General features: G+C 41.9%; 1 protein-coding gene across 2 annotated transcripts; it reads right to left on the bottom strand.

Moving 5' to 3' along the window:
- Positions 1-26,325: 26,325 nt before the first annotated feature.
- LOC132888765 (chemokine XC receptor 1) lies at positions 26,326-53,086 on the bottom strand. 2 transcript variants are annotated; one of them, XR_009654965.1, is made up of 3 exons: positions 52,981-53,086; positions 38,208-38,326; positions 26,326-28,854 (listed from the first exon to the last, which is right to left on the bottom strand). XR_009654965.1 is itself a non-coding variant. In XM_060924861.1 (2 exons), exons 1-2 carry the CDS (start codon positions 53,039-53,041, stop codon positions 28,001-28,003), a joined length of 915 nt encoding a protein of 304 aa, XP_060780844.1. In that variant the 5' UTR covers positions 53,042-53,086; the 3' UTR covers positions 26,326-28,000. The 2 variants fall into 2 exon arrangements, 1 of the variants encoding a protein (XP_060780844.1); XM_060924861.1 differs by lacking the exon at positions 38,208-38,326.
- Positions 53,087-72,089: the final 19,003 nt, after the last annotated feature.

Below are 72,089 nucleotides of genomic sequence, written 5' to 3' on the forward strand. Positions count from 1 at the left end.
TCTCAAATAGTACAGTGTTTCATTTAATACTAGTGAAATGAAGTATTAAATGAATTTATATATATGAATTAATATTATATAATATTATATTTTATGAAATACAAAAGAAAAACAACAATCCATCTTTACTTTAAGACAAAGTGTCTTAAAGAAAAGCTGTTGAATTAGAAAGTCTGCCATTATGTATAAAGCATTATCAAATAACAATAGTAAATGAATACATACAGTGTGGGGACAGATGATGGTTTAACTCGATGTCATAATCAAGAAAAGCAAGATGTCTGGCTTATTTGCCTTCAAAACCCCCTTTATATATGCGTATGGTCATATTTACACATTCATTTTTAATGCAAATTTTTATACTCTGTTGTAGTTTATTGTGGTAGGATTATGTTTAGACATACAAAATGGCTCTTTATAAGGAGAGAAAAAAGGAAGTAGATTAGCATGCTTAGATTTCTGTCGAACCGAAGAGGTTCATGCCCACTGGAAAAAAGGCCATATTTTATATGACTATTACATCATTCTTTCTCCATATTAAATCAGTGCTATTCCATCCATATTATCCAAGTGTTTAAATAGCATGCTTTAGTTAATTTAATTATTCAATACTGCTAGTTTTATAATGTTAGGCCCAGTTTTACAATAATTTAACATAAATTAATTACTCATATCCTAGCATCATGAGGGGATTCAATTTTAAGCTCATTTGAAGCACTGCACACCTAAACACTGGTTTGCACATATCAGAATAGACCTGAGGTACATTCAGCATAACTGACAATTAGTCAGATATTATCTGTATTAACATTTCAACACAGTGTTATATATGGTGGCAGTTTATGAAAAATAGTATTCAATACATTGAGAGAAGGCCATCTTTCCTTTCTACCTATAACGCAATACTGAGTTGATAATTTATTGTTGGTTAGAAATTTGGGAGCTTAATGATGATCATCAGCTGGTGTTAGTACAGAGAAAGCAGAATTCCTTTTTTCGACAGAACATTGAAAATTAAAGCCTTGTTTCTGGACAAAACCAATTTCCTAAATAATAAAGGTAGTCATGTGAAGACAAAAAAAGTTAAAATATCTCAACAGCATATATTTGGTAAGTAACAACTTTAATATCTTTAAGTATTTCTTAAATTAAAGTAATATATCTTTAAGACTGAAGACTCACCTCTTCAGGCTGCACCTCTCCCCTGCTTCCCTGCCCACTGTGTAACTGTGGTTTGCTCGAGACCAACCCGAGCTGTGTACTGTCTAGCCTGGGGTTAGCTGTTTGAGTTCTCTATTTAGTTGTACTTTATATGGTTGGTTTGTTTCCTTGGCTGTTTGTTGAGAATTCATACTTCAACAGAATATTACACTAAGTATTGTTGTCACTTGTTCAGTTGGCACTAGAACTTTCTTGTCTAGAAGTTCAGCACTTCTTGTACCTGACTTCTGCACTTGTTGTGCGTCGCTCTGGATAAAAGCGTCTGCTAAGTGCCATGTCATGTAATGCACTGTTTATTATAAATAAATAAATAAATAAATAAATATTATTCAGAATGAGACAATAAGTGACATCATAATCTAGTACATGAAATGTATTCAGTACATTTTGCTAAAACAAACAAATAAAAAGAAGATACGGGATTTATAGTATGTATTACAGTAGTTGCATTCTTGTGACATGCTTTAATTAAATATACTGTATCTTTGTACTCTTTAGAAAATAGATGCAAAGAGGTATTAGTGTAGCACTGCTCTTTTAATTGCCTTACATTGTTTAAAATGTTGAAGATGATGCTTTTTTCACAGATGTGACATTATGTTCACTGAAGAGCAACAGAACTACCATTTTAAACAATGCAAACCCATCTTTAGTTGTATTTCTTTGACATTCACTGTGTCAGGAAAGCACACTTGGACAGATTGTAGATATCATTAAGGAGACAAATAACTTTACAAAAGATTTATTTATTTATTTATTTTACACCACAGCATTTGTTCATAAGGAACATAATGTTCAGATTAAAAAAAAAAAATCCACATCATTTTGGTGAAATGTATTTATGGTTTCTTAAAATACGTATGTAGAAGTATGTCAGAAAAAAACTCAATTTTGGCCAAAATCATTTTTTAGCTTTTTTTTTTTTTCAAGAATTGAGACAATTTGATTTTTTCTATATTACATAAAAAGTGTTTTCCATATTACATCAATTGATCGTAAACTATGAACCAATGTTTCTGTTAGTATTAGGAGTATTTAAATTTTAGGAGAAAAGAAGAAAAGACTCACATAAGCTAATATATCAGTAACAAACACCAAGGCACCAAGTTCCATAATATATGCCGCTTTTCCACTACAAACGCGGCTGAGTCGGGCTGAGCCGTGCCGTGCTGAGTCGAGCTGAGTGGGGCTGTTGGAGTTGCATTTCGACTACAACCGCGCTGAACCGTGCTGGCTGGAAGTGGGTGGACACATTGGGTGGAGTTAGCGAAAGTGGGTGGACGTCACGTGATGTCATTAAGCAGCGCAAACAGTGACATCAGTGAGCTTTTAAGCGGTAGTCTCACGACCCGAATAGTAAACAATAAACATGGAGGACATGGAGTCGTTAGTGTTGCTGGTCTTGGTTCTGTGGCTTGTTGTCACCGACAACGCCAACAGATACTGCCAAGAGCGCATAGATGAGGCGAGGCGCATAAGGCTTCAGAAATTCTCGTAATTCTTCTTCTTTCGGGTTTACGGTGTTTACAGATCCCAGCGTGCTCGCGGGGCGTGTGTGGGCATGTGAGGACACTCCTCCTCACCAATCAGTGCACAGGGGAGTGTCTGCTCACGCCCCCAGCCTCACTCGGCTCGGTTTGGCTCGCTTCAGCCCCACTCCAAAACCGTGCGAGTTTTAGGGGCTAAGCAGGGCTGAAGCGAGCTGAGTCGTGCTGTTCTTTGGTAGTCGAAACGCGAGCTGTGTCGGGCTGAAGTGAGCTGAAGCGAGCTGAAGTGAGCTGAAAAAGGGTAGTGGAAAAGGGCCAATACAGTGCCTTGAAAAAGTATTCATACCCCTTGAACTTTTTCACATTTTTCCACCTTACAACCACGAACTTAAAAGTTTTTTATTGAGATTTTATGTGATAGACCAACACAGAGTAGCACATAATTGTGAAGTGAAATGAAAATGATAAATGGTCTTCAAAATTTTAAACAAATAAAAATCTGAAAAATGTGGTGTGCATTAGTATTCAGCCCCCCTGCGTCAATACTTTGTAGAGCCACCTTTTGCTGCAATTACAGCTGCAAGTCTTTTGTGGTACAGTATGTCTCTACCAGCTTTGCACATCTAGACACTGAAATTTTTGCCCATTCTTCTTTGCAAAATAGCTCAAGCTCAGCAAGATTGGATGGAGAGCGTCTGTGAACAGCAATTTTCAAGTCTTGCCACAGATGCTCAATGGGATTTAGGTCTGGACTTTGACTGGGCCATTCTAACACATGAATATTCTTTGATCTAAACATTGTAGCTTTGGCTATATGTTTAGGGTCATTGTCTTGCTGGAAGGTGAATCTCCTTCCCAGTCTCAAGTCTTTTGCAGCCTCCAACAGGTTTTCTTCCAGGATTGCCCTGTATTTAGCTCCATCTATCTTCCCATCAACTCTGACCAGCTTCCCTGTCCCTGCTGAAGAAAAGCATCCCCATAGCATGATGCTGCCACCACCATGTTTCACAGTGGGGATGGTGTGTGCAGGGTGATGAGCAGTGTTAGTTTTCCGCCACACATAGCACTTTGCATTTAGGCCAAAAAGTTCAACTTTGGTCTCATCTGACCAAAGCACCTTCTTCCACATGTTTGCTGTGTCCCCTACATGGCTTCTGGCAAACTGCAAACAGGACTTCTTATGCCTATCTTTCAACAATGGCTTTCTTCTTGCCACTCTTCCAAAAAGGCCAGATTTGTGGAGTGTACGACTTATAGTTTTCCTGTGCACAGATTCTCCCACCTGAGCTGTGGATTTCTGCAGCTCCTACAGAGTGATCATGGGCCTCTTGGCTGCTTCTCTGACCAGTGCTCTCCTTGCTCGCTCTGTCAGTTTAGGTGGACGGCCATGTCTTGGTAGGTTTGCAGTTGTGCCATACTTTTTCCATTTTTGAATGATGGATTGAACAGTGCTTCTTGAGATGTTCAGAGCTTGGGATATTTTTTATAACCTAAGGCCACACCAATTCAATTAGTTGGTTCTCGGAATTGCCGCTTGAAGAAAATGCAAAATGAAAAAAAAATCAAAATCAAACTCCCGCCAACAGAAAAAGTCACGTGACGTGAGGTCACGTGACGTCGAAAACCAATCAAATCGCCCCTTTCACTTTCGATAAAGACTTGTGGAAGAAACATGCCTGTGGAGGGGAGTCCTGCAAAGCTTGTGTTTGTGATTGTTAGGATATTCAGCGAACAGAAGCGTAAAATCTTTGACAGGTGTGTTGAAATTCTGTTTACTGGTTTGCCTGTATTGTTTGGTCTATTTCCACCGCTAATTTTACCATCAGAGCATTTTTTTTTAATTTTATTTTTATTTCGCCCGCTCGCTTCATATTTTTCCTGAAAAAATCCGAGAACCAACTAATTAAATTGGTGTGGCCTAACCCTGCTTTAAACTTCTCCAGAACTTTATCCCTGACCTGTCTGGTGAGTTCTTTGGTCTTCATGATGCTGTTTGTTCTTCAGTGTTCTCTAACAAACCACTGAGGCCTTCACAGAACAAGTGTATTTATGCTGAGAGTAAATAACACACAGTAGGACTCTATTAACTAATTAGATGACTTCTGAAGGCAATTGATTGCACTGGATTGTATTTAGAGGTATCAGAGTACAGGGGGCTGAATACTAATGCACACCACATTTTTCAGATTTTTATTTGTTTAAAATTTTGAAGACCATTTATCATTTTCGTTTCACTTCACAATTATGTGCTACTCTGTGTTGGTCTATCACATAAAATCTCAATAAAAAACTTTTAAGTTCATGGTTGTAAGGTGGAAAAATGTGAAAAAGTTCAAGGGGTATGAATACTTTTTCAAGGCAGTGTATTCCTATTAAATATATAAGAGAATAGTGAACAAACATGGCTACTGCAACTATCAGGATAACTGTAATTGTTTTTCTGTTTGTTTGTTTTTCATAAGCATTTAATGTTATAAAATGAAAATAGTGCACATTGTTTGTTTGTTTGTTTCTTTGTTTGTTTGTATGTTTGGTACTTATGAAAATTGGAGATTTTCGCAAGTATGTTGATCTGTCCATTTGTCCGTTTGTTTGTTGGTGCTCGAGCAACGTCATTTCCTGACCAACCTCCACCAAAATGCACAGGACAACTCACTAGGGTCACACAAAGACATCATTAGTTTTTGGTGAGTCAAGGTCAAAGGACAAGGTCACCAAGGTCAAACCTTGTAAAAACACCTAATCGGGCATAACTTCCATTTCTTTGTGATTTTTGCAAGTATCGTGCTCTGCACGACTTTTCATTCATTTGTTTGTTTGTTTGTTTGAGGGACCCCAATGACTGGTTATTAGAGTCTGTGATAGTTCTTGAAATAGGGTTGCTTTATCATCATTAAAAAGTACAATTCTTATTTGGTAATTGCAATTTAAAAGGCTGCCAAAAATTCAGAAATTACTTCTGACCCTATTGATATAGAGAAATGGACTTGTATAAACCAACACCAAAAAGATGAGAACTCCAAGGAAGAAACAGGAGTAGATTCATTTGCTTAAATTTCTGTCTACCCAAACAAATTCATGCCCATGTATAAAAGGCCATATATATGGAATTATTACATTGGTAATTCTTTTGGACATATTCTACAAACAAACAAAAAACAAACAAACAAAACCCCAAGACCTGAGCACTTATGGGATTTAGGGCATACCAGAGCAAGAATATTCTCTTAAGTTCTTTAATTTGATATATGCTTTTACTCTGAGAAAATAAGTTTAAAAAGTATTAGCGTAGTATTGTTCATTGAATTGGTTGCTTTCTGAAAAGAAAAACCCACTACTCAAGCTGTTCCTTATCACATGAAAATTTAACTTAAATGTGTTCTTTAAAAATGATTAGAACTTGTTTTAAATGCTGAGTACATCACTTTTCTTGGGACATGGCATTATGTTCATAGAAGAGCAACAGCTTGAGCATTTTAAGTGACCCCCATGCTTTTGTATACACTCAACTTAAGCCTCACTCACAAACCGCCGGATGGGCTGCTACGAGCAGTCTACAGTCAAAAATTTGGCAAAACCGTGCTTGAGACTTGCATAACATTTGCGTGTGTTCAGCACCATAGAAGGTCGCAGACTGCCCGTGGAGACTTTTGGTCCTGCACATGCAAATTCTACGGGTCTTGCGACAAATTAAAAATGCATACACTATGTACAGGACCCGTACTCCTTTTGTACACCTGAACCAAGTCAGCAGCATGGCTAGTAGGGGCTTTTTGCGATGACAGTAAGACACATGAGTGACGCACAGTCATTGTATGAGTGACGTGCCTCAGAAGTACTATACAAGTACTCCACACTTCCTATTTGTGCAGCCCGCAAGACAGAAGTATATCTCACTTTCTACCCCTATGTGTGGTGTGCATACAGCGCATGCGGCCTGCACGCAGCGCACACAACCTGCATGCAGCGCATGCAACTTGAATGCGACACAAGGGGCAAGACTCTGGGTATATATATTGGGGAGGAACCAAGGAACCGATCATGTAGCATGTAGCATTGTAGAAAGGAAGAAGACCACCTCATTTGCTGTTTTTATAAAAGTATATGTTAAGCCTAACTCACAACCCACCGTACGTGCTGCTACGGGCGGTCTACAATAAAAAAATTTGGCAAAACCATGCTTGAGACAGCCCTGTGATGACCTGGCGACTTGTCCAGGGTGTACCCCACCTTTCGCCCATAGTCAGCTCAGCTGGGATAGGCTCCAGCTTGCCTGCGACCCTGTAGAACAGGATAAAGCGTCTAGAGATAATGAGATGAGATGAGATGAGATGAGATGAGATGAGATGAGATGAGATGAGATGAGATGAGTATAAGGGAATAACACATTTTATTACATTGTAAAAAATCCCAACTAAATAGCCCAACAGTTTGAGCACTGAAACACACTTTGACTCTGACTCCGAGCTACTGTCCTGCTCCTACTCCTGCTAAGTGGTGGGACGGGGTGTCAGGATGTCCTTGTCCTTATCACTGAGCATGGCACAATGGCCTGACAGCGATGGGCCATTGTCCTCACTTCTGGGAGTCGTTAGCTGAAACATACATGAAAATCAGCATATATAATATTAATTACATAAGCATATAGATACTGAAATGAATGTTTAAAGCATGTGTATTTACCTGTGAAAATACCTCTGGTGGGGTGCTATGCCTTCTGGAGGCTTGAAGGTATACTTCTCCCTGTCCATGCAGGGCTCGCTGGTGCTGCTACCATCATCATCAAATTCCTCATCCTCCCCCTTTGCTGTTTCAGGCTGGGTTACTTCATTTTTGCTGGCTTCTTCTTGGGTCCCATTTTCTAAACTTTAACCTGAAAATTTTTAAATTTTTCCCACAAAATATCCAATGTTATTCAGCTGAAAAACAGATGCAGAATGCTGCATCTCATGCATCATCACATGCAAGTTATGAGTGATTGTAACGTGTTAATCACATATGTCACACATGCTTCACAAGTGCGGCTCGAACTTGTAGCACAAGAAACTGGTAAAATGCAAGTCTCACACACTCCACACTCACTGAACACACACTGATCACGTGCATCAGACATACGCTTTCCATGGGCTAATGGCATAATTTTTCCTACGCCTTGAGGAAGTCAGGTGTGCAACCTGTACTTGACAAGTACTTTGCTCGTACTCCTCCCCCAAACTTTCCCCCGGGTTCACCGCGACCCTGCGGTATGGCTGCGAGCTACCAAACCGTGCAACCCATGCGTGTCCAAAACACTTATGGCGGGTTGTGAGTGAGGCTTTACTATAGGGTAGTTGTTAGTAATTTCTTTGATCTTGATCAAGTTGTTACTTTAATTTGTGTTAAGTGTGTAGTGCAGGAGCATTGTGGACATTTTGACAGACACTATCTGATCACAAACTAAATTATAGCATTACCAAAAATATATTATTGGAAAAAAGAACTAGCGGGTGGGGGTATGTGTGCTTTTGCTGTTTTCCAGAATTTAGCCAAATCCAATGGGTTTTCCTAGACCGCCATACATAAGTATTATCCATTAATCTCACTGGCAGAATGTGTAGAAGCATAAGAAGCCTTTATCTATCACATGCACCCTCAAGCAGAGTGAAATTCGTCCTCTGCATATAACCCATCTGAAGCAGTGAATGCATGCATCCACACACACATGCCCAGAGCAATGGGCAACTATGCTACAGCACCTGGGGAACAGATGGGGATTAGGTGCCTTGCTCAAGGGCACTTCAGCCCAAGGCCGCCCCATGTTTACCTAACAGGAGCACCCACAGCAAACTCATGCAGACATAGGGAGAACATGCAAACTCCACACAAAAAGGCCTCCATCAGCCACTGGGCTCGAACCCAGAACCTTCTTGCTGTGAGGTGACAGTCCTAACACTGTCACCTCTGTGCCACTCCATCCACCACTGTGCCACCCTATAGGAGAAAATAAAAATAGAAACTACAACACTATGCCACTCTATCCACAACTGTGCCACCCCATAGGAGAAAATAAAAAGCATTGCAGCACACTAATGTTTTGGTTAGAATTAGGAGTGTTACACTTAGGAACATTTGTGATTTAATAACTGTAATTAAGAAAAAACATGATCATAAATTCAAGAAATCAATCAAAATTTTCTAATTCTATGGATGTAAAGGGCTTACATCAGCCATCATTAACAAGATCACAACCCCAATGCACAAGTACAGGTCAAAGTGTGCTACTGTCAGAGTTCTATAGAAAATCCCTATTACAGTTTTTCTCAATTGCTAAAACACTAAACCCTATTGTCTGAACCAAATGCTCAGTTGCCTGGACCCACTGATTGATTCAATCACTCTTTTGGCAAAACCATAAGCACTTTTCACCTGTTTAGACACAACTTGCCAACACATTTTCATTGTGATGCACCCGTGCTGCATAATGGTGAGCACAGGTGACAAAAGTCAAACACAATAAAAGCACAGGTGTCACCACTTGAACACAACAACTCAAAATTGATCACACATTTGGCTAATGATGTGAGGGAACATATAAGCCAGTTCAGAGAGCACTGGTTTGTGAGGCCCTACAATGGATAGAAATCTGAGAGGAAGAGTTCGTGTGAGAGGAAGTCGAGGTGGTCAGTGAAGACAAAGAACAGTAATATCTGATGAAATCAGAGCTACTGTGATTGACCATGTTCTTGTTCATGGTATGAGGGAGACTAGAGAAAGGGTACAACCAAACATCAGTAGATTCACTGTGTCCACCATAATCCGAAGATTTAGAGAAGAGAACAGGTAATTACCTTTTTTGACATTATAGTACAGTATGTAAATGTTGACAGCAATTACTGTGACATACTATATACTGTACCACAGTATACTTTAAGTAAATATATGTTTCAGTACATCACTGTACCAAGGTACTGTAGTATTATAATGGAGGGTTGGTCTAACTGTTTGTAGGCCTAGTATTCCATGTATATTTTTTTGTAACTGCATGTTCTCTTTTTGTAGAATTGAAAGACTGCCACATGGAGGTGGGAGGACAGGTATGTTCTCCCCACACCAAGAGACTCTAATTGTTGATATGGTCCATAAGAACAACGCTGTTAAACTGAGTGAAATTGAGCAGAAGATCATTGAGGACCATGTAAATTTTGAGGGTATCAACAGTGTCAGCCTCTCTACTGTTGATCGTGTCCTCAAGCGCAACAGACTGCACATGAAACAGCTGTACAGAGTGCCCTTTGATCGCAACTCAGACACACAATTGGCAAAACCCCTCACTTATCCTGCAAAATGACACTTTTCACTCAAAATGATACACTTCCTTCTCAAAATGCTATTTTGTTATCAAATGACATACACAGACAGTCACATGAATAAACATTCATAACAACCAGTTGAACACATTGTGCATATGGTAAAACACATTTCTCCATTGATGAGAATGGCGTAGGCCTTCTTTTTCAGTGTGGCACATCAAATAGTACGTATGTACTCTAAGCTGTGTTGTACAATAATTATGTTTGCTTATTTTTTATTCACAGAATACACAAACACAGTCACAAGTACACTTTATATTTCCCACAAGAAATGTACATACTGTGCAACTGAAACAACACAAATCCTCATCAGAGCTGTATACAAAACAAAACACTGTAGTATGTTGATTCAACAACAACAACAAAAAAAACCAGAAGCTAGTCTACTTCGTCCTGTCGTCTATTATGATCTGGCCACAGGACCTCATCAACATCGCATGCAATATTTTCTCTGGCCAGGCAGCGTGGGAAATATCGCCTGGCATGGCGCATCCATGCCATTGATGCATACAATGGAATGTCCCCACATGCCTCCTCCATAGCTTGGAGGAGAGGAGCACGTGCCTGTGGATGGCGTTCATACACCTTCCACCTCCAAGAGGAGAAAAATTCCTCTATGGGATTGAGGAAGGGTGAATATGGAGGCAAGTAGACTACTAGAAAACGAGGGTGGTCAGTGAACCAATTATGGACCAGAGCAGCCCTGTGAAAACTTACATTGTCCCAAATGACTACATACCTGGGCTGCTCTGGTCCATCTACCTGATCAGGTGGAATTAGTCTGTTGTGCAAAGTGTCTAAAAATGTAATTAGATGTGCTGTATTGTAGGGCCCCAGGTTAGCATGGTGATGGATGATGCCATTGCTAGTGATGGCTGCACACATGGTTACGTTCCCACCACACTGCCCTGGGACGTCAAGAATGGCACGCTGGTCGATGATGTTTCTTCCTCTCCTGCGGTGTTTTGCAAGGTTGAAACCCGCCTCATCAATAAAAATGAAGCGGTGTTCCTGTGCAGCCACCTCTAGTTCAAGAAATCTCTGAAACATACATGACAATATACTGTAAGAAATGTGTTACATCATGAAACATGATCCTTATGATGGCAATACAATGCAGTAATGAAATACTGTAAAGTAAGCAGACCATATTTTGCATTATTGAGAGTACAGTATGCATAAATTGTGGAATTGTACATCACTTACTTGCACATAGTCATGTCTCAAGTCCTTAACTCTCTCTGTGTTGCGAGAGAATGGCACCTTATAGACCTGTTTCATTGTCATCAGGTTTTTGCGCAACACCCTGTCCACTGTTGATAGGCTCACTGTTTGAACATTGTGAAACACATCATTGTTGGCAATGATGTGCCTTTGTAACTGCTTTAGAGTTATGGCATTATTTTGTTGAACCATATTGATAATTTCTGTCTCCTGTTCAGGAGAAAGGAGACGCTCCCGACCACCTCTCACTGGTAGTCTTTCAGTTCTGCAATATAAATAGAAAAATAGTGTACACATTGTGTCTGGGAATACACTAGTAGATATGTTTACCAAATATTTCAAACATTGCTCTCAGAATTTTTACAGTCCTACATACAGTAACAGTCCATATGTAATGATGTACTGCAGTACTGACATTACTGGATCTGAGATTTCTTACCTATTGTAATTTCGAAACGTCCGAACAATGGCTGCAACAGTGAACCTACTCAAATTAGGTTGAACACGTAGCCCAGCCTCTCTCATTGTTAGGCCATGGTTGACTACGTGGTCAACCACAGTGGCTCTGATCTCATCAGAAATTACAGTCCTTTGTTGTCTTCGTCCTCTTCCATGTCCTCCTCGTCCTCCTCTCATTCTTACTCCTCTACCTCTGGCTCTAACTCCAATGTTTCCATCCATGTTCACAAAGCAGAAAAACTCACCTGTTGCCCTTTCTTATATAGTTCTGATTGCTAATTGTAAAGAGGCGTGAAAGGAGTTTTCCCAGGTGACGAGGAAGTGCACATCGTATGTCAGTTGAGGTTAGAATTTTGAATGACAGAGTGTTACATGTGAAAACAGTGGTTTTCCTTGATGAAAATTGTGCCAAATGCAGAGAATTGTGTGTAGAGTTTAGAAAAAGGTGTGTTTCAGAATTATAATTGGAGTGTAAAGCAAGAATTGTGCTTGTAGTTCAGCTGAATTGGTTCAGGGTATTGGTGCATGAGTGACATGTTGTCAAAATTTTGTCACAAGTACCAGAAATTGTGTGTTAACAATCGAGAAAAACTGTAAGATGACTATCATTGCTTTTTGCTTAATGTGACTGGCCTCCTCTCTCGCCTTCCCTTTCTCACCTGGTCCTGAGTCCTTCAAAGCTCATGACGAGGGAGCAGAATAATTTAATGAAGATAAGAACCGAATACAGTGGCAGATAAATGCAAAGGAATATGTACATATTGTTAGAAAGTAGAATTAACCTACAGAACATAGCAAAGCCAAGAACCATCACCCAAATTACACAATATAAGATATTTCTTGGCTGGCCCTGTTTCCATTTTCCATGTGGGTTCCAGGTGAACATTTGTCTTGCAATGCTCTGCATAGAACAAGACAATGGCAAGCATTGAAATAAATCTAATGGAAGTCTATATACTGATGAATGAATGGTCTGAATTGTAATCATGACATTAGTCACTGCAAATTTGCTTTAATTTAACAATATGGCTTCCACCCTCATTATTTGGTAGCTTATAAAATAGCACCTGACAAAGCACATTCTATTATTTTTCCATTTTACTCCATAAGCACAATTTAATGAAGCCATAAGATGGTAAATTATGGTCATGACATCATAATGGGTGCAAGATGTAGGCTATTGAGGTTTTTCACCCACGTGACCAAGTCATGTGAGGCTGCCATTTTGGACGTCACGGCTCGAATCAGTTTGAATGCGAGGAAGGCGACAAACGAAAAACATAAAAGAAAAAGGAGCGAGACGCAGAAAACACCTTCACTATCCAGTGACGTAGGGCATTTACAGGGCGAGCAGAGGGAGAGGTATTTGCAAAAATTGAGGTTAGCAGGCTTAGAGAACGACGTTTACCTGTTTCCACCAGGATTGTTCACTGACGTACGGAAGTACACGAAGCCCTCATCTTTACCTGACTTCGGCCCACATGATCTGTATACCTATGTCATTAAAAACCCATCACCATACACAGGTATTGATCTGAAAGCGTATAAGAGTTTGGATGCCTACAAATATTTTGTGTCAGGCTGGGTAACATGCCTACATCAGTGGGTCGTCCCTGGAGCCGGTGGTTGCCATCTTATTACAGCTAAGGTTTGTTCACATTTTCATTTACTTTCGGTCCTCAGGATAAACAAAATGTTATTAAATGTCACTGAAATAACTTCTTAGTCTGTTGAGACATGGCCCGTTATAAATTTGCTGTTACCAGGCAATGACCAAGAACTGTATTATTAGGGTCGGTGTCTGTGTTGTAGCAGTGTACTAGCAGCTAGCTGTTAGCACTAGCTAATGTCAACAACATAGCTAGTATGTTACTGTAGCAATGTTTACGTTCAGTCATTTGGATGACTGTTAAAACCTTTCAGTCTCGTTTTTCCTTTACTGTATTTACTAGTTTACTGTAATTATGATCCGGCAGCTATTTACACCGGATCCAGTGTAAATAGCTGCCGGAGCGCGCTCCGGCTTGCTCCCCATCAAATTAAGCAGCGCGCTCCGGCTTGCTCCTGGAGTGCGCGCTGCTTAATTTGAGGGGGAGCAAGCCGGAGCGCGCTGCTTAATTTGAGGGGGAGCAAGCCGGAGCGCGCTCCGGCAGCTATTTACACTGGATCCGGTGTCTGTAACACGTTTTTTTTTCAAGCTGGTTCTCCTTCTCTGTCTGCAGCGTTAGTATGTAGCTTGACTTTCAAAATGGCGGACACCGGGGCGTCACGTGACCCTGTGACGTCAGGTGAAAAACCTCAATATTATCACACATTTACTTCACTATCCTGATTTGTTGAAATTAATAAAATAATGCAGATGGTATAAAGGTTAAGCTGACTGAGCACACGCCTGCTATGCTTAAGGCTCATTGTAAGTGTTGTTCATAATTTTATCCATAAAAATATTGATAGGCTACATTTCCATAACCCTTCAAATGGTTAGGTATGAAATGTATGTGTTTCACATTAGATGCAAATGGAATTATATATTTCTAAAAATATTTATAGTCCAAAACGTAAATTTCAGAGTGACATGCTTTGTTGACATCAAACTGTCAGACAGTGGTGCTGGACATAATTCTGTTTCTTGTGTTATCCAATATTATGCAATAATAATTTGCTTAACTGGGCGGCACGGTGGTGTAGTGGTTAGCGCTATCGCCTCACAGCAAGAAGGTCCTGGGTTCGAGCCCCGGGGCCGGCGAGGGCCTTTCTGTGTGGAGTTTGCATGTTCTCCCCGTGTCCGCGTGGGTTTCCTCCGGGTGCTCCGGTTTCCCCCACAGTCCAAAGACATGCAGGTTAGGTTAACTGGTGACTCTAAATTGACCGTAGGTGTGAATGTGAGTGTGAATGGTTGTCTGTGTCTATGTGTCAGCCCTGTGATGACCTGGCGACTTGTCCAGGGTGTACCCCGCCTTTCGCCCGTAGTCAGCTGGGATAGGCTCCAGCTTGCCTGCGACCCTGTAGAAGGATAAAGCGGCTAGAGATAATGAGATGAGAGATGAGATGAATTTGCTTAACTTCAGAACTGCATGTAACTTACGCCTGCCTCTGTTTTACACAACTCTGACCTGTATGTGTAAAACTTGTATGTAACTCCTGCTTAATTCCACAGATAGATCTGAGGTCTGAATAAAATTATGAGCAATTTTGGGATTATATCCTGTGTACATATAATCTGCAGTGTACTAAAAAGTGGCTATATATGTGATGAGTCATGGAATCCATGGACACATGTCGGCCGAAGCGAATCCGAGAAAATCGCAAAAGAAGCATTAATTAATTAATTAATTAATGCTTCTTTTGCGATTTTCTCGGATTCGCTTCGGCCGACATGTGTCCGTGGATTCCATGACTCGGATTCCATGCTGATCTCCTGGGGTTTTCACACACAATTGTCTCTAGAGTTTACACAGAATCATGCGAAAACCAAAAAACATTGAGTGAGTGACAGTTCTGTGGGTGGAAACGTTTTGTTGATAAGAGAGTTCAGAGGAAAATGGCCAGATTGGTTTGGGTGACCAGGAAGGATATCGTCACTTAAATAATCACTCTTTCCAACCATAGTGGGCAGAAAAGCATCTTTTGCAACAGCAGAAGACCACATTCGGTTCCACTCCTGCCAGCCAAGAACAGGAATCTTAGAATCAAGAACAAGTTCTAATTAAAGTGGCCAGTGAGTGTGTGTATGTCGAGGGAGTGCTGTTATACTGAATATCAGCACAGCTGTGATTCAGTCATAGGTACAAGGCCATAGGTGGAGTGCTGTCGCTAATCTTTGCTGTACTGATATTCAGTATAACAGCACAACCTCAAGTGTGATATCACTTCTATACAACAGTACCAAGAAATTAATACTGAGTAAGTGACGTTTTGGACACAATATGGCCAAATGTTCTGTTTATTTTTGCCCCACTAGCAGAAGTCACACTGGCTACAGTGGTGCTTGAAAGTTTGTGAACCCTTTAGAATTTTCTATATTTCTGCATAAATATGAACTAAAACATCATCAGATTTTCACACAAGTCCTAAAAGTAGATAAAGAGAACCCAGTTAAACAAATGAGACAAAAATATTATACTTGGTCATTTATTTATTGAGGAAAATGATCCAATATTACATATCTGTGAGTGGCAAAAGTATGTGAACCTCGAGGATTAGCAGTAAATTTGAAGGTGAAATCAGAGTCGGCTGTTTTCAATCAATGGGATGACAATCAGGTATGAGTGGGCACCCTGTTTTATTTAAAGAACATGGATCTATCTAAGTCTGATCTTCACAACATATGTTTGTGGAAGTGTATCATGGCACGAACAAAGGAGATTTATGAGGACCTCAGAAAAAGCGTTGTTGATGCTCATCAGAAAAAGCGTTGTTGATGCTAGGTCACTAAACCATCTCTAAAGAGTTTGGACTCCACCAATCCACAGTCAGACAGATTGTGTACAAATGGAGGAAATTCATGACCATTGTTGCCCTCCCCAGGAGTGGTCGACCAACAAAGATCACTCCAAGAGCAAGGCTTGTAATAGTTGACGAGGTCACAAAGGACCCCAGGGTAACTTCTAAGCAACCGAAGGCCTCTCTCACATTTGCTAATGTTAATGTTCATGAGTCCACCATCAGGAGAACACTGAACAACAATGGTGTGCATGGCAGGGTTGCAAGGAGAAAGCCACTGCTCTCCAAAAAGAACATTGCTGCTTGTCTGCAGTTTGCTAAAGATCATGCGGACAAGCCAGAAGGCTATTGGCAAAATGTTTTGTGGATGGATGAGACCAAAATAGAAATTTTGGTTTCAATGAGAAGTGTTATGTTTGGAGAAAGGAAAATACTGCATTCCAGCATAAGAATCTTATCCCATCTGTGAAACATGGTGGTGGTAGTATTATGGTTTGAGTCTGTTTTGCTGCAGCTTGGCCAGGACAGCTTGGCATTATTGATGGAACAATGAATTCTGAATTATACCAGCGAATTCTAAAGGAAAATGTCAGGACATCTGTCCATGAATTGAATCTCAAGAGAAGGTGGGTCATACAGCAAGACAACAACCCTAAGCACACAAGTTGTTCTACCAAAGAATGGTTAAAGAAGAATAAAGTTAATGTTTTGGAATGGCCAAGTCAAAGTCCTGACTTTAATCCAATTGAAATGTTGTGGAAGGACCTGAAGCGAACAGTTCATGTGAGGAAACCCACCAACATCCCAGAGTTGAAGCTGTTCTGTACGGAGGAACGGGCTAAAATTCCTCCAAGCCAGCGTGCAGGACTGGTCAACAGTTACTGGAAATGTTTAATTCCAGTTATTGCTGCACAAGGGGGTCACACCAGATACTGAAAGCAAAGGTTCACATACTTTTGCCACTCACAGCACGGGCACAGATAGAGGGGGGGACTCGTCCCACCCAGATTTAAATTCACCTCGTTCGGTCCCCCCCACTTATAGGGAGGAAAAAACGTCTATGCTGTCTTTCTTTGCATAAGGCAAACCTCACGGAAAAATCAAAAGACTAATTACCATTCGGTTTATTGAGGTGCACAGCAGTATATACATAGTTGCAACTGCGCAGACTGCACAGGTTGCGAGCTCGAGCTTGGTTGCTATGATTACCCACAACAAGTTTGACAGGCATATCGGGGACAGCTCCTCCTAGTTCAGGACCCCAACATGGCATGATGAAGGGTGCCAAAAGGCAGAAAACGATTGCATCATTTTTAAAAAAAAAAAACAACAACTAAGTAAACTGTGCCTTACTTTATCATATCACCTTGCAATTTTTTGATAGTCTGTTCAAAGTAATGTCGTAGTGAAAGTAAAATCGTACGGAGTAGAGAAGCCTTTCTGGTAGCCTCCTTCTTTCGGTGGCAGCCTGTAGATACAGTGCTCAGAAGGCAGTTTTAATGTTTAATCTGGCGTTCCCTGCCATAATTTCAGCGAGCATATTGTTTCATAAGGAAACTTTGTGAAGAGTTGTTGACTGACTGCCGCTCACGCAACACACAGGCATAGTTAGAAAGTCAGGATGCACTGGTTTACACTTTACACACACACACGTAGCCCAGCCTCTCGCTATGTTTAAAGGGATAGTTCGGGATTTTTGACATGAATCTGTATGGCATCCCCATCAATAGTGTCGTGCAAACACACTGACTTACCCCTGACAGCATCCTGTGAGTCCAGTTCTTGTCCAGTTTTGGTCCAGACGAAAGTAGTCCGGCAAGTTTGTTGGGGTCACGAAAGTAAAACGTTTTTCATCTCAAAGCAGTATGTGTTCAAAAGAGTGATATATTTGCATCACAAAACCGTTGCCAAATAAAAAGTCAGACCTCGAAATCGCTTGGCACTATTTTCTCTCCCTCGGTATCACTGCGCGCTGTCATGTTGACATCTGCGCAGGAATCAACACCTTTCCCATTGTTTGGCAGTGATTAGGAGTTCAGATCAGCGGCGCTAACAAGCTAATTTGAGAGCAAGAACAGCGACAAATGTATCACCTTCTATAACCTATACAATAATATATTTGTGAAAATGGTGTGCACTTGCGACTATCCAGGCTGTAGCAACAAAGATGTGGCTGAATCTCCGCACACATTTCACTGTCGTAGTCAGACATGTTGTTGCTAACTTTGCTAGCAGTAAACAATGTAGTGATGTGTCAGTCGCGAACGATCCGGTTCAAAGAGCCGGCTCTTTGAAGTGAACGACGGGAGCTGGCTCTTCGGTGGGAGCCGAGTTGGGGAGCCGAATTAGTTTTTTGTCCTTAGGTGCCTCAGAGAGAGAGAGAGAGACAGAGTTCAGCTCAGCTGAAGGATGATTGTCTATTTGACAACCATGATCTTTGTTTTGTTGCCGTGAATTCCTAAAGCTCATGATATAAATTGTCGCTCATAAATTGACAGGTTCGGTCGGCAACCACCTTGGCATGGCCAGATTAATCTGCGGTATACAACGAGACAGCAGTCATTATAACAGGAGCATATTTGCTGTTCCAGCGGCTTCTCATTACTGGTGGAGCAGAGTGTGGCACTTTTTTCTCTTTTTACATGCGCTCAAGGTGCCACATATTTTGTTGCACATTGTTCTGTGTTTGTTAAAATAATTTCCAACTTTGCTTCATAGTTTCTTAGGCCTGATTTATACTTCATAATTTATTTTGTGGCATTTTGTTCAAGGTCGAGTGTGAAATAAAGCCATAAAGGATAAACAGTTGATGTCTTCTGTGTATTTTACATTGGTAATATAACACAGTTTTGCATTATGTTTGTGAGAAAATAATTTATTAATTGGTAAGTAAGTTTTATTTCTATAGCTAGAACATTGTTACACTGCTATACTTTACAAAGCTTTACAATGGCTACAAAAACTAAAAAATAAAATGGAAAACATCCTATTGATAAAATATAAATAATAATGTAATTAATTAACTAGTTAATTGCAACAATTAAATCAAAAATAAAATCTCAGGAGCCGTTTGGGAGCCGAAAGAGCCGGCTCCGTATAGTAAGAAGAGCCAAAAGAGCCAGCTCCCGAAAAAGAGCCGAAATTCCCATCACTAAAACAATGAATGAAACAGCCGTGGCTGTCACCTGGCGGCAGCGCGCAGTGATAAGAAGGGAGAGAAAATAGTGCCAAGCGATTTCGAGGTCTGACTTTTTATTTGGCAACGGTTTTGTGATGCAAATATATCACTCTTTTGAACACATACTGTTTTGAGACGAAAAACGTTTTACTTTCGTGACCCCAACAAACTTGCCGGACTACTTTCGTCTGGATCAAAACTGGACAAGAACTGGACTCACAGGATGCTGTCAGGGGTAAGTCAGTGTGTTTGCACGACACTATTGATGGGGATGCCATACAGATTCATGTCAAAAATCCCGAACTATCCTTTTAACAGTTGGAACTTAGCGGCTTTAAAACTAGTTTTGCAGTTTTGCAATTTCTGTGCGTGATGATAATGTGTAAACTTTGGATTTCCATAGGCTATGTTAAAATGTTATCATTGTCCTGGCCTGCAGGTAGTTCCTGGTGATGGCAGTGAGGGAGGTGAAATAACATGTATACACACTACCGTTCAAAAGTTTGGGGTCACCCAGACAATTTTGTGTTTTCCATGAAAAGTCACACTTTTATTTACCACCATAAGTTGTAAAATGAATAGAAAATATAGTCAAGACATTTTTCTGGCCATTTTGAGCATTTAATCGACCCCACAAATGTGATGCTCCAGAAACTCAATCTGCTCAAAGGAAGGTCAGTTTTATAGCTTCTCTAAAGAGCTAAACTGTTTTCAGCTGTGCTAACATGATTGTACAAGGGTGTGGCAGTTCGTGTAAATGGGTGGAGCACAGAAGGACGGCAGGACAGAACTGAGTTCACAAAAACTCTCTTTATTCAGCTTTTCAGCTGCAAACACACACACTCAGACACACGCACACACATCAGCTGTCTGGTTGTGGAGAGAGTCCCTCTGCTCTCACTCTCTCTCCTTAAGAAGGGCGCGGTCACTGGGAAGACACAAACACATCAATTAACAACAGGTGTAGTGACTCTGCCACTTAACTTCCCCGACTCCGCCCTCCTGTCACAGACCGATGCTAGACCACGCCCCCGCTGCCACATACCCCCACCGCCCGACTCAGGCCGGGCAGCCGTCCGGCCCGCAGCCGACTCCCCCCCCCCCCTTGACGGGAGAGGAAGTCTGCCACGACCATCTGCGTGCCCGGCCTGTGGATCACCTTGAAGTTAAAGGGTTGGAGTGCCAGATACCAACGGGTGATCCGCGCATTGGCATCCTTCATGCGGTGGAGCCACTGGAGGGGCGCATGGTCTGAACAGAGGGTGAAAGGGCGTCCCAGCAGGTAGTACCAGAGGGCGAGGACCGCCCACTTGATCGCCAGGCACTCCTTCTCGATGGTACTGTAGCGCCCCTCATGCACCGACAGCTTGCGGCTGATGTACAAGACAGGGCGATCCTCCCCCTCCACCTGCTGGGACAAAACGGCCCCCAGCCCTATGTCCGACGCATCCGTCTGCAACATAAAGGGGAGAGAAAAGTCAGGGGAGTGTAAAAGTGGCCCCCCACACAGTGCAGCCTTAACCTTAGAAAAAGCCCGCTGGCATTGCTCCGTCCACTGGACCGGATCTGGTGCCCCCTTTTTAGTCAGATCAGTCAGCAGGCTGGTGACGTCCGAATAATTAGGTATAAACCTACGATAATAGCCAGCCAGCCCCAGGAACTGTCTCACCCCCTTTTTGGTCTTGGGCCTCGGGCAGGCCGCAATCGCTGCAGGCTTGTTAATTTGGGGATGCACCTGCCTGTTGCCCAAGTGGAAGCCCAGATACCGTACTTCCACCCGCCCAATCGCACACTTCTTCGGGTTGGCCGTGAGACCCGCCCGCCTCAGCGACCTAAGGACGGCCCTCAGGTGTTGTAGGTGCCGCAGCCAGTCATTACTATAAATAATGATATCATCTAAGTACGCGGCTGCATAGGTGGCGTGGGGGCGGAGGACCCTGTCCATCAGCTGCTGAAACGTAGCAGGCGCCCCAAACAGCCCAAAAGGAAGTGTGACGAATTGGTGTAAGCCGAACGGTGTGGAAAAGGCCGTTTTTTCATGGGATAATGGAGTCAAGGGGATCTGCCAATAACCCTTTGTTAAATCCAGTGTTGAGTAAAAACGAGCCGTGCCTAGCCGATCGAGCAACTCATCAATACGAGGCATTGGGTACGCATCGAATTTAGACACCGCGTTTACTTTTCTATAGTCCACACAGAAACGGACCGACCCGTCGGCCTTGGGTACCAAGACCACCGGGCTGCTCCAGTCACTGTGGGAGTCCTCGACGATGCCCATTTCGAGCATGGCCTCGAGTTCTTCCCGAACCACCTTTTTCTTGTGTTCGGGTAATCTGTAAGGGCGGCTACGCACTACCACCCCCGGGGGCGTCTCAATGTGGTGCTCTATGAGGTTAGTGCGGCTGGGCAGGGGTGAGAACACGTCCGAAAACTCGGTCTGCAACTGGGCAACCTCCGCGAGTTGGGTCGGGGAGAGGTGGTCTCCACAGGGGACCGGAGAGGGACGTGATGCTAATGTTCCTTTTTGAACCTCTGGCCCCAGCTCCGCCTTCTCCGGAACCACCGACACCAACGCCACGGGGACCTTCTCGTTCCAGAGTTTGAGTAGGTTGAGGTGGTAAATCTGTAGCGCCCCACCCCTGTCCGTTCGCTTCATCTCATAGTCGACGTCCCCGACTCGCCGTGTGACCTCAAAGGGCCCTTGCCACTTGGCGACTAATTTAGAGCTCGATGTGGGCAACAGTATGAGTACTTTCTCTCCCGGTGCAAACTCTCTAAGGTGCGTACCCTTGTCGTACAGGCGGGTTTGCCGTTCTTGGGCCTGCCGCAAATTCTCCTGGGTTAGTTGTGTGAGTGTGTGGAGTTTTGCACGCAGGTCAATAACGTATTGAATTTCATTTTTGCTTGGTGAAGGTCCCTCCTCCCAATTTTCTCGCAGCACGTCTAAAATGCCATGTGGCTTACGCCCATATAATAATTCAAACGGAGAGAACCCCGTGGAGGCTTGGGGGACCTCTCGCACTGCAAAGAGCAATGGTTCGAGCCATTTATCCCAGTTACGCGCGTCCTCACTTACAAATTTCTTAATTATGTTTTTAAGGGTGCGATTAAACCATTCCACTAAGCCGTCCGTTTGTGGGTGATAAACGCTGGTGCAGATCGGCTTAATACCTAATAACCCATACAGTTCATTCAGTGTTCGTGACATAAACGAGGTGCCTTGATCAGTCAGAACCTCTTTCGGGATTCCAACTCGGGAGATGACGCGGAAGAACGCCTCCGCAATACTGCGTGCTGAGATATTGCGAAGAGGCACTGCTTCCGGGTATCGCGTTGCATAGTCCACCAGAACTAATATAAAGCGGTACCCTTGTGTTGACCGATCTAATGGCCCGACGAGATCCATCCCAATTCTTTCGAACGGGGTCTCGATTAACAGTAGATGGTGCAAAGGCGCTTTTGGAATGGCCGCTGGATTTACTAACTGGCATTTGCGGCATGCCGTACACCACCTACGGACATCGCCGTGAATCCCCGGCCAGTAGAATCGGGCCATTATTCGGGCTAGTGTTTTATCCTGCCCTAAGTGTCCAGCCATGGGATTAAAGTGAGCCGCCTGGAATACCAATTCCCGGCGGCTCTTCAGAATTAAAAGCTGCGTGACTCGCTCTTTAGTTTGAGTGTCCTGCGTCACTCGGTATAATCTATCCTTCATAATCGCGAAGTAGGGGAAGGACGGGGTGGCGTTTGGCTGGAGCGTTTGACCATCGATTACTCTCACTTGGTCAAAAGCATGCCGCAGAGTCTCGTCTCGCGATTGCTCTAACGGGAAATCCGCGAGGGATTCCCCAATAGAGAGAGGAGGAGCCGGCGGCTCCTCACTCTGGCGCGGAGATGACGTAGACAGCTCTGTGACAGCTGCTCCTGCCAAAGCGACACCGGGACCTCCCCCTGTCAAATGGCAGGACCCACTCTTGACTAAGTGTGTCATTAAACCCCAAAATCCCGGCCAATCAGTCCCCAAAATTAAAGAGTGGGTAAGGCGAGGATTAACCGCCGCCTTCACAATAAATTTTTCCCCTCTGAAAATAATGTGGACCGACACTAAAGGGTAGTTGTGAACATCCCCGTGCACACACAACACCTTCACCAATTGTGCTCCCCCCAATGCCTCGTCTTGCACCAGGTTTTGATGGATTGAGGTCTGATTACAGCCCGAATCCACCAGCGCCTGATATGTATCCCCTTGGATACTCACCGGTATGCGATACGCTCCGGCCCAATCGAGGGCAGCTCCTGGCGCGTTGGGGATCCGAACCACCGCGCCCACCTCCATTATCGAGCACTGCTGTTGGAGGTGGCCCGGTTCCCCGCAGTGCCAGCAAACCGGCCCGGGCTTCCTCTCTGCACTAGTGCTCTGGGGCTCACTCACCTGAGGGGGGGGAGAGACAGACACAGAAGGGAGACACGGAAGGGCACTGCGGGTGCGGCGGGCTGGCTGAGGTGGCGCCGGCCCCCGTCTCCGCGGTGGGGGAATGGGGCGAGGAGAAGACACAGGAGGAAGAGAGAGAGAGAGGAGAGAAGAGAAGAGGTCGTCTGCTGTCCTGCCGTCGGGACAGCCGCCAGATGATCCTCCGCCAGCTCGATTGCCTGATCCAGCGACGCCGGGCAGTGGCACTGGACCCACTCTGTGGTTCCTGCTGGTAGACGCGCGACGAACTGTTCCAGTACCACCTGGTCGATGAGTCCCTCGGCGTCGCAGCTGTCGGCCCTCAACCACTGCCAGCAGGCGTCCCGGAGTTGCTGGCCAAACGCGAACGGCCGGCCGACTTCCTCCAAGCGCAGAGCGCGGAAACGCTGATGATCTTGCTCCGGGGTGCGTCCCACCCGCTGGAGGACAGCCCGGCGAAGGTCCGCGTAGGCCAGCCGGCGGTCGGCGGGGAGCTGTAGCGCGGCCAGCTGTGCCTCTCCTGTTAGCAGGGGGAGGAGGCGCGCCGCGCGCTGTTCCACCGGCCACCCCGAGGTCTCTGCTACCTGCTCAAAGAGCGTGAAGAATGCCTCGGGGTCGTCCTGTGGGCCCATCTTCGTGAGGGTGAGGGGGGAAGGGCCCGCGGCGGTGGAGTTGGTGGACCCCGCCAACGCGAGGAGGTGCCGGAACGCCCGACGATCTTCCTGTTGCGCCAGCACCAGGGCCTCGAACCGTTGTTCTTGCTCCTTTCGGAGGGCGAGCAGCACCTGGTGCTGGCTCTGTTGGGCCGTGGCGAGGGCGTGGATCAGGTCAGCGAAGGTGGAGGACTCCATGGGGCTGTTGTCTTCTGTGCTCATTCCCGGGTTTCGGCACCACTGTGGCAGTTCGTGTAAATGGGTGGAGCACAGAAGGACGGCAGGACAGAACTGAGTTCACAAAAACTCTCTTTATTCAGCTTTTCAGCTGCAAACACACACACTCAGACACACGCACACACATCAGCTGTCTGGTTGTGGAGAGAGTCCCTCTGCTCTCACTCTCTCTCCTTAAGAAGGGTGCGGTCACTGGGAAGACACAAACACATCAATTAACAACAGGTGTAGTGATTCTGCCACTTAACTTCCCCGACTCCGCCCTCCTGTCACAGACCGATGCTAGACCACGCCCCCGCTGCCACAAAGGGTTTTCTAATCATCCATTAGCCTTCTGAGGCAATGAGCAAACACAATGTACCATTAGAACACTGGAGTGTTAGTTGCTGGAAATGGGCCTCTATACACCTATGTAGATATTGCACCAAAAACCAGACATTTGCAGCTAGAATAGTCATTTACCACATTAGCAATGTATAGAGTGAATTTCTGATTAGTTTAAAGTGATCTTCATTGAAAAGAACAGTGCTTTTCTTTCAAAAATAAGGACATTTCAAAGTGACCCCAAACTTTTGAACAGTAGTGTGTGTGTGTATATATATATATATATATATATATATATATATATATATATATATATATATATATATACACACACACACACACACAAAATGGAATCATTTGCTGACAGCTCAGTCCCCCCCAGTTCAAAAATCCTATCTGCGCCCCTGAGTCACAGATATGTAATATTGGATCATTTTCCTCAATAAATAAATGACCAAGTATAATATTTTTGTCTCATTTGTTTAACTAGGTTCTCTTTATCTACTTTTGGGACTTATGTGAAAATCTGATGTTGTTTTAGGTCATATAGAAAATTCTAAAGGGTTCACAAACTTTCAAGCACCACTGTAGCTCACATTGATTTGTACATTCCCGTTAAAGTTGTCTCCGGTAAAATTTCTTCATTTTCTTCTTCATCTGATGAGCTTTCATATTTTAAGTTGAAAGTTATATTCTAGAAAATTAGAATTTGCCATGTCTGCTGATGATGTCACGAACACTAGTAACCGAAGTGGAATTTTACATGCAGGACACAGACAATTGGAGCAATACACACCATGAAACATCCTAATGCCGCTCTGTGAGATATCAGCACTCTTGGAATGCCACTCAACCAATCAAATTAATGATCCAGAACTAACTGTAATGTTGATTAAAAACCTGAGAACTTAATCACAGTCAACAACAGGATTACATATAGAGAAGGAAGAATGTTTTTTCTACCAAGCACTGAAAAATATTGTCTCTTTATAGAACCAATTTTCTTATTAAGGTAGTAATATGAAGACAAAAAGCGTTTAAGTATTTCAATAGTATTTATTTGTGAACAGTCAACTTATAGCATTTCTTATTCAAAACGAGACAATAAATGGTAAATTAAACAACTGCACAGAAATGCATTAAACAAATAGATTTAAAACATATAAATCATGATATTAGCACTTAGAGGAAAAATGATTTGTTATAGAGAACTTAACCAACCTTTTTATTAACTAATTGTGAACTAACAACTTTTAATATCTTACAGCATTTATTATGCAAAATAAAACAGTTAGTGACATGGAGAACAGTACGTGAAAATGCATTTGAAATTTTTGAATGATCAACTGAAAGATTTAGCTGAAACACAAAATATTAGGGATTTATTGAGCACTTACATTCTCTCTACATTATTAAATTTGATTTCTGTGCTTTGAGAAAATAAATAATAAGTAATTTGAGTGTAACATTATACTTAATATAGAGTATAACTCCGCCACTCCCCTCATAGAACTGCCACCTTATTGTGGTGGAGGGGTTTGTGTGCTTGAATGATCCTAGGAGCTATGTTGTCGGGGGCATTATGCCCCTGTTAGGGTTTCCCAAGGCAGACAGGTCCTAGGTGACAGGCCAGACCAAGAGCAGTTCACCAAAAAACCCCTATGGAGAAAAAATCCAGGACCGTGACGTCGCCCGGTAGGACGCAGCCGGGGCCCCACCCTGGAGCCAGGCCCGGGGTTGGGGCTCGTATGCGAGCGCTTGGTGGCCGGGCCTTTGCCCATGGGGCCCGGCCGGGCTCAGCCCGAAGAGGTGACGTGGGCCCGACCTCCTGTGGGTTCACCACCCACAGAGGTAGCAGTAGGGGTTTGGTGCAGTGTGGATTGGGTTAATAGTTTTATTTTTAATACTAAAAACATCACTGTTGAAGCTGTTCCTTAACAGATGAAGTCAGTTGTGCTGTTTAAAAAGAAACTACAACTTATATCATTTCAAATGTTACTTATACTCTTTGAAGTGGATATGACATATTCATTAAAAAACGACATACTGAACATTCTCAGCAATTAAGTTTCTTTAGTAGAAGGGTAAAACCCTCCCAATGTGATAGAGGGCCATTTTCTACACTGTCTATAATTCTGAAAACTATAGGTCTTCCTGACCGCGAGTTGGCCTAGTCGTTAGCATGTCTGCCTTTCCATCTGGAGATCGTGAGTTCGACTTGTGGTCAGGTCATACCAAAGACAATCATAAAAATGGTGCCTACTGCTGTCTGGCAAGGCATGCTACAATACAGATGTGAGTGGGGAGTCAAACTCTCACAGTTACTAGAGGACTAGACTCCACTGTAACCCTAGCTGTATAATAGGCGAGAGGCCAAGGGCTATAGAAGATTGGCGCTGCCCAATGCACCTTAAGGGCCTGGTTAGTACTGGGACGGGAGACTGCCTGAGAAGACCAGGTCCTGGCATGGGAGGGACTTTGACTTTGGTACGTCTTCCTGAAGAAAAATATCTTTCCCTTTCGTATATACTGTATCTCCACCATCTCATACCAGTTTAATGTTTGGCTACCTCAAAAAGGAAAAATTGAAATGTTAATCTTTCCATTCCAAAAGAAAGACAGCACATTTACCTCTACTTTTATAACCTAATTATAGATACATCAAAGTATATTATTCACAAAATAAAAAGTAAAAAATAAAAAATTCAGCCACAGGAATATCCGATTTTTCCCAGACTGCCATACAAATGCATTATCCATTAATCTCACAATAATCTCACAAAGTTTTCATATTACAATATTGTGAAATTACAGTTGTATAATAAAGTTTTGATTAAAGCAACACCATACAGATTTGGTCATACACATTGCACCAATGTTTTTGTTTGCAATATTCCACTTTCAAGACAGATTCAAAATTTGTAATGTGTCTTTGTGATTTGATAACTGCAATGAAAAAATAAGACTAGCACAAATTAAAATTTTTTTTTCACTCTGTAGATATATAGCAAAGGGCTTACATGACTGGCCGACATAGCAACGATAGTAACAACACACCACAATAGGCCAAAGTCTGCAGCTGACAGAGTTCTACACAGAAACCCTGCGAAAGATCCAGGGGCATATTGAAAAAATGTCATCACTGTGATTACCAGGATGAATCTAATTGCTTTTTTCTTCATATGATTGGACTCCTCTCTCTCCTTCCCTTTCTCACCTGGCCTTGGGGACTTCAAAGCTCTAAATATAGCTAAGGAGCAAATCGATGTAACAAAGAAAATGAGCACATAAAGTGGAGTATAAAAATAAAGAAACACAAATATGTTATTATTTGCGTGAAAAGCAAATATGCAGAACAAACTCATGACAAGAACCATCACCCAAATTGCAGCTGAACACACCAGTCTGTATCTAAGTGGTTTGTATCTCAGGAAGGAAACAGGATGGAGAACTGCCAGGTAGCGCTCAATGCAGATCGCACAGTTAATCAGAGCTCGGCCAGAGATGGCTAGTGCTAATATAAAAAGTGTTCCAGATAAAAGAGTTGGAAATCGTATAACAGCAATGAAGAGCAGACATCCCAGGCAGAAAAGAATCTCACAAACAGCGAGATTGAGGCTGAAGAACTCCACCACTATTCCACTTCCTTTTCCCGTGCAAATAAACCACAAAACGTAGAAATTGATTGGAAGGCTCAAGATGACTTCGATGCAAAAAAATGAAAGGTAGATGTACATTAATGCACCATTGTCGAGTGTAACATTTCTGATCAGGATCGGTGAGGTGGAAAATTCATGAGTGAGATTCATCTCCAGAGTGTATAATTCTCCTGAAGAATAAAAATGAAAAGGAATGTAAGATAACTACATTACTATATTATGATACAACAATAACAACAAACATTCACAACCTGACACTGTGTATGTTGCTCCTTCTTATAACTGAACACCTTTGTATAAATATAAAAACGAAGGATCTGAGACTTGATATGGCTGCAAAATAAACTCTCACTGAAACTGCTATTAATGGCCAGGATGGCATACTCAGAGTTTAAGTGTAGCTTGTCATTTGAAATAATGAAAAAGGTCAACATACATCCACAGAATTATCCTACTATAAAGAAAAAGAAAGTAAATATCTTGAATGTTTTCATAAATATAATTTATATTACAGTTTTTCTCAAATGCTAAAACACAAAAGCCAATCCTCTAAATCAAATGACCAGTTGTCTAAACACATTTACTAAATCTAGCCATCATTTGCCAATATCATAAACACATTTCACATGAAGACACAATTCACAAAACACAATCCTCCGTTCTCATAAATCTAAACACATTTTTCCTTGCTAAAACACAAGTTGCAAAAGAACTCTGCTCATATTCTCAAATGAAAGCTCGTGATGCAAAATGCTTGCCACAGTCAGCAATATTTGAACACAATGAACACACGTGGCGTCATTAATTACACACAACGACTCAAAATTGAAGACACTTGTTGCTAATGCTGTGACCACATGTATAAAAGCAAGTTCACAGTGCACAGTTTGCTGAAAATTCCAAACAAACGCAATGGATGAAGGCAGAGTCAGGGGAAGAGGAATTCAAGTCAGAGGAGGGAGAGGAGCTGACCATGGAGGGAGAAGAGCTGGCCATGGAAGAAGAGGAGCAGGCCAACGAGGAAGTGGAGTTCAAATCAGAGGAGGAAGAGGTGCAGGCCAACAAGGAAGAGGAGGAGGCCAACAAGGGAGAGGAGAAGGTCCAGGAGGGAGAGGAGAAGGTCCAGGAGGGAGAGGACAAGGTCCAGGAGGGAGAGGACAAGGTCCAGGAGGGAGAGCACAAGGTCCAGGAGGAAGAGCAAGACAACCTCGCACCATCATTACGGACGAGATGCGAGCAACAGTCATTGACCATGTCATTGTCCATGGTATGACAATGGCTGAAGCAGGACTAAGAGTCCATCCAAACCTGAGTAGGTTCACCGTGGCCACCATTATCAGGGCATTCAGACAACACAACGGGTATTGTACTCTATTGCTTTCTTTGTCACAATACAGTTTTACAAGCCTGTGAAAGTAGTCTATTGGTTTCAAATCAATTGTTATTGTAAAACATGTCAATTGACAACACATGTTTCTTTCTTTAGAGTTGAAAGAATGCCACATAGAGGTGGGAGGGTTGCCATATTTACAGCGGCACAAGAAACCCTCATTGTGGATATGGTTTGTGAGAGCAACCTCATCAGACTCCGGGAGATCAGAGACAAAGTCATTGCCAATAATGTCAACTTTGAGAGCATTGATGATGTCAGCTTGGCCACAATAGACCGAGTTCTCCGGCGCCAAAAGATGCGGATGAAACAGGTCTGTAGGGTTCCCTTTGAGCACAACTCTGCGCGACACAAAGACCTACGTTACGAGTATGTGCAAGTAAGTATACATCCATCTTCACAGTACAGTTAGTGGACATACTGTGTTCCTCAGTGGCCTACATTACTTCTGGACAATACTGTGCTACCTGATTGACTGTTGTTCTGAACACCTGTGCACTTTCACATTTTCACAGAGGATATTACAGTTGGACGCGATGGCCAGACCTCATGAGTACCTCTTCCTGGATGAGGCTGGCTTCAACCTGCAGAAACGAAGGCAAAGAGGCCGTAACGTCATTGGCCAAAGAGCCATCACTGAGGTTCCTGGCCAACGGGGGGGTAATACTACTCTTTGTGCGGCCATGGGTTCGGAGGGGCTTGTCCACCGGCATGCTGTCCTTGGGTCTTACAACACCCAACGTCTCCTCACCTTCCTAGAGGAGCTAAGAGACATCCTCCTGGACCGCCAACAACACCATCCTGGGCCCGCACATCCCATTTATGTGATCATTTGGGACAATGTCCGCTTCCACAGAACAAACCAAATCAGAGAGTGGTTCACCACCAACAGTAACCAGTTTTTAAACGTCTGTCTGCCACCCTACTCCCCTTTCCTGAACCCTGTAGAGGAGTTCTTCTCATCGTGGAGATGGAAGGTTTATGACAGACAATCATACACTAGAGAGAACCTCCTAAGGGCAATGGAGCTGGCCTGTGGTGACATCCCAGTGGAGGCCTTCCAAGGATGGATGCGCCATTCCAGGGTGTTTTTCCCGCGGTGCCTGGCAAGAGAGAATATAGCCTGCGATGTGGATGAGGTGATGTGGCCTGATGCAGCTCAGCGACATGATGCCGCACAGTGATTGTGGTGTGTGTGTGGTGTGAATAAAGTAAATAAAAAAACTTCACACCCTGAACATGTTTTCAAGAGTACTGTTGTGTGCAATAGATTCTGTTTTTGCATTGAGTTGTGTTACAGTAGTGTACATGCAGTATTTTCTATAGATTTATACTCTTCATATGAAACTCACAAATCTAAATGCCTAATCCTCTACAGAGATCTAAGATCCGTTACTGTAAAGTTTCAAAAAATATGCATTGGCAGTTATGAAACAAAGAACCTTCTCACAAATTGAGCATTGTGTTTTCAATTGTTTTGATGTAGTGTGTAATGATGTGTATAGTGTTTACATTTTTGAAAGCTTCGAGCTGCTCTTTTGGTGTGAAAGTTTTAGTTTTGAAGTGAGAAGGTGTGGTTGTGTTTATGTAGCTTTAGAAAAGTTTGTTGTGTTTAGACATTGGGGAACATAGAGGAAACGTTTGTGAAATGTGTTTTAGCATTTGAGAAAAACTGTAAGAAAAACCCATGGAAGAAGAACAAGAGGTACAACAACAACAACAATCAAGTACATTAATAAAGCTGATTCTAATTTTTAGATTCCTCCTTTTCTTGTGTTTGTGGCCAATGTCAGTGGGCAAGCAATCTTAAAACATGTAATTTGCCTAAATAGTTCATCTTCAAAATCATACATTTGTTGCATTATGACACATTTTGTCATAAGTATAAAGGTATCTGCAATAATGTATTAAAAACATGTCGGAGAGAATGAAAAGTTCAAAAAGTAGCTTGTATGGCACTAATTTACAGTGGTGCTTGAAAGTTTGTGAACCCTTAAGAATTTTCTATATTTCTGCATAAATATGACCTAAAACATCATCAGATTTTCACACAAATCCTAAAAGTAGATAAAGAGAACCCAGTTAAACAAATGAGAAAAAAATATTATACTTGGTCATTTATTTATTGAGGAAAATGATCCAATATTACATATCTGTGAGTGGCAAAAGTATGTGAACCTCTAGGATTAGCAGTTAATTTGAAGGTGAAATTAGAGTCAGGTGTTTTCAATCAATGGGATGACAATCAGGTGTGAGTGGGCACCCTGTTTTATTTCAAGAACAGGGATCTATCAAAGTCTGATCTTCACAACACATGTTTGTGGAAGTGTATCATAGCACGAACAAAGGAGATTTCTGAGGACCTCAGAAAAAGTGTTGTTGATGCTCATCAGGCTGGAAAAGGTTACAAAACCATCTCTAAAGAGTTTGGACTCCACCAATCCACAGTCAGACAGATTGTGTACAAATGGAGGAAATTCAAGACCATTGTTACCCTCCCCAGGAGTGGTCGACCAAGAAGGATCACTCCAAGAGCAAGGCGTATAATAGTCGGCAAGGTCACGAAAGACCCCAGGGTAACTTCTAAGCAACTGAAGGCCTCTCTCACATTGGCTAATGTTACAGTTTTTCTCAAATGCTAAAACACATTTCACAAACGTTTCCTCTATGTTCCCCAATGTCTAAACACAACAACCTTTTCTAAAGCTACGTAAACACAACCACACCTTCTCACTTCAAAACTAAAACTTTCACACCAAAAGAGCAGCTCGAAGCTTTCAAAAATGTAAACACTATACACATCATTACACACTACAGCAAAACAATTGAAAACACAATGCTCAATTTGTGAGAAGGTTCTTTGTTTCATAACTGCCAATGCATATTTTTTGAAACTTTACAGTAACGGATCTTAGATCTCTGTAGAGGATTAGGCATTTAGATTTGTGAGTTTCATATGAAGAGTATAAATCTATAGAAAATACTGCATGTACACTACTGTAACACAACTCAATGCAAAAACAGAATCTATTGCACACAACAGTACTCTTGAAAACATGTTCAGGGTGTGAAGTTTTTTTATTTACTTTATTCACACCACACACACACACCACAATCACTGTGCGGCATCATGTCGCTGAGCTGCATCGGGCCACATCACCTCATCCACATCGCAGGCTATATTCTCTCTTGCCAGGCACCGCGGGAAAAACGCCCTGGAATGGCGCATCCATCCTTGGAAGGCCTCCACTGGGATGTCACCACAGGCCAGCTCCATTGCCTTTAGGAGGTTCTCTCTAGCTAGTGTATGGTTGTCTGTCATAAACCTTCCATCTCCACGATGAGAAGATCTCCTCTATAGGGTTCAGGAAAGGGGAGTAGGGTGGCTGGCAGACAGACGTTTAAAAACTGGTTACTGTTGGTGGTGAACCACTCTCTGATTTGGTTTGTTCTGTGGAAGCGGACATTGTCCTAAATGATCACATAAATGGGATGTGCGGGCCCAGGATGGTGTTGTTGGCGGTCCAGGAGGATGTCTCTTAGCTCCTCTAGGAAGGTGAGGAGACGTTGGGTGTTGTAAGACCCAAGGACAGCATGCCGGTGGACAAGCCCCTCCGAACCCATGGCCGCACAAAGAGTAGTATTACCCCCCCATTGGCCAGGAACCTCAGTGATGGCTCTTTGGCCAATGACGTTACGGCCTCTTTGCCTTCGTTTCTGCAGGTTGAAGCCAGCCTCATCCAGGAAGAGGTACTCATGAGGTCTGGCCATCGCGTCCAACTGTAATATCCTCTGTGAAAATGTGAAAGTGCACAGGTGTTCAGAACAACAGTCAATCAGGTAGCACAGTATTGTCCAGAAGTAATGTAGGCCACTGAGCAACACAGTATGTCCACTAACTGTACTGTGAAGATGGATGTATACTTACTTGCACATACTCGTAACGTAGGTCTTTGTGTCGCACAGAGTTGCACTCAAAGGGAACCCTACAGACCTGTTTCATCCACATCTTTTGGCGCCGGAGAACTCGGTCTATTGTGGCCAAGCTGACATCATCAATGCTCTCAAAGTTGACATTATCGGCAATGACTTTGTCTCTGATCTCCCGGAGTCTGATGAGGTTGCTCTCACGAACCATATCCACAATGAGGGTTTCTTGTGCCGCTGTAAATATGGCAACCCTCCCACCTCTATGTGGCATTCTTTCAACTCTAAAGAAAGAAACGTGTTGTCAATTGACATGTTTTACAATAACAATTGATTTGAAACCAATAGACTACTTTCACAGGCTTGTAAAACTGTATTGTGACAAAGAAAGCAATAGAGTACAATACCTGTTGTGTTGTCTGAATGCCCTGATAATGGTGGCCACGGTGAACCTACTCAGGTTTGGATGGACTCTTAGTCCTGCTTCAGCCATTGTCATGCCATGGACAACGACATGGTCAATGACTGTTGCTCGCATCTCGTCTGTAATGATGGGGCGAGGTTGTCTTGCTCTTCCTCCTGGACCTTGTCCTCTCCCTCCTGGACCTTGTCCTCTTCCTCCTGGACCTTGTCCTCTCCCTCCTGGACTTTGTCCTCTCCCTCCTGGACCTTCTCCTCTCCCTTGTTGGCCTCCTCCTCTTCCTCGTTGGCCTGCACCTCTTCCTCCTCTGATTTGAACTCCACTTCCTCGTTGGCCTGCTCCTCTTCTTCCATGGCCAGCTCTTCTCCCTCCATGGTCAGCTCCTCTCCCTCCTCTGACTCGAATTCCTCTTCCCCTGACTCTGCCTTCATCCATTGCGTTTGTTTGGAATCTTCAGCAAACTGTGCACTCTGAACTTGCTTTTATACATGTGGTCACAGCATTAGCAACAAGTGTCTTCAATTTTGAGTCGTTGTGTGTAATTAATGACGCCAGGTGTGTTCATTGTGTTCAAATATTGCTGACTGTGGCAAGCATTTTGCATCACATGAGCTTTCATTTGAGAATATGAGCAGAGTTCTTTTGCAACTTGTGTTTTAGCAAGGAAAAATGTGTTTAGATTTATGAGAACGGAGGATTGTGTTTTGTGAATTGTGTCTTCATGTGAAATGTGTTTATGATATTGGCAAATGATGGCTAGATTTAGTAAATGTGTTTAGACAACTGGTCATTTGGTTTAGAGGATTGGCTTTTGTGTTTTAGCATTTGAGAAAAACTGTAATGTTCCTGAGTCCACCATCAGGAGAACACTGAACAACAATGGTGTGCATGGCAGGGTTGGAAGGAGAAAGCCACTGCTCTCCAAAAAGAACATTGCTGCTCATCTGCAGTTTGCTAAAGATCACGTGGACAAGCCAGAAGGCTATTGGAAAAATGTTTTGTGAACGAATGAGACCAAAATAGAACTTTTTGGTTTAAATGAGAAGCGTTATGTTTGGAGAAAGGAAAACACTGCATTCCAGCATAAGAACCTTATCCCATCTGTGAAACATGGTGATGGTAGTATCATGGTTTGGGCCTGTTTTGCTGCATCTGGGCCAGGACGGCTTGCCATCATTGACGGAACAATGAATTCTGAATTATACCAGCAAATTCTAAAGGAAAATGTCAGGACATCTGTCCATGAACTGAATCTCAAGAGAAGGTGGGTCATGCAGCAAGACAACGACCCTAAGCACACAAGTCGTTCTATCAAAGAATGGTTAAAGAAGAATAAAGTTAATGTTTTGGAATGGCCAAGTCAAAGTCCTGACCTTAATCCAATCTAAATGTTGTGGAAGGACCTGAAGCAAGCAGTTCATGTGAGGAAACCCACCAATGTCCCAGAGTTGAAGCTGTTCTGTACGGAGGAATGGGCTAAAATTCCTCCAAGCTGGTGTGCAGGACTGATCAACAGTTACCGGGAATGTTTAGTTGCAGTTATTGCTGCACAAGGGGGTCACACCAGATACTGAAAGCAAAGGTTCACATACTTTTGCCACTCACAGATATGTAATATTGGATCATTTTCCTCAATAAATAAATGACCAAGTATAATATTTTTGTCTCATTTGTTTAACTGGGTTCTCTTTATCTACTTTTAGGACTTGTGTGAAAATCTGATGATGTTTTAGGTCATATTTATGCAGAAATATAGAAAATTCTAAAGGGTTCACAAACTTTCAAGCACCACTGTATGCCTGATTTTGTCCGGAATCTGGTTTCCTGATGATTTCCCAAAGTTTATTAAATTAAGTGGTATATAGTCTGTGGTCTATTCGAAAGTGATCATGCTGACTTCCTCAGAAAGCTACACCCTTCAAAGTGATAACTCTGTAGAGCTTAAAAGTAGCAGCTCTTTTATACACATTTATAATGTCAGTTTTAAAAGATAAAGTCTGTGCTTTACTGTCACAAAATCACTTGCCATTAAAGTTGGTCATGAACAAAGGAGTTAAAAAATGTGTAGGACAACCAAAAAGTGCTCTTTTTTTTAGGGTCACAACCAGCATCCCAGAAAATGAAAAGTATATATTTTTTAATCTTTATCAAAGCAAGGCTTTGCTGTAGCTTGTGACAGACCATGTTTTATCTATGGCTCTCTTGATTCTTCTTCAAAGGTTAACAAAAGCTAAAGTAACTTCAACGGATTCATTCATTCATTCATTAATTCATTCATTCATCTTTCAGTCAGGATTGCAATGGAAGGCTTCATTTTATTTAGCATTTTAAATAACTGAAGCACAATGAGAGCAATTCATAATTTACAGTGGTGCTGAGCTACAAACACAGAAAGCAAATTTCATCATAACAGATAGAAAGCGAGTGGAATATTATTACTTTGCAAACATTATATTCAAAATTACCCATGACAATATTTATTTAAAAAAATACAATATATTCATCATGAAATAGCACAATATGTTAAGAGGAACCCTATAAGCTTCTCTAAGGTATCACATACTGTATTTAAAATTTGCTGTTTGAAAGGTTAGGATAAACCTGAAGTAAACATAACTGACTATTAATAAGGTATTATCAGCATAGAGCTTATACTGTATATGGATTCAGTTTATAAAGAACTAACATAACTCTTTGCCTACAGTAAAAGAAAGCCATCACATATTTTATATAAAATAAAATAATATAGCTTATTGACAATCAACATCAACAGACTTAAGTAAAAAGTGGCCAGAGTACCTGTGAATTTCATATCTATAGTCTATATATCTTAAGTCAAGAACAACAATCTTTTTTTCTATAGAATATTAAAACTCCCTTTATGATAAGAGTTATAGATCCTTTAATGCACCTAGCTCAACAAGATTGCATTGACTCAGTCATGTCTACCACTGAATTAATTCAGACTAAAAGACTGCATAGAATCAATGCACGCTGGTTGAGCTAGTTGCAGTGGCTTAGTGGTTAAGGCTTTGAGTTCCAGAGCAGAAAGTCCTTGAGCAAGACCTTTAACTTATTGCCCAGTTGTATCCTGAAAAGGAGGCATCAGCTAAATGCGTAACTCGACTGAATTTCAGAAAACCAGTCAAAGATTCCCAACCTTACAATTATTTGTACAATTGTACAATATACAAAACAATCATGGAATACATCAGCATAAATATGAACAGTTCCTAAACCTCATCATCTGGGTTCATAATTGATCTCAACTAAATATATGTGTGGGACTGTTGCCAATCCCCTTGACACGGTTATTTTTGTTTTTACCGGCTGCCATTTTTTCTAACAAATTTAGCTGGTTCTATTTTCCAAAATATAAACAATCTAGTAGCCTAATTTAAACCACCATGACCCTGACCAGGCAGTTATAAACTTGGTCTTCGTTTGTCCCATGTGCTTCATGTATGACTGCTTTCTTTCACCCACATTAAAGTAAAAGCCTCCAGCTTGCACTGCTTTTTTGTTTTGTCCCACAGGAGCCCAGTCCTGATGCATGCCCCTAGTCTTACTGAGATGCCTTTTAAACTTTTCTGACAAACTTTAATACAAATAAATAAATAGATGAATTAATTAAGTAATTAATTTCATAAATTAATTAAAAATTAATTAAACAATTGAATATATAGAGCACCTCTTATTCATGCCTATATTTATATTGATTTAGAACACATTAATTGTTAATTCAGTGTATAGTCAATGGATTGTTTGTTATTCAGTAACTTTACCTGTGTAATATGCTGCCTTGTGCTGTGGTTTATGTTTTTCTGAGAAACAATGTCAGTGCTGTTCTTGGTCCACCCTGCTCAATGCTGGGCCTTCTGTTTGGCTTATCCATCCAATATCACTGGTGGAATGGGCAGGAGAAAATGTCAAGTGTTTTTCCGACTATGAATACATAATTAATGCAAAAGCATGCAAACTCGGAAATCACCTACAGTATGTCATTGTTCATAGTAATCTTACTGTTTGGGTCACGGTTTGCTTTCTTTTCTGCTGCATTCAATATTCTGTGAAAACTCTTAAAAGTTATGCATAAACCTATAGCAACACAGAGGAACAGGTAATAAAGGCTATTTTAAAGGCTGTCTTTACTTTATAGAAATGACCACCTCACAAACTATTATGATTTAGCATTTTAAACTTTCTCCAGTCTAACATTCTTGATATCAGATTCATGCTTATTTACCAAGTGAAGGAAACCTCATTTAATATCTGACTTAATATCTGGTGGCCATGTTACACAAAATCATATTACATTTTCTTTTGTAAACATAAAAAATTAAAAATGCTTTTTTGTGATCTTTTTAGAATAGTAGAGAATAAGGCTTGGGTACTGAGCATGCATTTGGGTAAGAGAAACTTAAAGCCATCAGTGTAGTAAGCCATGTAGTAAGCGTTTACAAAATGTTAGGTTTTAAAGTAGCACAAAAAGAAACACAGTTTGCACAAAATGTATGCAAAGGTGCAAATAGGTGATAAACGATGTGTATCTGTTCAACACCAAGTCAATGTTTTCCTTTGAACAGCACTATTTGAATCGCAAATGTGATCACTTTCCTTTGCCATCACATTTTCTGAAGTGAAAAGATACATTCATACAATATATTCTTACTCATAAATTACATGGTCAGTGAATAAACAAACAATAAATCCAGGAACTGGATCCAGGCACTGAACATGCATCAAGCCCGAAACCCCTATTGCATTTATATCTTTCTTACTAAGTACATTTATTAGGCTCTTATTAAGAAATACTATGGGGACCTTTGGTACATGATTTAATTATTACTCTGTAAAGCTTATTTTCAATACATGCATCTAATCTTTCAAAGTTGTAGCACATTATTACTTTCATGATCACTAATGGATTTATTCTGGTCAGGATCATGGTGGCTCGAGAGACTATCCTGAGAACTCTGGGCAAGAGGCAGCAACATTCCCTGAATGGAACACACAGGACACCATGTACACACATTTGTACCCTCATTCACACTTTGGGGCAATTAAGAGTATCCAAACCCCAGTAACGTTTTGGACAGGACATGTTGTCTTTGAATGTATTGTGTCATCTGGTGAGACCAGAAGTGATGCGATACAGTGTTTCCCACTTAGAGGTGACACTTTGGTGCCACACCCAAGTAAACTGAAATATAGTTTCTCATTATAAAAATATGTATCAATGAATCAATGAATCAATCAATCAATTAATTAAACAAACAAAAAACAATCACACCTCACCACCTCTGTGTATAGAGGATGTGCAGTCACGTGACCCGTCCATGTTTACTCCGCCATATTGGACGGCTTCAGGATTGTTTACCTTGCGCGAGCGTAATGGATCCAGGGAGTAATCCACAAGAAAATTCGGAAAATACCCCATCTACATCGCGTGATAACTTGTCTAAGTTTGTTCAGCATCTTGAAGGTGACGTGAGGCAGCGTTACGTGGAAAAGTGTTCCAGGTTGGGGATTGCAGATCCGTACAACTTGCCGCAATCCTTGTTCAGGGAAATTCGGAGCTGCGGTGCCGGCGATTTGCCCGATCTGGCCTACCACGACATTTACAATTTTCTTGTTAATCATGAATCGTGTTACACTGGCAAAGCCCTCAAAGCTTACAAGAGCCTGGAAGCTTATAAATATTTTGTTGCGGGATGGGTATCCCAACTATACCTCTGGAAGGTTCCGAAGAAGAATGTCTACTTGATAACCTCACGGGTAAGTGGCATTAAGACGTTTATCATAAAGAGACGATGCAGGACGTTTTATCGTAAGAATGTTTGAAATCTAAACTCCGTTCCAGATAATGACAGGGTTGTAAATATGTATGTTTTTGTCTGGAAAAAAAATCACAAATCACCGCTATCTTTATCTGTGCAGAATTATTATTCAATATCAGATATAAAAGTATAGGGGTCACAGATATGTCCAGCTTCTATATTCAAACAAATTAAAAAAATATTTTCTTGCACCCCTGTGTCAGTGTGTGTCAGGCTGTGAGCCAAATAGGTCTGGATCACTCTTTCCAAGGGGGACCCTTGTATGAACTTGTGAAATACTATGGATTGGCCTTTCAAAGGCATATATGAGCCAAAAAAGATAAAACATTGTCATAGACTAGGCCTGGGTAGGGCTAGGCATAGCCATTTTAAACGTTAGAGATCAAGCGGACTAACGGCCACAAACACTGTACTGTCTAGTTTCTAAGTATGCAGTTATCATTCAATCCAAAAATCAACTTAACAGATGTACTAGGAGTATTGAATTAGAAGATTACACCTACCTGATATGAAGTATTAACTACAAATTCGGCAACTGGGGTACCAGTTTTCTCTTCGCACAGTGGACACCCATTTTGCGCGTCTCTCCTCGTCTGCGGGGAATCTATAAAATGATAGGCCCTCCTTTTGGCCCTGTCTATTGGTACAACCAAATGCTGAACAAGATATAACCAATTCTCGAAAGATCTACTCCCACACACTTGATAATTAGAATGGGTTCGTCTAAGTTCTATGCGCGGCCATGCCGTCCAAGATGGCAGATAAACAAATATCACGTGACCTCGTGACGTCACGTGCACACTGTCTATATAAGGATGCTGAGCTTCACAGTGACTTTGCGAAGCAACCGCAAAGTATTGTGTCTCATTGTGTCTTGCTAAGCACCCTATTTATGTTAGCAATGTGTTCCTTTGTCTAGCATCTGTTGTGTGCTACATATTCATGTTCAGATTCATTATGTGTCTTGGTTCTCTACTCATGCTATAAGTCTTGTTTTGTTTGAGTGTATTTTACTTTGCAGAAAAAAATGCCTGAACTTTGACCGAGACTGTTTTCACCTACAATTCCTGACATTCTACCTACATTAAAATATGTTGATCTATGATGTTTTTTTAGTATGTGAGGACAGAATACCAACAATGCTGCTATTGAAAAAAAATTGCAAATGTCGAGCTTGTCAAGATCAACCTTTAATTTTAAAATGGGTACCCAGAGATCATGACTAAATTATTCAATAACACCAGGAGTAAACCCTGTGCAGAAGCAACATGGTTTATTATAGTGGAGTGAATATTTACAGTTAAATGTAAAATACATTTACAGATTATTTAAATAACATTGGATAATCATTTGACATAATTAAAAAGTTAAAAACAAAATAGGACACTGTAAATTACAATCAAAATCCTCTACAGTAGTTAGATATTCTCATCGTTCTCATTATCTCTAGCCGCTTTATCCTGTTCTACAGGGTTGTAGGCAAGCTGGAGCCTATCCCAGCTGACTATGGGTGAGAGGCAGGATACACCCTGGACAAGTCGCCAGGTCATCACAGGGCTGACACAGACAACCATTCACACTCACATCTACGGTCAGTTTAGAGTCACCAGTATATCTTTGGACTGTGGGGGAAACCGGAGCACCCGGAGGAAACCCACGCGGACATGGGGAGAACATGCAAACTCTGCACAGAAAGGCCCTCGCCGGCCACGGGGCTCGAACCCAGGACCTTCTTGCTGTGAGGCGACAGCGCTAACCACTACACCACCGTGCCGCCTAGTTAGATATTCAAAACAAGAAAATCAACTCAACCAGCCATGAACCAGTATCTGTGTTGTGCTGGTCCCTCATTTCTATAACTGGAAGTAGATCGTCTGTAGAAAGTTCATGAATCCACAGATTCTACTCATGAAACCTCTTTCATTTCCAAATCGACATTTTCTACATTTTAGCTGACCTTCCTTGTACATGTTCATAAATGGCTCAATCGTCACACCAAAGACATTTACAGAGAACACAAGGGGAACAATATTATACCAAAGTGATTTTTCATCTTCTTTAATGACAATAAAAATGAAAAGTAGTACTTGAGGAAGATATGTTAACAGAATTCAGAGCAACACTGATGATATTATATTGAATGCATTCTTTTTTTGTTGGTTCCCTACATCTCTGCCTGTCTGCTTTCTGGTATCTCTGGGCCCTGGGTGTTTCAGGGCACACAACACAGACACACAGCAAAAGGAAATCACAGTCACTGCCATGAAGAACACAAAGACAGACATGCAATAGTAATTTGAGACATAGCAATAATACAAGCCACATCCAAACACCATCAACCAAACTGTTGCAACAACTGGAGTTCTGTAGTAGATGAAGTGAACCTGTTTTGAACGGAAGAAATGTATTGATTAGACAATGCTATCTGAATAGCAAATATGTTCCACATTCAGTCCTTTAAATATCTCACAACTCACAAACCTGCATCAGTCTGCAGGTAACAACTTCTTTACCACGTATAAGAGTAGATGCTGTAAATTCGAAAAAGGTGGGTTTGTGGAAATGTTTGTCGAAATTGCCTATTGTATTTCATTCAGTCTGTGGCTCTTGATTATTGTATAATAAATGCCTGTGTGTGTGTGTGTTTATATGTATAGTGCATATATAGTGTATAACTTATTATTCTCTCTCTTTTTTAGATATGTTTATGTTCGCTGATATTTAGGAAATGTGGATACACAACTATTGCATCTGCATATTACATTGTTTTCTCTTTTTCACACAGAATGGCTAACACATCTGAAGAGCTCGTAAATTCAATGCTAGTTCCTCCATCTCTGGGGAACGTTTCAGCCTGTATCAAGGAAAAGGTTTTTGGAACTATTTTCTATTACTTTATCCTGGCATTTTGCTTCCTTTTTGGTACAGCAGCCCATTCATGGTGTCTCTGGTTCTATCTTTCTGTTGACCAGAAAAACAAACAGACTCAAGTGTTTCTCTTAAATCACATTATAATGGACCTTATATTTTGTATAGAATGTATAACTGAAATACTGAATACATTTATCTTTGATAATAATACAGTGATTTTTCTGATTTATTTCCTTTTTGGCCTGTCCTGGACTGGAAGGCCACTGATGCAAACCTGCATTTGTATTGAGCAATACATAGCAGTGATTCATCCAGTCACATTCTTGAGATATAAAGGTATAAAGTACAGAACTCCAGTTGTTGCAACAGTTTGGTTGATGGCATTTGGATGTGGCTTGTACTATTGCTATGCCTCAAATTACTACTACATGTCTGTCTTTGTGTTCTTCATGGCAGTGACTGTGATTTCCTTTTGCTGTGTGTCTGTGTTGTGCGCCCTGAAACTCCCAGGGCCTGGAGATACCAGAAAGCAGACAGGCAGAGATGTAGGGAACCAACAAAAAAAGAACGCATTCAATATGATCTCATCAGTGTTGCTTTTAATCCTGTTAACATATCTTCTTCAAGTACTCCTTTCCATTTTTACTGTAATTGAAGATGATGAAAAATCACTTCAGTGTAATATTGTTTCCCTTGTGTTCTCCATAAATATATTTGGTGGGATGATTCTGTCATTTATGAACATGTACAAGGAAGGTCAGCTAAAATGTATAAAACGTCAGAAGGAAATGAAAGCGGTTTCATGAGTGGAATCTGTGAATTCATGAACTTTCTACAAAAGCTCTATCACCCGTTATAGAAATGACAGACCAGCACAACACAGATACTGGTTCATGGTTGGTTGAGTTGATTTTCTTGTTTTGAATATCTACCTACTGTAGAGGATTTTGATTGTAATTTACAGTGTCCTATTGTGCTTTTAACTTCTTGTCAATTGATTATCCAATGTTATTTAAAAGATCTGTAAATGTATTGTACATTTAATTGTAAATATTCATTCCATTATAATAAACCATGTTGTTTATGCACAGGGTTTACTCCTGGTGTTATGGAATAATTTAGTCATGATCTCTGTGTATACATTTTAAAATTAAAGGTTGAGCTTGACAAGCTCTACATTTGCAATTTTTTATTTTACTTTAAAATAAACCTTTATGGTGATCTTGAAAGGCAACTTGAAACAGAGAACCAAAGTAAACCAGTTTTTTTTAGAGAGCTAATATAAAATAAGAATGCTGTGTAATAACTTGCAATGACATACCAGCTACGTTGTAATAGATAAAATATGCCCACTGCCAATAAAAATGGTCAAAAAGTGGTCAACTCATCTCATCTCATTATCTCTAGCCGCTTTATCCTTCTACAGGGTCGCAGGCAAGCTGGAGCCTATCCCAGCTGACTACGGGCGAAAGGCGGGGTACACCCTGGACAAGTCGCCAGGTCATCACAGGGCTGACACATAGACACAGACAACCATTCACACTCACATTCACACCTACGGTCAATTTAGAGTCACCAGTTAACCTAACCTGCATGTCTTTGGACTGTGGGGGAAACCGGAGCACCCGGAGGAAACCCACGCGGACACGGGGAGAACATGCAAACTCCACACAGAAAGGCCCTCGCTGGCCCCGGGGCTCAAACCCAGGACCTTCTTGCTGTGAGGCGACAGCGCTAACCACTACAAGTGGTCAACTCTTAATTAAAAAACTTTTCATGAAAAGCATAGAAGCAAGTCAGATTTATCTTCATGTTAATGTTTTTTCCAAGTACTACTGAGAAGTTAGTCCTCAGTATATTTGTTTTTCATGCAACAACAGTGGGTTTGATATTCTGTACTCATATACTGAAAAAAATAATTAAGGCATAAAATATTTTCTCATCTCATCTCATTTTCTTCCGCTTATCCGGGGCTGGGTTGCGGAGGCAGCAGTCTGAGCATGGAAGCCCAAACTTCCCTCTCCCCAGACACCTTGGCCAGCTCCTCGGGAAGAACACCGAGGCGTTCCTAGGCCAGCCAAGAGACATAGTCCCTCCAGCGTGTCCTGGGTCTTCCCCGGGACCTCCTCCCAGGGGGAACTGCCTGGAACACCTCCCCAGGGAGGCGTCCAGGAGGCATCCGAAAGAGATGCCTCAGGTGATTCATCTCAATGTGGAGGAGCTGTGGCTCTACTCCCAGCTCCTCTCGAGTGACTGTGCTTCTCACCCTATGCCTAAGGGAGCGCCCAGCCACCCTGCGAAGGAAACTCATTTCAGCCGCTTGTATCTGCGATCTTGTTCTTTCGGTCTTTACCCAAAGCTCATGACTATAGGTGAGAGTCGGAACGTAGATCGGCCGGTAAATCGAGAGCTTTGCCTTTTGGCTCAGCTCCTTCTTCACCATGATGGACCGGTAAAGCGACCACATCACTGTGGAGGCTGCACCGATCCGCCTGTCGATCTCACGCTCCATCCTTCCCTCACTCGTGAACAAGATCCTGAGATACTTAAACTCCTCCACTTGAGGCAGGACTTCTCCACCAACCTGAAGAGGGCAAGCCACCCTTTTCCGGTCAAGAACCATGGCCTCGGACTTGGAGGTACTGATTCTCATCCCAGCCGCTTCACACTCGACTGCAAACCGCCCCAGTGTATGCTGAAGGTCCTGGTTTGAAGAAACCAACAGGACAACATTATCCACAAAAAGCAGAGATGAAATCCTGTGGTTCCCAAACAGGAGTCCCTCTGGCCCCTGGCTGCACCTACTTATAGAAATTCTGTCCATAAAAATTATGAACAGAACCAATGACAAAGGGCAGCCCTGCCGGAGTCCAACATGCACTGGGAACAGGTCTGACTTACTGCCGGCAATGCGAATCAGACTCCTGCTCCGTTCGTACAGCGACCGGACAGACCTTAGCAAAGAGCCCCGAACCCCATACTCCCAAAGCACCCCCCACAGGATACCAGGAGGGACATAGTCAAATGCCTTCTCCAGATCCACAAAGCACATGTGGACTGGTTGGGCAAACTCCCATGAACCCTCGAGCACCCTATGAAGGGTATAGAGCTGGTCCAGTGTTCCACGACCAGGACGAAAACTGCATTGTTCCTCCTGGATCTGAGGTTCGACTATCGGCCGAATTCTCCTCTCCAGTACCCTGGAGTAAACCTTCCGGGGGAGGCTGAGAAGTGTGATTCCCCTATAATTGGAGCACACTCTCCAGTCCCCTTTCTTAAAAAGAGGGACCACCACCCTGGTCTGCCACTCCAGAGTCACTGTCCCCAACCGCCACGCGATGTTGCAGAGGCGTGTCAGCCAAGACAGCCCCACAACATCCAGAGACTTGAGATACTCAGGACGGATCTCATCCACCCCCGGTGCCTTGCCACCGAGGAGCTTGCAAACCACCTCAATGACTTCGGCTTGTGTAATGGATGAGTCCACCTCTGAGTCATCAGCCTCCGCTTCCTCAATGGAAGATGTGACAGTGGGATTGAGGAGATCCTCGAAGTATTCCTTCCACTGCCCGACAATATCCCCAGTCGAGGTCAACAGCTCCCCACCCGCACTGTAAACAGTGTTGGCAGAGTACTGCTTCCCCCTCCTGAGGCGCCGGACGGTTTGCCAGAATTTCCTCGAGGCTGACCGATAGTCCTCCTCCATGGCCTCACTGAACTCCTCCCAGTTCTGAGTTTTTGCCTCCGCAACTGCCCGAGCTGCGGCACGCCTGGCCTGCCAATACCCATCAGCTATCGGGACATCCTCCGGAGTCCCAGAGGCCAACCTGGCCCGATAGGACTCCTTTTTCAGCTTGACTGCATCCCTTACTTCCGATGTCCACCACCGGGTTCGGGGATTGCCGCCACGACAAGCACCGGAGACCTTGCGGCCACAGCTCCAAACAGCCACGTCGACAATGGAGGCAGAGAACATGGTCCACTCAGACTCAATGTCCCCTGTCTCCCTTGGAAGCTGGGAGAAGCTCTCCCGGAGGTGGGAGTTAAAGACCTCCCCAACAGAGTGCTCAGCCAGATGTTCCCAGCAGACCCTCACCATACGTTTGGGCCTGCCAGGTCTGTCCGGCTTCCTCCTCCGCCAGCGGATCCAACACACCACCAGGTGGTGATCAGTTGACAGCTCAGCCCCTCTCTTCACCCAAGTGTCCAAGACATAGGGCCAGAGATCAGATGAAACAACAACAAAGTCGATCATCGACCTCTGACCTAAGGTGTCCTGGTGCCACGTGCACTTATGGACACCCCTATGCTCGAACATGGTGTTCATTATGGACAAACTGTGACTAGCACAGAAGTCCAATAACAAAGCACCACTCGGGTTCAGATCGGGGAGGCCGTTCCTCCCAATCACGCCCCTCCAGGTGTCACTGTCTTCGCCCACGTGAGCATTAAAGTCCCCCAGTAGAACAATGGAGTCCACAGTCTGAGCACCTCTCAGTACCTCTTCCAGGGACTCCAAGAAGGCTGGATACTCTATACTGCTATTCTGCCCATAGGCACAAACAACAGCAAAAGCCCTCTCCCCGACCCGAAGGCGCAGAGAGGCAACCGTCTCATTCACTGGGGTAAACTCCAACACATGGCAGCTGAGCTGGGGAGCTATAAGCAAGCCCACACCAGCCCGCCACCGCTCACCGTGGGCGACTCCAGAGAAGTGGAAAGTCCAGCCCCTCTCGAGGAGCTGGGTTCCGGAGCCCAGGCTGTGCACGGAGGTGAGCCCGACTATCTCTAGCTGGTACCTCTCAACCTCCCGCACAAGCTCAGGCTCTTCCCCCCCCAGCAAAGTGACATTCCATGTCCCAATAGCTAGCCGCTGTGTTCGGGGATCAGGTCGTTGAAGCCCCTGCCTTCGACTGCTGTCCAATCCACACTGCACCGGCCCCCTACGGCTACCTCTGTGGGTGGTGAACCCACAGGAGGTCGGGCCCATGTCACCACTTCGGACTGAGCCCAGCTGGGCCCTGTGGGCAAAGGCCCGGCCACCAGGCTCTTGCATACGAGCCCCAACCCCAGTCCTGGCTCCAGGGTGGGACCCTGGCTGCACCATACTGGGTGACATCACATTTCCATAAGGGGGTTTGGTGAACTGCTCTTGGTCTGGCCTGTCACCTAGGACCTGTCTGCCTTGGGAAATCCTAACAGGGGCGTAATGCCCCCAACAACATAGCTCCTAGGATCATTCAAGCACACAAACCCCTCCACCACAATAAGGTGGCAGTTCTAGGAGGGGCATAACAAGCTGTGCAAAGTTAATAGTGCAAAGCTAATACGCCTGGATTAGCATTGTTGGATTAGCATTGTTCATTTAGCAGTGCACTGTGCTGTTCCATGCCATAAAATATTTTAAATAAAAATATTTTAATGGAGGCAGAATGTCAGGAATTGTAGTCGAAGGCGGTTGCAGTCAAAGTGCAGACATTTTTACTACAAGGTAAAATACACACAAACAAAACAAGACTTATGGCATGAGTATAGAACTGAGACACAAAATGATCCTGAACATGAGCATGTAACACACAACGGACAAAGGAACACATTGCTAACATAATTTAAATAGGGTGCTTAACAAGACACAGTGAAACACAGGTGTGTGAGATCAGTGAGCCACGAGACATGCAGGGGCAGAGGAATGTAGTCCTTGGCCAACTTGGCATGACTCTGACATAGAATTTCCCCTTAAATATAGTATATAAGCTCAAAAAAGGTGAATAGGTAAATAATAGCAGGTTTATAATAAACTCATTAAATAGAAATATGTACATTTATAAATGTTATTAATTGTAGCAACATGGATATTATATCAAATATGTAAATCTACATAAGTCCATGAGCCCATTTAAGGTGGGGTTTACATTAGACCGTATCAGCGGATCATCAGATTAACGTTTTTAAAACGATTAGTGTGCACACAGCAATGCCAATACACGATTCACGTGCACACAGCAACGCCAATACACGGATATGCTCGGCTCCGCAGGCATCCTGCGCTCCAAATCACTCCGCCCTGAACAGCGAGTGCCCTCTGGAGGGTGCGCACTCCGGCCCTGCGCAGCTCACAGAGCGCGCGAGTGGAGCGCACAAGCAGTGATTTGGGACTGAGCCGCTGTGTGTGCGATCTCAGTGCATGTCGGGCATGCGCGTCACTTACCACTTGCAAGTGGAAGGATGGCAAGCCTAAAGACAATCATAACTACACAATGGGCAGTATTTGCATCAGTATTTGCAGTATTTTCATACTTTTATACTCTTTAATGAAAGGTGATACAAGGTGGAAGTCCGCGCCGTTTTTCAGCAGTCGTGTCACATGACCAACGCCAGCGAATCAGGAAGGTGGATGTCACAGTGACGTTGTCCAATGACGACGCCAGCTAGAGCTCAGCACAGCGTATCCGCGTATTCTCAATGTTTACACAGCACCGGACCAGACACGATCTGGATTGAATACGTGGACCCTGGCGGATTCCCGTTTCCCGGCGTTTTAATGTAAACGGACAGTGCATCCGCGAAGAAAACGAGACAGATACGGTCTAATGTAAACTTGGCCTAAGAGTGCAGCCTGATTTTCTCCAAAACTGAGGTTGCTATGTAATAAGCTAGTAGGTATGAGATATAAGAAATCAATACAAGGTATATTTAAATGGACCTTATGTACTCATGAATAAAACAGTTTAAACCAGGGCAGGAATGGGGAAAGGCAGTGGCATAGCCAAGATTTTTTTACATGGGGTGGCCAAAGGGGGGCCAAGGATATACAAGGGGTGGCCATGCTGTGACTAAATAAAGGGGGGGGGGGGTGTTCCGGGGGTCCTCCCCTGGGAAATTTTGAATTAGCTAGATTTGATTTCCTGTATTCTGATGTATCTGGTGGCATATCTGGTGCCTAACTCATGAACAAAACCCATGTGAACCAAGAGGTCAGAAATTAATGTATTAATTTATTTATGTAACATAAAGCATCTGCAAAACAAAGAAACCATCCAACTTGTTTACTCTAGTTAAGCATCAGGATTTTAACGATCACTACTAAAATGCAAAAGTAAAAACTAAAAGATCACCTGTCCCAGGCACCTGGGAAGTAGTAAGGATATTAGTCAGGCTTGAATAAAGAGTGCATTGCTCAGGAAAAGGAAAATACTTGTATACTTAACTCATACATACAACATATGTAAACACTTACAACATGTTGTGATATTGTCCATTGTAAGTACTGTACAAACTAAATGTGTTGAGTTACAAAATGTGTGTGTGTGTGTGTGTGTGTGTGTGTGTGTGTAAGTGAGTGAAAGTGTTACACTGATGTAACACGTGACATAGGTGAAGTGTAGTGCATGAGTGGTGTGTGTGTGTGTGTGTGTGTGTGTGAGAGAGAGAGAGAGGGGGAAAGTATGTGCACTGCATGTAGATATAGATGAGCTGTAGTATACGAATTGTGTGTGTGTGTGTGTGTGTGTGTGTGTGTGTGTGTGTGTGTGTGTGTGTGTGTGTGTGAGACAGAGAGAAGATATGTTACATGTAAATACAAAAATTAAGTGCATAAAAGTTGTGTGTGTGAGAGAGTGTATGTTCAGAGTGCATGAGTGTTGTGTGTGTTATATGTGAATATAGAAAATGTAGTGCATGGGTGGTGTGTGGGTGAGTGTGTGTTCAGAGTGCATGAGTGGTGTGTATACCAGTGAGTGTGTTACATGTAAATATAGAAATGTAGTGCATCATGCATGAGTGGTGTGTGTAAGAGGGGTGTGTGTTGAGAGTGCATGAGTTGTATCTTATAGTGAGTGAGAGAAAGACATAGTGTGTGTTAAGAGAGTGAAGTATGTGTTCATATATGAGAGAGAGAGTGTTAAAGGGATAGTTCGGGATTTTTGACATGAATCTGTATGGCATCCCCATCAATAGTGTCGTGCAAACACACTGACTTACCCCTGACAGCATCCTGTGAGTCCAGTTCTTGTCCAGTTTTGGTCCAGACGAAAGTAGTCTGGCAAGTTTGTTGGGGTCACGAAAGTAAAACGTTTTTTGTCTCAAAACAGTATGTGTTTAAAAGAGTGATATATTTGCATCACAAAACCGTTGTCAAATAAAAAGTCAGACCTCGAAATCGCTTGGCACTATTTTCTCTCCCTTCTTATCACTGCGCGCTGCCGCCAGGTGACAGCGAAACGCAGACCCACTAAGCTGGTGGGAGACCAAGGCTGCACTCTATCCACGGCTTACACACGTGATGGCATGGAGGATGTGTATAGTGGCAGCATCTGTCCCCCCAGAGAGGATCTTTTCAAAAGCAGGACAGATTATAACTGAGAGGAGAAATAGAATCAGAATTAACTAGTTAATTGCAGCAATTAAAGGAATAGGTAGGAAAAGGAAGGCGCAAAGACACCGCCGCAGTGCCTGAAAACGGGTTTTCAGGCGCTGCGCACCCGTTTTCAGGCGCTGCGCGGTGTCTTTGCGCCTGCAGCGGTGCTTTGCCTGTGCTGTGGCTGAAAATAGTTCCAGATATAAATTGGTCTAGTAAATCCCTTCGTGTTAATTTGCATTGATATGTGTACTCGATGTGAATGTACAAGTCATGAGAAATAATTATAAAAAATCTTCCGAAAGAGCCGGCTCCTTATAGTAAGAAGAGCCAAAAGAGCTGAAATTCCCATCACTAGTAAACAATGAATGAAACAGCAGTGGCTGTCACCTGGCGGCAGCGCGCAGTGATAAGAAGGGAGAGAAAATAGTGCCAAGCGATTTCGAGGTCTGACTTTTTATTTGACAACGGTTTTGTGATGCAAATATATCACTCTTTTGAACACATACTGTTTTGAGATGAAAAACGTTTTACTTTCGTGACCCCAACAAACTTGCCAGACTACTTTTGTCTGGACCAAAACTGGACAAGAACTGGACTCACAGGATGCTGTCAGGGGTAAGTCAGTGTGTTTACACGACACTATTGATGGGGATGCCATACAGATTCATGTCAAAAATCCCGAACTATCCCTTTAAGACAGTGCATGAGTGTTACATTTAAATATAAAAATTTAGTGCATGAGTTGTGTGTCTGTGTTGAGAGTATGAATGTTACATGCAAATATAGAAATGTAGTGCACAAATTGTGTGTGTGTGTGTGTGTGTGTGTGTGTGTGTGTGTGTGTGTGAGAGAGAGTGTGTGAGAGTGAGATAGACAGTGTGTTAAGAGAGTGCATAAGTGTTGTGTATGAGTGAGTGTGTTACATGTAAATATAGAAATGTGGTGCATGAGAGGGGTAGGGGGAGAGTGTGTGTTGAGAGAATGCATGAGTGTTGTGTATGTATGAGTGTGACAATTATTAATCAATGTGTACTCCCACCAGTAACACACAACATCTCACACACATTAATATAAACATCACACAACATCTCTATATTTTCATGTAACAGACAAACATTAACTTTAAAAGTTGTATTCTGTGGTTAGAGTGAGCAAAGTGATTCACAGACAGCTAACTTGCCGACGTAATTTTCTCTTTTGAGTCGTACAATCGAAAACCACCGACGTTTTGCTTTCTATCTATCTAGTATCTATCTATGTGTGCACACAGCACAAATCCCACTGTAGCCGGATATCTATAAAGATGCATATTTATCTATCCGGTTGCATTTACATGTAAACAAAGGTTTCAGTCACTGAAAACGGATACTTTCGAAAACCCCGGGCAGAGTGGAGATTTCTGGAACTCTGAATTGTCTGAGGACAGAATTGTAACTGTACGTCTACAAAGTGAGAAAACTTGGAGAGTATGAGAGCTGAATAACTTACCTCCCAAATTAATCGCACGTTCACGTAGTTCGGAGGTTGTTGTGTTGTCGGACTCGAGCATGACTATCTGATACCACCACCGTCACGACAACCTGCTCATCCACCTGCTGCTTGAACGCGCCAAATGTTTGTGTGCTACGGTGATATGCATCCCCGCAGAAACCAAATAGGCGGAACAAAAATCCAGCGGACGGAACTAACATTTCGTGGGACATATCGGTTTTATAAATTTTATTGTCCATGGGGGATTAGGATGAATCCCACTGGGAGGGAGTGGAGGAAGGGAGGAAGAGACAAGGGAGGGAGAAGCAGACTTCGGGCAAACTGACGCACCCCCCCCCCCCCCCCCCCCCAGACACAATCACACCCCCAAGAGAAAAAATAAATAAATAAATAAATAAAATAAAATGGAGGGGGGTGGTGGTAAGATGACTTCCTCTGACCACTCCAAGCCCCAGTGCATCAGAGGTACAAGCCGAACCCTAGTGGGAGGAGAGGACAGGAAAGGGTCGCCGCAGAGCCCCCCAGACCACCCCCACCCCCGGCCCCAACCATCCCGAACAGAACAGGAGCCCAAGGATCCCCCAATCCACGCGCCTCACTGGCCCTATGATGTGTTTTATCTAATGTCTAAATGCATTAAAAAGGGGGGGGGGGCAGAGCAGAGAGAGAGCCTTACTAAAGACTCCCCCCCGACCCACCCCCACCTTTCCTATAAATTGAGATTGTGATTTTTCTAAGATGTGATGCATTAAAAGAAGTGAGGCGCAAGCTGATTCGGGCCTTTTTACAGGCCACTCTACAGAGCGCCCCACCTTGGCCCTTACTTACTGGAGGTGTTTGTGTTATTGAGTGGGAATGTACCTTCCGAGTCAACTAATGTGGAGCGTTAAAAAGTGAGACATGCAGAGTGGAGGCAGCCCGGTCCATTCCAGGGGAGGATGGGGTCCACAGCAGAGGCAGCGGGGGGAGAGGCCCCACCACGGCCAGAACCCCCCACACAAGTCAGCCAGCCCCCGACCCCTGGAAGCCAGAGCAGTACAGAGGAGAGACTGATGTTATGTTGTGTTTTGGATGGGGGGCGCGGGGGAGGGGATAGATAAACAATGGAAAAGGGGGGGTAGGGGCGGGCGGGGGGGATTGGGGGAGGGGGGTCTCATCCTGTCTCAGGCAGAGAGGGCCAGCAGAGCGGTTATAACTGTAAGAAATTGGAAAGTGATGACCAGGTTAGGTTATTATTAGATGGGATATTAGAGGTTTCTAATGATATGTGGTCCAGTAACAAGTTTTTCCAGGCAGATATGTGAATTTTGTTCTTTGATTTCCAGTTCATGAGGATAGTTTTCTTGGCGACAGCTAGCACAACCAATAGGATGATGTTGTTAAAGTGATTCAAGGTGGATACAGTGGTATCTCCAAGCAAACAGCGCGATGGAGAGGTTGGGATGCAGCAGCCAAAGAAAGTGGAAAGTAGATCTGTTACCTTCTCCCAAAATTGTTTAATGGGGGTACAGTGCCAGAGTGCGTGAATATAGGTGTCCGGGCAGTTTTGAGTACAGTGAGGGCAGATGTCTGTGGAAAAACCCATGCAAAACAATTTGTGGCCCGTGAGATGAGTCCTGTGGATAATCTTGTATTGGATTAATTGTAGGTTGGTATTTTTGGTCATGAGAAAGGTATTTTTGCAGACTTGAGTCCAGAAATTGGCATCAGTAGAGATAGAGAGATCTGAATCCCATTTGGCAGATGGTAAGCTCATACTGGTATCAGTTTGTATCAATAACTTATAAATTTTGGATAATAGCTTTTTTGAAGAAGATATATGAGCAATTCCAGCATTATGGACGTGACACTTGAACTCAAAATGGCAACAAATGACCCAGTGCATGTTTTATTGTCTCCCAGTATTTAAACAGGTGTTGCATATTTTAAGGCTGTACCATACTGGAGAAGTGATAGAACAAGAACAATTCCCATAGTACATCTAGGGCATGCCAGAAAATGCCAATAAAAGATGCGTCATGGATGTGACAGAAAAAGTATCACTTTTCTTGGGTGACTGTACATTTTTATCAAACTCTGTGAAATTGTAAACCTAATGTCAAAATGGAGATATCCATTTGATAGAGGGGTCCAAGGTGAATATTAAAAAAATCTTTGTTTAAAATATTTTGTATTTCATGCAGAGTTTCGGAAGGAAAAGTCAGCGTTATGGATGTGACGAAATTCCGTTATGGATGTGACGCGTCTGAAATAGACATGGCATATGTTTAGAAAATCAGCAATTTAACCACCATAACCCTTTGAAAAACTCTCTAAATATCAGATAAAACTATCAAAGTTCTTAAATAATATTTAGGATGGCTATTGTTTTGCTGTTTTGTGGATTTTAGCATACATTTCTGTGGCTTGTGGCAATAATATAGAATTGTACATTATCAAAGTTGATTTTAGCTTGGGTTTTACATTATAAGAAAGAAAGACTGACAGTGACATATTAGGTTGGTTACAAATTGGTTCAACTTATTCACATCTGTAAAATACAGGCCTAGGTGATATCTCTGGGAATGGTTTTGATGTATTACATGTTGCTTTATTTTTGCATGGTGAGGTTGACATTTACATGAAATTGCCCATTAATAAAATTTGAGATGGGTGTAGTGAGTTCTAAATTGGGTGTTGAGGTATTCATTGTGGATGTGATTGTTGATTTGATCTGTAGGTATTGTAGAAAGTGCTTGTTGGTGATGCCGAATTTCTGGACCAAGTACGCAAATGTGGAAAATTTGCTGTTCGTAAATAAGTGCTGTAGGTGTGTAATGCCTTTATCTTTCCAGGTGCAGAAATTAAGTGTTCGTTTGTTGCAAATTAAATCTGGGTTATTCCAAATCGGGGTGAGCTTTGAGAGTGAGTGCTTTGTGTTAGTGATGTTGTGGAATTTCCATCAGGCTGTCAGACCCGAACAGATGGTAGGGGCTTTGAAACAGGGGTGTTTTTTGATTGATGGAGTAAGGAATGGCAGATCTGAAATCAGAAGGTCATTGCAAATTGTCTGTTCTAAGTCCAGCCAGATAGTATCGGATTGGTTATGATGGGTCCATCTGTGCACATATTGGAGATGATTTGCCAGACTATATAGAATGAAATTTGGTGCTTCTAATCCTCCTAGGGACTTGGGTTTTTGAAGGGTTGCTAGTTTAATTCTGGGTGTCTTGTTTTTCCAATAGAATTTTGTGATTGCTGAATCTAGAGATTTAAACCAGGATGTGGGTGGTTGTATTGGGATCATTGAAAAGAGGTAATTAACTTTGGGTAGAATTATCATTTTGATAGCAGATATACGGCCCATGATGGAGAGTGGAAGGTTTGTCCAGCGTTGCAAATCATCCTGAATTGTTTTTAGAAGGGGGGAAAAGTTTAAAGTGAATAGATCAGACAGCCTGGGGCAAACTCTTATTCCTAAATAGGTGATGTGATCGGTGCATAGTGAGATAGGAAGGGTGTTGGCTGCTGCATTCCCACTTTGTGGTTTTAGAAGAAGAGCTGATGATTTATTCCAGTTGATTGAGTATTCTGAAATATTAGCAAATGAGTTTATTGTTTTTATTGTTTCTTGTAATGAACTTACTGGGTTTTGAAGAAAAAGTAGAATATCATCTGCGTAGAGGCTTATTTTATGATGCATATTTTTAGTCTGAATACCTGTGATTAGCGTGTTTTGGCGTATGGCTGCAGCTAGAGGTTCAATGAAAATAGTGAATAATAAGGGGGAGAGTGGGCATCCTTGTCTAGTCCCCCTGTGCAAAGTGAAGTTTTGGGAAACTAACCCATTTGTAGTGACGGTGGCTGATGGTGAATTGTATAGCAGTTTGACCCAGTTGATGAATGAGTCCCCAAAGCCAAACCGCTCTAATATGGAAAACAGGAATTTCCAATTGACTGTCAAATGCTTTCTCTGCATCTAATGTAACGATGACTGTATTGTTTTCCTGAGTTATTGAGTGGTGCATTACATTAAATAACCTGTGTGTATTACTCGAAGATAGCATGCCTTTCACGAATCCTGTTTAATCTGGATGAATAATAGAGGGAATAACTTTTTCTAATCTGATTGCAAGGGCTTTGGCGATAATTTTAGTGTCAACATTGATTAGCGATATTGGCCTATAACTTGATGGTAACGTTGGGTCCTTATTGGGTTTGAGTAGAAGTGAGATGGAAGCACTATTAGAGGATGGCAGAAGTCTGGAGTTGTGTTTTGATTTATGGATCATCCGGTAGAAAAGTGGAGCTAAAGTTGACCAGAAATGTTAATAGAACTCAGCAGGGAAGCCATCTGGACCGGGGGCCTTGTTATTTGACATTGTCTTTAGTGCAGCATGTAATTCGTCTTCGAATATCGGGGTTTCTAATGCGATTTTTTGGTCATTGTCAATTATTGGTAGTTGAATGTGGTCCAGAAAATGATTGTCTTTAATATCTGGTTTTTTTTTCTGATGAATAGAGCTTATCGTAGAATTGGTAGAAAATCTGATTGATTTCAGTTGGTGAGTGAGTGAGCTTCCCTGCTGAGTCCTGTAACGTTGTGATTGTAGATTTTTCTTTGTTTCTTTGAATTTGGTTTGCCAGGTATTTGCCAGATTTATTGTCATGGTGAAAATGTTCCTGTCTTAGTCGGTGTATTAAAAACTGGGTCCATTTGTTGATGATTTCATTGAGTTCTAATTTGTATTTATCTAATTTGTTTTGAATTTCGACTGATGCGTTTGTCATATTAATATTCTCTAAATGTTTAATTTCTTCTTCCAATTGAGTTTCCTTTTGCTTTTCTATTTTTTTTTGAAGACGGAAAATGAGATGATGACTACTCTAAGCACTGCTTTTCCTGTTTCCCACAGAAGAGAAGGTGATGACTTTGGGGAGTCATTCATCTCTAGAAAGAGTGCCCACTCTCTCCTGATAAGGGTGTCAAAATGTGGATCTTGGAGGAGTGATATGTTAAAGCGCCATCTAGGGATTGATCTGTGTGGTTGATTCATAGACCAGTTAATTGTTACAGGGGCATGGTCACTGATGATGATTGGGTGGATTATTGATTGAGAAATATTGGGAATAAGGGAGTTACTTGTAAGAAAAAAGTCCAGACGAGAGTAGGAGCGGTGGACGGACGAGAAGAATGGGTATTCTCTGTTGTATGGGTGTTGTATGCGCCAGCTGTCGGCAAGACCAAAATCACCCATGAACTGCTTGATAGTTGAGGTGGATTGCCAAATTTGTTTGTTTTTTTTAATTATTAGAGCGGTCAATTGTTGAGTCTAAGACAGTATTGAAATCTCCTGCAATTATTACTGGGCAGTCGGTCATATTTGCTATTGAAGAAAAGAAGGATTGAAAAAAAGCTGGATTACCTGAGTTTGGGCCATACATGTTTCCGATTGTAATTGGGCTATTGTTAATTGAGATGTTAATGATAATAAAGCATCCTTCTGGATCGGAAATGGTAGTATTGTGAATAAATGAGATTTTTTTATGAATTAATATGCAAACACCTCGTTGTTTTGAGTTATAATTGGCTGAAAATGCTTGATTATATTGAGCAGATTTGATTTTATTGCGGTCAAATTCTGATAGATGGGTTTCTTGAAGGAGGCAAATATCTGCTTGTAATTTACTAAGTTGGTCAAATACCTTGGCCCTCTTTGCCTGAGATCCAATGCCACGGACATTCCAAGTTAGGAAGGTTAGCTTGGACATGCTAATATGGTTAACGTCTGATTGTGGTAAATGAGAGAGATGTATTGGTGAAATGATGCAAATGGGGGTATGTGTGTAGTGGTGCTAAGTGAGTGTGAATGTGTAGGCTGGAATGTAAAACAGGATAGGGAGAGGAGGGTAACATGGGGCAGAGTGGACAAGATGACAAGTACAAACAGAAACATAATTATCAATGACATGAAAAAAACAACGTTAACGAAGAATACAGTAACACATATGTAGCGCACTTGTATGGGCTAGTGGGGAGCTGGTTATTAAAGAGGTGTGGAGGGATAATAGAATTAATGTAGATTATGGCATGGGTGTGTATACTTAGAAAAGCCAAGGAGTTGTGTCGGGATTCCTGAATAACTGTCCTTTTAGGTAGAGTTTGTCGACTGTCAGAGTTGCGCGGATGTTTTTTTTTTCCTGTTTTCTTTAAGTATTGGGTATAGAATCTTTCTTCTTTCGTTGATCTCACGGGGAAAATGGTCATTCATTCCGTAGTTGGTGCCTTTGAGTTCTTTTCCTTTGTTTTTTACCATTTATTTCTGCTTGTAGTGTTCGAACTTTGCAATGATGGGTCTGGGTTTGTCCTTTTGCTGCTTGCCAAGACGGTGAAATCGATGGAATGTGATTAGATTGACAGTGTCCTTAGACAGTTTGAGTTGTGTTAGCATTAAGTCTTTTATGAGTAGCTCTGGATTGTCGGGTGTTTTAACGGGGTCTTTGGGTTCCGGGATGCCTAAGAATATGAGGTTGTCGCGCACTGAACGTGTTTGAATGTCCAGTATGGTTTCTTTCATTACTTTGTTTTCGGTGGTGCCATATTCCATTTGTTGAGTGAGTGAAGTTACCGAAGTTCGAAGCTCTTGGTTTGAAATCTGTAATATTGCGATTTGACTATGTGCTAATTCGAGACTGTTACGCATATCGTTCAGCTCTTCGTGTATGGTGATTAGCATGTCCAGCTTTTTATTGATGTTTGTAAGTACACTGACCTCGACTTCCTGGGTTGTTAAATCGGTTGTGTCTGTTGCAGAGTCTCTTTTCCTTCTTTTGGAGTCGGGCTGAGTTGCATTCGGAGTTGAGTGAATCTGGTCCGGGTTCATAGTTGTCTGAAGATGTAGACAATGGTCTTCGATGAAAGCCTCCAATTCCGTTAATTCATCCAGAGTGTAATCGGAATGTAAATTGGATTATGTATGAGAAAAAGTCGCTGAGTATTGGTTTGATTTAGTCCGAAAAAAGGGTTTATTTTGGTAGGATCTTCTGTATCTCCCGTTTGTCAACAACTGCGCACCGCCATGTTCAATCTCACCTCTGAGTTCTCACGATACTCACACAGCCGTTCAGCTAATCCCCCATGCCCCGGACTTTTCTGCTCACATATCATTTACATAATTGCTAAACTGATAATATACATATGTATTCATGTACACACACACACACACACACACACACACACAAATACCCCCCTCACACCCACACTCAAACATCCCCCTCTAACACACACACACACACACACACACACACACACACACACACACACACACACACACACATTTTAATAACCCCCCCAGTACCATGTCCCTAGCCCTTACTGAATGTCCTATGTCCTGGTTCACTAATGTTGTATGTTTTTTGTTATATTGTTTGTTACACGGGCGGCATGGTGGTGTAGTGGTTAGCGCTGTCGCCTCACAGCAAGAAGGTCCGGGTTCGAGCCCCGTGGCCGGCGAGGGCCTTTCTGTGCGGAGTTTGCATGTTCTCCCCGTGTCTGCGTGGGTTTCCTCCGGGTGCTCCGGTTTCCCCCCACAGTCCAAAGACATGCAGGTTAGGTTAACTGGTGACTCTAAATTGACCGTAGGTGTGAATGTGAGTGTGAATGGTTGTCTGTGTCTATGTGTCAGCCCTGTGATGACCTGGCGACTTGTCCAGGGTGTACCCCGCCTTTCGCCCGTAGTCAGCTGGGATAGGCTCCAGCTTGCCTGCGACCCTGTAGAAGGATAAAGCGGCTAGAGATAATGAGATGAGATGAGATAAAAAATTAGACTTTGATCATTGCAAAGAGACAAACCTGATTTTCCATTTCATAACGTGTCGTAGTGACAGTGGATGCCTCTGTGACCCTGATTATTTAAAAAAAAAAAAAAGCTCTTCACCATACTCCAGCATTTCAACTTTGTGAAACTATAAATACTGTATATTTCCAAAAAATAAAAAATAAATAAATTTTATTGTCCGGGCCTGGGGTGGCCATGGCGGGGCCAAGGCGTACCCTGGGGTGGCCACGCCCCCCCGCCACCCCTTAGCTCCGCCCCTGGGGAAAGGGATGGAGCTGATAATGTTTTATGCGACAGCAAAGTGGTTTCTCTGTAAACATCTTGATCAGAACAGTAGTACCTGTCATTAAACATAGCATAAATGCTGTATTCGTTAAATATTAAGACCTATAATCTATTTGCTGCAATAATGACAAGATTAGCAATAAATGGGGCAGATTTTTGTTTGTGAAGGACACATTAATTAAGCCATGTACAAGGTTATCCTGGAAGAAAACTTGCTTCTTTCTGCTCTGACAATGTTCCTGAACTCTGAGGATTGGGTTTTCCAGCAGGACAATGCACCATGCCACAAAGCTGGGTCAATCAAGGTGTGGATGGAGGACCACAAGATCAAGACCCTGTCATGGCCAGCTCAGTCTCCAGGGTGCTGGTGCCAGATGGATTGGTTTGAGTATTTCAGAAACTGCTGATCTCCTTCACACACAATAGTCTCTAGAGTTTACACAGAATCATGCGAAAAACAAAAAACATTGAGTGAGCGACAGTTCTGCGGGTGGAAACATCTTGTTGAAAAGAGAGGTCAGAGGAAAATGGCCAGATTGGTTTGGGCTACCAGGAAGCATATAGTAACTTAAATAATCACTCTTTCCAAGCATGGTGAGCAGAAAAGCATCTTTTGCAACAGCAGAAGACCACATTGGGTTCCACTCCCAGCCAAGAACAGGAATCGGCAAGGACACTGAAAAATATTGTCTCATCATAGAACTAGTTTTCTTATTAAGGTAGTAACATGAAGACAAAAAGTGTTGAAGTATTTCAATAGTATTTATTTGTTAGCAGTCAACTTAGAGTATTTCTTATTCAAAATGAGACAATAAGTGGGAAATTGAACAACTGCACAGGAATGCATTCAGTAGACAGTTTTTAAAATATAAATCATGATATTAGCACTTATATGATTGATGATTTGTTATAGAGAACTTAACCAACATCTTTTTATTAACTACAGTGATGCTTGAAAGTTTGTGAACCCTTTAGAATTTTCTATATTTCTGCGTAAATATGGCCTGAAACATCACAAGTCCTAAAAGTTGATAAAGAGAACCAAGTTCAACAAATGAGACAAAAATATGACACTTGGTTATTTATTTATTGAGGAAAATGATCCAATATTACATATCTGTGAGTGGCAAAAGTATGTGAACTTTTGCTTTCAGTATCTGGTGTGACCCCCTTGTGCTAACTGAAGGTTAGGTTAACTGGTGGCTCTAAATTGACCGTAGGTGTGAATGTGAGTGTGAATAGTTGTTTGTCTCTGTGTTAGCCCTGCGATAACCTGGTGACTCGTCCACGGTGTACCCCGCCTCTTGCCCACAGTCAGCTGGGATAGGTTCCAGCTTGCCTGCGACCCTGTAGAACAGGATAAGCAGCTACAGATAATGGATGGATGGATAAATGTTTCCAGTAACTGTTGATCAGTCCTGCACACCGGCTTGGAGGAATTTTAGCCCATTGCTCTGTAAAGAACAGCTTCAACTCTGGGATGTTGGTGGATTTCCTCACATGAACTGCTTGCTTCAGGTCCTTCCAAAACATTTCAATTGGATTAAGGTCAAGACTTTGACTTGGTCATTCCAAAACATTAACTTTATTCTTCTTTAACCATTCTTTGGTAGAACAACTTGTGTGCTGAGGGTTGTTGTCTTGCTGCATGATCCATCTTCTCTTGAGATTCAGTTCATGGACATATGTCCTGACATTTTCCTTTAGAATTTGCTGGTATAATTCAGAATTCATTGTTCCATTAATAATGACAAGCTGTCCTGGCCCACATGCAGCAAAACAGGCCCAAACCATGATACGACCACCACCATGTTTCACAGATGGGGTCCTTTTTGACCTCGTCGACTATTGCACGCCTTGCTCTTGGAGTGATCTTTGTTGGTCGACCACTCCTGGGGAGGGTAACAATGGTCTTGAATTTCCTCCATTTGTACACAATCTGTCTGACTGTGGATTGGTGGAGTCCAAACTCTTTAGAGATGGTTTTGTAACCTTTTCCATCCTGATGAGCATCAACAACCCTTTTTCTGAGGTCCTCAGAAAGCTACTTTGTTTGTGCCATGATACACTTCCACAAACATGTGTTGTGAAGATCAGACTTTGATAGATCCCTGTTCTTTAAATAAAACAGGGTGCCCACTCACACCTGATTGTCATCCCATTGATTGAAAACACCTGACTCAAATTTCACCTTCAAATTATCTGCTAATTCTAGAGGTTCACATACTTTTGCCACTCACAGATATGTAATATTGGTTCCTTTTCCTCAATAAACAAATGACCAAGTATAATATTTTTGACTCATTTGTTTAACTGGGTTCTCTTTATCTACTTTTAGGACTTATGTGAAAATCTGATGTTGTTTTAGGTCATATTCATGCAGAAATATAGAAAATTCTAAAGGGTTCACAAATTTTCAAGAACCATTGTAATTGTGAAGTAACAACTTTTAAAATCTTACAGCATTTATTATTTAAAATAAGACAGTTAGTGACATGGAGAATGGTACGTGAAAATGCAATTGAAATTTTTGAATGATCAATTGAAAGATTTAGCTGAAACACAAAATATTAGGGATTCACTGAACACTAACATTCTCTCGACATTATTAAATTTGATTTCTGTGCTTTGTGAAAATAAATAATAAATAATTTGAGTGTAACATTGTACTTAATAGTTTTATTTTTAATACTAAAAACATCACCTCTGCTGAAGCTGTTTCTTAACAGATGAAGTCAGTTGTTTAAAAAGAAACTACAACTTACATCGTTTCAAATGTTACTTATATTTTTTCAGTGGATTTGACATATTTATTAAAAAACAACATACTGAACATACTAAGCAATTAAGTTTCTTTAATAGCCTGGGAAAACCCTCCTAATGTGATATAGGGCCATTTTCTACACTCTCTATAATTCTGAAAACTATATGTCTTCCTAAACACTAGCTGGCCTAGTGGTTATCGTGTCTGCCTCTCGATCTGGAGATCATGAGTTTGACTTGCAGTCGGGTCATACCAAAGACCATCACAAAAAAAAAAACCCAGTACCTACCGCTGTCTGGCAAGGCATGTTACAATACAGATGTGAGTGGGGAGTCAAACTCTCACAATTACCAGAAGACTAGCCTCCACTGTAACCCAAGCTGCATAATAGGTGAGAGGTCGAGGCCTATAGAAGTGGAGATCAGTGCCGCCCAATGCACCTTAAGGGCCTGGTTAGTACTGGGATGGGAGACTGCCTGGGAAGACCAGGTCCTGGCACGGGAGGGAATTTGACTTTGATACGTCTTCCTGAAGAAAAATATCTTTCCCTTTTGAATATACTGTACTGTATCTCCACTATCTCATACCAGTTTAATGTTTGGCTACCCCAAAAAGGAAAAATTGAAATGTTAATCTTTCCATTCCAAAAGAAAGACATCATATTTACCTCTACTTTTAGAAACTAATTAAAGAGACATCAAAGTATATTATTAGCAAAATAAAAAGTAAAAAATAAAAATCTAACATTCAGCCACAGGAACATCCGATTTTTCCCAGACTGCCATATATATATATATATATATATATATATATATATATATATATATATATATATATATGCATTATCCATTATTCTCACAATAATCTCACAAAGTTTTCATATTACAACATTGTCAAATTACAATTGTACTATAATGTTTTAATTAAAGCAACACCATACAGATTTGGTCATACACATTGCACCACTGTTTTTGTTTGTATAAGCAGTATTCCACTTTCAAGACAGTTTCAAAATTTGTAATGTGTCTTTGTGATTTGATAGCTGCAATGAAAAGTTAAGACTAGCACAAATTAATATTTTTTTTCACTCTGTAGATATATAGCAAAGGGCTTACATGACCGACCGACAGAGCAACAACAGCAACAACACACCACAATAGTTCGAAGTCTGCAGCTGACAGAGTTCTAGACAGAAACCCTGCTAAAAATACAGGAAAATATTGAAAAAATGTGGTCACTGTGATTACCAGGATGAATCTAATTGCTTTTCTCTTCATATGATTGGACTCCTCTCTCTCCTTCCCTTTCTCACCTGGCCTTGGGGACTTCAAAGCTCTAAATATAGCTAAGGAGCAAAGCAATGTAACAAAGAAAATGAGCATGTAAAATGGAATATAAAAATAAAGAAACACAGACAGGTCATCTGGGTGAAAACCAAATACGTGCAACACACTTATGACAAGAACTGCCACCCAAATTGCAGCTGAACACACCAGTCTGTATCTAAGTGGTTTGTATCTCAGGAAGGAAACAGGATGGAGAACTGCCAGGTAGCGCTCAATGCAGATCACACAGTTAATCAGAGCTCGGCCAGAAATGGTTAGTGGGAATATAAAATTTGTCCCAGATAAAAGAGTTGGAAACTGTGTAGCAGCAATGAAGAGCAGACATCCCAGGCAGAAAAGAATCTCACAAACAGCGAGATTTAGGCTGAAGAACTCCGCCACTATTCCACTTCCTTTTCCAGTGCAAATAAGCCACAAAACATAGAAATTGATTGGAAGGCTCAAGATGACTTCGATGCAAAAAAATGAAAGGTAGATGTACATTAATGCACCATTGTCGAGTGTAACATTTCTGATCAGGATCGGTGAGGTGGAAAATTCATGAGTGAGATTCATCTCCAGAATGTATAATTCTCCTGAAGAATAAAAATGAAAAGGAATGTAAGATAACTACATTACTAGATTATGATACAACAATAACAACAAACATTCACAACCTGACACTGTGTATGTTGCTCCTTCTTATAACTGAACACCTTTGTATAAATATAAAAATGAAGGGTCTGAGACTTGATATGGCTGCAAAAATAAACTCTCAATGAAACTGCTATTAATGGCCAGGATGGCATACTCAGAGTTTAAGTGTAGCTTGTCATTTGAAATAGTGAAAAAGGTCAACATACATCCACAGAATTATCCTACTATAAAGAAAAAGAAAGTAAATGTCTTGAATGTTTTCATAAATACAATTTATATTAAGAAAAACCCATGGAAGAAGAAGAACAAGAAGGACAACAACAGCAACAACAGTCAAGGACATTAATAAAGCTGATTCTAATTTTTAGATTCCTCCTTTTCTTGTGTTTGTGGCCAATGTCAGTGGACAAGCAATATTAAAACATGTAGTTTGCCTAAATAGTTCATCTTCAAAATCATACATTCCTTGCATTATTACACATTTTGTCATAAGTATAAAGGTATCTGTAATAATGTATTAAAAACATGTCGGAGAGAATGAAAAGTTCAAAAAGTAGCTTGTATGGCACTAATTTATGCCTGATTTTGTCCAGAATCTGGTTTCCTGCTGATTTCCCAAAGTTTAAGTGGTATATAGACTGTGGTCTATTCGAAAGCGATCATGATGACTTCCTCAGAAAGCTACACCCTTCAAAGCGATAACTCTGTAGAGCTTAAAAGTAGCAGCTCTTTGATACACATTTATAACATCAGTTTTAAAAGATAAAGTCTGCGCTTTATTGTCACAAAATCACTTGCCATAAAAGTTGGTCTTGAACAAAGGAGTTAAAAAATGTGCAAGACAACCAAAAAGTGCTCTTTTTTTTCAAGGGTCACAACCAGCATCCCAGAAAATGAAAAATATATATTTTTAATCTTTATCAAAGCAAGGCTTTGCTGTAGCTTGTGACGGACCATGTTTTATCTATGGCTCTCTTGATTCTTCTTCAAAGGTTAACATAAGCTAAAGTAACTTCAACAGATAGATTCAATAGATAGGCCAAGTTTACATTAGACCGTATTTGTCTCGTTTTCTTCGCGGATGCACTGTCCGTTTACATTAAACCGCCTGGAAACGCCAGGAAATGGGAATCCGCCAAGGTACACGTATTCAATCCAGATCGTGTCAGCTCTGGTGCTGTGTAAACATTGAGATACGCAGATACGCTGTGCTGAGCTCTAGCTGGCGTCGTCATTGGACAACGTCACTGTGACATCCACCTTCCTGATTCGCTGGCGTTGGTCATGTGACACGACTGCTGAAAAACCGCGCGGACTTCCGCCTTGTATCACCTTTCATTAAATAGTATAAAAGTATGAAAATACTGATGCAAATACTGCCCATTGTGTAGTTATGATTGTCTTTAGGCTTGCCATCCTTCCACTTGCAAGTGGTAAGTGATATGCGCTGGGATCACACACACAGCGGCTCAGTCCCGAATCACAGCTTGTGCACTTCACTCGCGTGCTCTGTGAGCTGCGCAAGGCCGGAGTGCGCACCCTCCAGAGGGCACTCGCTGTTCAGGGCGGAGTGATTTGGAGCGCAGGATGCCTGCGGAGCCGAGCGTATCTGTGTATTGGTGTTGCTGTGTGCATGCAAATCGTGTATTGGTGTTGCTGTGTGCACACTAATCGTTTTAAAAATGTTAATCTGATGATCCGCTGATACGGTCTAATGTAAACATGGGCTCATTCATCTTCCAGTCCGGATTGCGACGGAAGGCTTCATTTTATTTATCATTTTAAATAACTGAAGCGCAATGAGAGCAATTCATAATTTACAGTGGTGCTGAGTTACAAAAATAAAATTACCCATGACAATATTTATTTAAAAAAATACAATATATTCATCAAGAAATAGCACAATATGTTAAGAGGAACCCTATAAGCTTCTCTAAGGTATTACATACTGTATTTAAAATTTGCTGTTTGAAAGGTTAGGATAAACCTGAAGTAAGCATAACTGACTATTAATAAGGTATTATCAGCATAGAGCTTATACTGTATATGGGTTCGGTTTATAAAGAACTAACATAACTCTTTGGCTACAGTAAAAGAAAGCCATCACATATTTTATATAAAATAAAATAATATAGCTTATTGACAATCAACATCAACAGACTTTTGTAAAAAGTGGCCAGAGTACCTGTAAATTTAATCTATGTATAGTTTTTTATATCTATATCTATAGTCAAGAACAACAATCTTTTTTCTATAGAATATTAAAACTCCCTTTATGATAAGAGTTATAGACCCTTTAATGCACCTAGCTCAACAAGATTGCATTGACTCAGTCATGTCTACCACCGAATTAATTCAGACTAAAAGATTGCATAGAATCAATGCACGCTTGTTGAGCCAGTTGCAGTGGCTTAGTGGTTAAGGCTTTGAGTTCCAGAGTAGAAAGTCCTTGAGCAAGACCTTTAACTTATTGCCCAGTTGTATCCTGAAAAGGAGGCATCAGCTAAATGCATAACTGGACTGAATTTCAGAAAACCAATCAAAGATTCCCAACCTTACAGATGTACAATATACAAAACAATCATGGAATACATCGGCATAAATATGAACAGTTCCTAAACCTCATCATCTGGGTTCATAATTGATCTCAACTAAATATGTGTGTGGGACTGTTGCCAATCTTCTTGACACAGTTATTTTTGTTTTTATTTGCTGCATTTTTTCTCACAAATTTAGCTGGTTCGATTTTCCAAAATATAAACAACCTAGTAACCTAATTTAAACAGTCCTGACCAGGCAGTTATAAACTTGGTCTTTGTTTGTCCCATTTGCTTCATGTATGACTGCTTTCTCTCATCCACATTAAAGTAAAAGCCTCCAGCTTGCACTACATTTTTGTTTTGTCCCACAGGAGCCCAGTCCTGATGCATGCCCCTAGTCTTACTGAGATGCCTTTTAAACTTTTCTGACAAACTTTAATACATATAAATAAATAAATAAATAAATAAATAAATAAATGGATGAATTGATTGAATGATTGATTAATTAAGTAATTATATAAGTTAATTAAACATTGATTACACAATTGAATATATAGAGCATCTCTTATTCATGTCTATATTTGCATTGATTTAGAACACATTAATTGTTAACTCAGCGTATAGTCAGTGGATTGTTTGCTATTCAGTACTTTACCTGTGTAATACGTTGCCTTGTGATGTTCCACCCTGCTCAATGCTGGGCCTTCTGTTTGACTTATCTATCCAGTATCAATGGTGGAATGGGCAGGAGAAAATGTCAAGTGTTTTTCCGACTATGAATACATAATTAATGCAAACGCATGCAAACTCGGACATCACCTATGTCATTGTTCATAGTAATCTTACTGTTTGGGTCACAGATTTGCTTTCTTTTCTGCTGCATTCAATATTCTGTGAAAACTCTTAAAAGTTATGCATAAACCTATAGCAACACAGAGGAACAGGTAATAAAGGCTATTTTAAAGGCTGTCTTTACTGTATAGAAATGATCACCTCACAAACTATTATGATTTAGCATTTTAAACTTTCTCCAGTCTAACATTCTTGATATCAGGTTTATGCTTATTTACCAGGTGAAGGAAACCTCATTTAATATCTGACTTAATATCTGGTGTCCATGTTACACAAAATCATATTACATTTTCTTTTCTAAACATCATTCAATTCAGACAATGTCTGCAATGTTGATGAATAAAGTATACGCTACACGCTACGATATGATAAATAATTAAAAATCCTTTTTTGTGATCTTTTTAGAATGGTAGAGAATAAGGCTTGAGTACTGAGCATGCATGTGGGTAAGAGAAACTTAAAGCCATCAGTGTAGTAAGCCATGTAGTAAGCATTTACAAAATGTTAGGTTTTAAAGTAGCACAAAAAGAAACACAGTTTGCACAAAATGTATGCAAAGGTGCAAAAAGGTGATAAAAGATGTGTATCTGTTCAACACCAAGTGAGTGTTTTCCTTTGAACAGTACTATTTGAATCGCAAATGTGATCATTTTCTTTTGCCATCACATTTTCTGAAATGAAAAGATAAATTCATACAATATATTCTTGCTCATAAATTACATGGTCAATGAATAAACAAACAATAAATCCAGGAACTGGATCCAGGCACTGAACATGTAAGATTAAGCCCTAAACCAGAAATCGGATCCCCCCCCCCCCCCCCCCCCCACACACACACACACCATTTTTTTAGTATAATCATTTGAAAAAAAAATTGTAAGAGACAATTAATCTCGGGACGGCACGGTGGTGTAGTGGTTAGCGCTGTCGCCTCACAGCAAGAAGGTCCGGGTTCGAGCCCCGTGGCCGGCGAGGTCCTTTCTGTGCGGAGTTTGCATGTTCTCCCCGTGTCTGCGTGGGGGTGCTCCGGTTTCCCCCACAGTCCAAAGATATGCAGGTTAGGTTAACTGGTGACTCTAAATTGACCGTAGGTGTGAATGTGAGTGTGAATGGTTGTCTGTGTCTATGTGTCAGCCCTGTGATGACCTGGCGACTTGTCCAGGGTGTACCCGGCCTTTCGCCCATAGTCAGCTGGGATAGGCTCCAGCTTGCCTGCGACCCTGGAGAACAGGATAAAGCACCTAGAGATAATGAGATGAGATAATTAATCTACTTAATGGTGGCAAATACACACACTGGTCATAACTGCAGCACAACAAGATGGTTTCTCAGCATCCACTTAATAACATCTTGGTCTCAAGGAATTCTCATGAAGTTATTTGCCATTCAGCAAAAACAGCTTTAGAGGCAGTTGTTGCTACTATCTCTCTCTCTCTCTCTCTCTCTATATATATATATATATATATATATATATATATAGGTAGTCGTTGACTTACGACCGTCTGGTTATGACTGGCAAGTGTTTCCCAGCTGAGCTAGCTGAGCGTACGACAGTTCAACAGTTTCCGCCCCAGCTCCCAGCAGCGCCTCTCACCGTCTACAACAGTTTCCGCCCCAGCTCCAGGCACATGTGCAGTCTCTCTCGTGCTCCCTCGCGCACTCCATCATACAGTTTCCGCCCCAGCTCCAAGCACATGTGCAGTCTCTCTCGCGCTCCCTCGCGCACTCCATCATACAGTTTCTGCTACAGCTCCAGGCACATGCTCAGACTCTCTCGCGCTCCCTCGCGTACTCCGTCATACGGTTTCCACCCCAGCTCCAGGCACATGCGCAGTCTCTCTCGTGCTCCCTTGTGCACTCCGTCATACAGTTTCCGCCCCAGCTCCTGGTTTATGAAACGAGCAAATGCTCCCGCCAGCCTGAGTGCTGCAACAGCTGATGATGACGTAGACGACCCACAGCCAAGCACCAGTGATCCCAACGGTCACTAAATTTTGTATTTTGCTATGTTTTACATTTGTATTTTGGTATGTTTCAAACTAAAATGTTTTCTATTTTTCACACCTGTATTTCGTATTTTTTGTTTTGCACATATTAAACAAATTGTACTGTACGCAGTGTAGTATGCAGTGTTTGACTTAAACCAAATAATGAGCCACGGTAATGAAATAAGAAAATGTTGATAAAATAAGACTTTAAGATGATTACAATATCATTACACATCACAATATACTTACGTTCATTTAACACAGGCCGACTTATGACCAGATCAGTTTACGTCAGTCGTAACCAAACGCAGTCGTAAGTCGACGACTACCTGTATAGGGCTTTACATTAGCACCCGCCCACCTGCCAAATGCAGGTAAAATTCGCCTTTGGCGGGTAATAACTTTAGTCTCACTAGCCACTTTGGCGGGTGGTTTATTCTGTGGTATGACAATATATTTTAATTGTAGTTTTCTCTGAAGGCATCTGACATAATAAACGCATTGCAATGTAATATTAAGTGCCTACAACTCCCATGAGCACCAGCATAAACATTCTGACACAACATGTTAGAATTGTTTAGAACATCTCAGATAAAATCAATGATATGATAACCTGCGGTTAATGAATGAAGCAACAAAGTTGCTGACGACTGACAAGCGCACTATGTGGCAGCATATAGCTGGAGTTTCAAACCCTGCTGCTCAGGAAAAAAGGGGCAGAGATGAGCAGGGCCGGAGCAGCATTTTAAAATCACCGAGGTCCGTGATGCGCAAAGTGCGCGCTGAAAAATGTTCGACATATTTAAATGAGAGGGGTGAATTACACATTACACAAGAGATCTATTCCTGAAATTACTTTTAATGGTGTTTGAACTGAA

This window comes from Neoarius graeffei, chromosome 7 (assembly GCF_027579695.1).
Source record: "Neoarius graeffei isolate fNeoGra1 chromosome 7, fNeoGra1.pri, whole genome shotgun sequence".
Taxonomy (NCBI): Eukaryota; Metazoa; Chordata; class Actinopteri; order Siluriformes; family Ariidae; genus Neoarius; species Neoarius graeffei.

Coding starts and splice junctions, on each gene's coding strand:
- LOC132888765 (XM_060924861.1), bottom strand. CDS start 53,041: ATGCTCGAGTCCGACAACACAACAACCTCCGAACTACGTGAACGTGCG. Junction 28,855..52,980: donor ACGTGCGATTAATTTGGGAG/GTAAGTTATTCA, acceptor TTTATTCTTCAG/GAGAATTATACACTCTGGAG.